Source organism: Amblyomma mixtum, chromosome 6, assembly GCF_055824585.1.
Source record: "Amblyomma mixtum isolate Tamu chromosome 6, ASM5582458v1, whole genome shotgun sequence".
NCBI lineage: Eukaryota > Metazoa > Arthropoda > Arachnida > Ixodida > Ixodidae > Amblyomma > Amblyomma mixtum.
This window is the reverse complement of record NC_143017.1, coordinates 98,425,638-98,486,585: the sequence shown is the minus strand read 5'-3', so window position 1 is coordinate 98,486,585 and position 60,948 is coordinate 98,425,638. Positions and strand designations below refer to the sequence as shown.

The 60,948-nt window shown below is 45.5% G+C and overlaps 3 protein-coding genes across 4 annotated transcripts; 1 reads left to right on the top strand and 2 right to left on the bottom strand.

The window, feature by feature from the left end:
* Positions 1 to 755: 755 nt before the first annotated feature.
* Positions 756 to 16,165, bottom strand: LOC149339810 (protein TAPT1 homolog). Its single transcript, XM_089548475.1, has 9 exons — positions 15,945 to 16,165; positions 9,228 to 9,619; positions 9,033 to 9,171; positions 4,021 to 4,118; positions 3,814 to 3,964; positions 3,644 to 3,753; positions 3,517 to 3,576; positions 3,331 to 3,461; positions 756 to 912 (listed from the first exon to the last, which is right to left on the bottom strand). Exons 1-9 carry the CDS (start codon positions 16,105 to 16,107, stop codon positions 780 to 782), a joined length of 1,377 nt encoding a protein of 458 aa, XP_089404601.1. The 5' UTR covers positions 16,108 to 16,165; the 3' UTR covers positions 756 to 779.
* Positions 16,166 to 25,598: 9,433 nt separating this feature from the next.
* On the top strand, positions 25,599 to 37,724 carry dUTPase (Deoxyuridine triphosphatase). The gene is made up of 6 exons (XM_089548474.1): positions 25,599 to 25,766; positions 26,983 to 27,119; positions 27,728 to 27,802; positions 31,097 to 31,167; positions 33,385 to 33,477; positions 37,502 to 37,724. Exons 1-5 carry the CDS (start codon positions 25,666 to 25,668, stop codon positions 33,442 to 33,444), a joined length of 444 nt encoding a protein of 147 aa, XP_089404600.1. The 5' UTR covers positions 25,599 to 25,665; the 3' UTR covers positions 33,445 to 33,477; positions 37,502 to 37,724.
* A 6,236-nt stretch (positions 37,725 to 43,960) lies between these two features.
* Positions 43,961 to 57,419, bottom strand: LOC149339808 (glycogen synthase kinase-3 beta-like). Of its 2 annotated transcripts, XM_089548472.1 has the most exons (6): positions 57,021 to 57,419; positions 56,795 to 56,848; positions 56,336 to 56,721; positions 56,130 to 56,260; positions 55,575 to 56,062; positions 43,961 to 44,238 (listed from the first exon to the last, which is right to left on the bottom strand). In XM_089548472.1, exons 1-6 carry the CDS (start codon positions 57,106 to 57,108, stop codon positions 44,102 to 44,104), a joined length of 1,284 nt encoding a protein of 427 aa, XP_089404598.1. In that variant the 5' UTR covers positions 57,109 to 57,419; the 3' UTR covers positions 43,961 to 44,101. The 2 variants fall into 2 exon arrangements, with proteins under 2 accessions (XP_089404598.1, XP_089404599.1); XM_089548473.1 differs by lacking the exon at positions 56,795 to 56,848 and having other exon boundaries at positions 57,021 to 57,416.
* Positions 57,420 to 60,948: the final 3,529 nt, after the last annotated feature.

Sequence of the window (60,948 nt, the reverse complement as noted above, 5' to 3'; positions counted from 1 at the left end):
ATTGGTTTCTGGATAGAATTAATACAAAAATTAGAAAAAGAAAAAGCTACTCTTGAGGGCGGCTTTCCCTCAGTGTTTACAATTGTAATGGGTCACTATGTACTGAAATGCACTGTATTTATTTGATCCAGTAGGATGTAACGAACTGTAAAGTGCTCAGCTGCTTCGTCCTAACACCAACAAGGTTTCATCATAAATAGTTCATGCACTACCCAGCGCGTCACTGACGTCATCATTGCAGTTGCCCTCACCATCATCTGATGCAGTCTTCAGCTGACAAAGTCAGAGTCACTGTCAGAAACAAATTCTAGATCATCGGCAACGCTGCTGTCAGAACTGCTCCAAGCAGCAGCTCTTTTTCTAGGGACATCGCTGCCACCAGCATTCTTTATGTGAGACACCATTGTGAAAGGGGCGAAACACATTTTTTCATACACCTCCTAGTGTTGAAAACTGCAAGCAGCGCAATTGCTGACCATAACTCGTCCTTGGCAGTGCAAGCAGCGCAACATCGGGCCGGGTAAGCCTGACTCATCATTGGTGATATTAGTACAATCTCCCAAGACGAGTAGAGCTCCGAGTTGGCGGTTAAAGGGTTAAGGACGATATATTTTGACATGAGGCACCAGTACTACATTCTCATAATGAATGTTCATAAGTTCACAGGTACTTCTTAATTTGGTAAGCAGTAGCATATTTTTAACCAGTGTATCTGCATGTGGAAAATTGCCACAGCAACATGCAACATGACGACCTTCTCGCCAACATAATGTGTAAGTTTATTCCGGGGATTTGGGCCGTTGTGATTGTTTCTCCGGAGAGTCCTCCAGCAGCGATTGCCGGTGCTGCTCGACAAGGCTGCAGGCACGGCTTAGAAGCACCAGGTTCAACAGCACCTTGAAACTGCACAGACTGCAATGATGCATACCAATCACCATTGGTCCACAGATTCTGACTGCACTGGCACTATAAGTGACATGGGAGGAATAGAAAGGGTGGTAAACCGTCTGTGAAAAATATTTCGGCCATTTTGCACCTGGCCCCGGGAATTTTTGGGCCTGCTTCAGATTTCTAGGAGGCTGTTGGCACTCGGAAGCTTAACATAGCAAGCAGAAAGTCACTCTTCCCACCTCCAATACAGAAGCAGTGACATTATCGCAACAGACTCACATGAATGCTTGATGCTTGGAAGCATATATAGGGCAAAATCAAAACCAGACTGCACTCTCCACAAAAGGCTGCAGTACAATTCTAAGTGCCTTTTAATACTTCACCACACAATGTACGTGCAATTGACAATGTACCTGCAAGCATTACAGATGTAAATTTGACTGCGTGGTCCAGCAAGTGAGGATTAGAGCAACCAGAAATTCAAGTGTGCCACCAAGGCAGCCAGACCTGCTTTTGCACTTGCATGGGGTCACATGTAGCTCAGTAACCTTCCCCGGAGATTCCCTTAGACAGTATGGTACTTGTACATACTGTGCATAGTCGGGAAATAAACCTGTTTCGATGAATTCACACCTGGACCCAGTCAGTAAATGGACTCGTTGCGCCATGGAGTGGGGAGCTATGTGTCTGTTTTTAGTCCCTAGCTGCCTGAGTGCGAGTCCCACATAAGCCAAACCCCAATAAAGGACATGCTGCGGTAGAGATTTTCTGCCCTGCTCTGGGTGGGCAGGGGCTTGCAGGAGGGATTTGGAACAGCAAGTGCTGTGCCCAGCAGGTGTTCGCACCGCTCCAATGTCTTGTAGTTCATCAAACATGCATGCGTAACAATATTGTTCATCAAACACGCATGCGTAACAATATTGTTCATCAAAAACGCATGTGTAACAATATTTTTATGTTGTTTTCCAAAGAGAGAAGGTGTCACATTTCTCTCCCTAAGATAGGTGTGCAGTGGCTGAGCTATTGGATCTTTTTCACATAACTGCTTTCCACCACATTAAAAATCAGCCACCCACACATCTTAGTGCAAGGAATTTAAAACTGGCATAAATTATATGCAAGAACTTTGAAGAAAAAATACTTTCATGAATATAAGGTGTTATGCATAAAGGCTGAACTCCATGTACGCGAAAACTAACGCAAACGCGACAGCGGCAAGCGACGCCGTCGCGCGAAGCGAAATGCCCGTGTCGCTCGTCGTGTCGCTCGGATCTGCAACCCACAGAAAATTTCGCTCGTCGCCCAGAAGTTGCTAAAGCGATTAGCTAATAGCAACTAATCCGGCAGCGTACATCACTACCGGGCCTCTTTCTACAGCCACTGTACTCTTGCTTCACCACCGATTCGTCGTTGTCGCTGCGCTGTGCCCCACGTTCATGGCAAACTAAACGCGCACAAAGTTTTCGCTTGTCTGAACTTGCCTCAACCACAAAATTTCAGCGATAAAACACCCCAGATTTTCAGATTGCTTCTGTGTTTACAGTGCTGCTAGGCTTAGCGAGTATGCGTCGTTTGACGTCAGAAAGGGCGCGATGTTCAAACAGGTGTGCGCCCCACGTTCAGGCAATATGGCGGCGCCTGTGATAATGACATGCTATGACAAAGCTGTAAACACATTTTATTTGGCATTTTTGTGCCCAAACTTTTAATCCTTGCAAATAATGTGACTCTTGTTATAGGCGCAAACAGCTTTGCGGTGTATTATGCCAGCAACACTGATCGTCGTCTCCATTTCGCGTTCGCGCTGTCGCAACGCATGGGGCTTGGCCGGTGGGCGACGGAGCGACAGCCAACCGTCGTCGCCGCGCCACCTCGTCACGTCGCTTACTTTTTCGCGTACATGGAACTCAGTCTTAACTCAGGAGCTGAAACATTCTATTCATCCCTATCCTTCTCATCATACAGAGAAGGCCACAGACCTTTCCTTGTGAAAACAGACCCTTGATGGATTTCACGACAGTGAACAGTGGCACCATGATTAACTTATAATGATAAATCCTGTCAATGGATCAAATGCACTGGCCGGATTGCTCTTATTATGCAGCCATCGATTTCCTAGAAGCACAAAATTGTCACTAAACCATGTGTCTTGGTTATTCTTGCTGCAAATGGCAGCTATCACAGACCATGCAGAAAGTGTTCAGAGCAAAAATGACTCGAAACCCTATTTTTGTGAACCTATTACTACACATATTCAATCACATCTAGCAGACAGTAGGCCATTCACTATCCTTGAGCTGGCTCTGAGCCGTCTTGACATGCATTATTGAAATTTAGGAGGCCTACCATGTGCTGCGAGATGTCAAGAATGAAATGAGGCTGTCTTTATTCAATTCCCTGTGAGCCAAGTGGCAAGAGGCTGTCAAAACTGTCACGCACCACACGTAGGTGAGAAGGGTTAGTCGCACCGAACAAGGGGGCCATGCCATCACCCGCAGCACCAGGGCTGCCAGGGGCAACGGCGTAAAGCCCAGCCGGCGAGACACCAGGTCCCCATGATCTGAGGGTGCCTGCAAAGCCCTCATTAAGCAATGCTCAGAATGTCACACTACAAAACAAGCGTACCATGTGAAGTTTGCTACTGGCCAAGTCGTAGGCCAGGCTGGTCAGGTATTCTCGGTAGACCTGCAAGCAGACAAGGCCAACGCTGCAGGAGTAATTACAATGCCCTCCGTGCCAAAAGCCCACTTGCCTGCCAAGAGATTGCGTTGAAGCGAGTCACAAAGGCGTGCTTGACCCAGTCGACCAGCACTTCAGCCACCAGAACCAGGATGCAGTCGCCCAGCAGGCTCCAGAACTGCTCTGCAAAGTTGCGCAGCCTCAGGCCCTGCACCTCTTTGCAAAGTGAACGCAGCCACTCACCCTGGCGCCAGCTATACTCGTGCATGGTCTGCACAATGACCACCAGCAGGAGGACCACATAGTGGAACCGCTCGCGGACATCACTGCAGGCCATCTGGAAGAGGTTGTTCTTGGCGAACTTCTTGAAGACCATGCCCTTGAGCTCCACAAACTGCAAGGAATGCGGCTCTCAGATCAGGTCAAAGCACCCCGTGTACAATGACCCACATTGTTGGACATCATGATGGTCAGCAGAGCCTTGTTCTGCGAGTTAATGGCGACGCTCAGGGTAGTCGCCTGGAGCATCACCAGTAGGCAGTGGAGCACTGGGACAGTATGTCAAGGGTGGTCAATCACATCTCACCCGAGAAATGACGCGTTTGCGGGAAAGTACTGGCATGGCCGGGCACATATTGTGCCTCACATCTCCACACTTCCTCGCAGCACTATGGTAGCTACAGGCCTCCTCAACTAATCAGAACAGTACACAGATCTTAAATGTGTCCATGCGTGCTCTGTCGTCCGCTTGCCTGTTCGCGGTGTTAGCAAGAACACCTCGAGCAGTCTGGAATAACCCAACCCAAGAAAATTGAACAAATTCTGGCAGACGCGGAAAGTGCGCAAGTGGTGGGTGGAGCAACTCGAGAAAAACGAATGCCTGATTCTGCGCTCCGTAGCCCACAGGCAGCCAGAAGTGGATTATTGACGAAGCCCATTCTGAGTGCACCCGTAATACCTAGTGGCATGGGCAGGGACATTTTTTTTCTAGTTTTGTTCGCCCCAACATACTCCTTGTGTGTGTGCCACAGGCGATGTCCTTTATGCTAATGCTGCTGAAACAGAATAGCAGTGGCATAATTCCGTTCTCTCAAAGGCACACAACTCGGAATTCTGGTTACACGTTCCAGCTGAACTCTCAAGTTTCTAAATGGCGACAGTGGCTGAAAAGGATTCTCAATATCCTGCCGAAAAAGTAATGCAAACATGAGGGAAATTGTAAACAACTTGTGTGTCTTTAATTCTCAGCCTGATCCACAGTTTGAGCAGAGTTTGAGCCACAAATACCTTTATAAACTGCCTAACCGGAAGCTGGTGAACGAAATCATCCTCATCAACATTGGTCTCACTCTCTTTGTCGAAGGCACTAAACCTTGCCAACCTTACGCCCGCAGCATTTAAGAAGAACAATGATGCTGTAGTTTGTGACAGGCTGGAAGATTACCTATTTGGTGATAGTGGCTATACTAAGCTGAGCATATTCCTCGTTTTTCGAACACTATGGAAAATTGTATGGCTGTCAACTGTGCTAGTGAATGTGACAACAGCTTGTGAGTAAACAAATTTCTGCCTTTATAGAGCACAGCTTTAAATAAAATTTGACTTCAACCTCACTGTACTGTAAAACAGGTATACACACGAAATTTCAATGACTAACGAAGGATATGACTTGGTTTCTCAGGTTCCTCTATACACTGAGGAACCAAGTCGTATCTCTTGTCAGTTATTGAAACTTTGTGTTCTAATCAAAGGCACTGAGTAGAACATCATTTAACCAGACTTTCAATACAGGCCGGTGAGCAGCACCGATATTGCCACCTACACAGAAATCGACATTCAGTGATGTGCCATCCTAGCAAAATGAAAAATTGTGATGTCCCTGCATTCCTCAGTGAAACGTTGGTAACATGGAACATTAGAGGTTGCTTGCCGGTATGTGGTGGAGATATGCGCAGATGAACTTAAGCTTGCATCAAAGAATTAGAGCCCCCTTGACCACTCATGTGACGACTTTAGTAGGTAGAATATGTAACGCAGGAGGTACGTACTTGTGCTGAATGGAACAGAAAGTGATGCTAAAAGTGTCACTTTTATTTCCCACACTGCACTCTAGATTTATGAGTTAACACAAAACATCTGTGTCGATACAACTTCAAAAAACCCTCAACGGCAGACGTCTTAAAAAGCCCCCTTAATGAAGCTAGCTACATGCAGCAACAATCGCCCTTTAATCAATTTTAAAGGGACACTGAGGAGAAATTGAAGTTGGCTTGTATCGACAGAATACCAGCTCCTGATTACAAAAACGCCACTCATACTGACAACAAAGCTCTTGTAACGTAGAAAAGAGCAAGAACCAAAATACAGGTATCGCCGCCACAGGCCAAACTCGCAAGTACAAGCGTGATGAGATCATAGAACAAAACAGTGTTGCTAGAACGAATGGTTCTAGCAACACCAGGAACCGAGAAACCATGCATCACTGAGGCGCAGCCAATGCATGCGCAAATCTCCTTGACGTCGCCAGATGGCGCCACGTGCCCGGCTGCTACGCGCGCTCCTGAAGCATCGGGACAAATCAGCGCCTGTTTTCCGGCGGTAGGCGAGCTCCCGGTATTCCGCTAGCGGTAACAAGGTACACGGTATGCTAAAGGTGTCTATTTGCGAGAACTTCGTTGACGACTTCGAGAACGAGATCCATCGTAACGCTGGCAAAACGCCAGTGCAAACGTAATCGAAGCGACTGTAGCGACGGCCGCAATAGCCGATAGATGCCTTCAACGTGCGGCCGGCGGTAGCTTTCTTTTCGGCTGCTGCTAGGCCGCACTGCTGGCACCAGAAATCACGGGGTCTGCGTTACGTCATGTGCACGTCATGTTTCACGTCTCTTAGTCCTCTGTCGTCATAGACGAATCCCAAGTTTGAATCAGAGCGGCGGGAAAAACTTTTTCAACTTCGAATCCAAATTTCTTAGAAATAAATGCATCTTTCGCTGCCGGCCAAGTGGCAACAAAGCCATGACATGCCGAACTATCGGATTTTACTATAAAAAAAATATTAATAGTGCTCTCCTCAGTGTCCCTTTAAATCAGCTGGTAAACGTTTCTTGGACAGACCATTCAACCCATTAGCATGAATGTTAGCTTGAAGAAGTCTACTCCACCTGCTCGATAGTTACCTTTCGGCATTCAACTAATGGCCATTCTTGCAGCTGCCCACCAACTGCATGCGATGGGTTCAAATGAGGACGGAGCTCCCATTTTTTTTGATGACATATTGTTTGCGAGCAATGTGAATGGCCTTGCTCATCTGCCGAAACCTTACAGTGAATTAATCCCTTTAGGCACCATTTCTTTGTTTCCATCGAAAACAAATATTTTTTCACCTTAACTCTTTCCGTACCATGGGGAAAATGGCCATTTCCTGAAGGTTTCAGTACATTTTTTTTCCTCTTAAAACTATTGCATTCAATAATTATTGCAATACCCAAAAACAGAGCTGAATAAAGGCGTTTTCTATTCATATAAGTTTAAACAACAAATTGCATGTTGCAACAAAAAATTTATTTGCTAAAAACGAGATTTTAGACACGCTTGTATTTAAAAAAAAAAAACGTTAAAAATTTTCTGAAATATGCAAAATGTTTGTTACTTTATTGGCCACTATCTGCAAAAATAAAATCATTTCTATCTTGACTAATATTCATGCTACCAAACAATAAATGAAAACCCTATAGTTGTACATCGGAGCGCGGCCGCCTGTTTCAGGCTGGTTTCGATCATCACCGATGTGAAAACTCAATCACCTTCAGCGTCTTGCAACATTTTCAGGCTCGTTGTTGCACAGGTCGTCGATTAAATCCTTCGCAGACGAAACAGAGTCCTGAGATTTGCTATGTTTTAGAGCGCGTGGCGCTCATGTGAAGGCTGCCAAGTGACTTTGATGGTACCGCATCTTCGGAGCGCGTTCAAAAAATGCCGTTTTATAGGGGCAAAAAAAACTATATCGGAAACAAAACTTCAGTTCTCCGGCTACAAGCCAGATGCGCATTGTGCCTGTAAGCAACACGGAAGGCTCTGAAGTCGAGCGGCGAAGGCGTCATCTGCGGGCAACATGGTGGGCAATGAGCGCATCTCCGCGCCTTCATTTCTTCGCAGTGCGTTAGAAAGTGCCCCATCATGGGACAAAAGAAAACTACATCGGAAACAAAACTTTGGTTCATTGCCCACAAGCTGTATCTGCAGCGTGGTGATTAGCAACGCAGAAGATTCTGAAATCAGGGCATGAAATCATCGTTAGCGGGCTAACGATGCTCAATGGGCGCGGTAGGGAAAGAGTTAATGGCATGTTCAGACCTCAAGAAAAACAATTTCTTAGTTTTCGACCGGAAAACAACACCAATTTTTTATAAGGACACACGAAATTTTGTACAAAGTGCCACAGTGGCTGGAAATAGTAACATTAGAATGCCAGGATTTGTCAGGTAAACACCAGAGAGATCAGGGAATAGGTTTATTTTGAAGATGCCCACTGATGCAGCAACAGCAAAAGAAATTGATATTCTTAATGACGGCAAAATCTGTGTGCATAAACATGGCGGACGAGGTGCTAGAGAGCTCATTATTTTTTGCGATATTATTTACTGTGTTCACTAAATGGCATAAAAAAAACAATGTATTTTCGATATGAATAATGTTCCATTCGCCTGAAACAGAGAAATCAATGCTAGGTGCAGTCCACTTCAAGAAAAATCTCAGAGTTTGCTGTGAACACAATTGTGCACAAAGTGCCTTAAAGGGTTACAAACTGAACACTACTTGCAGTGTTCAGTTCTTTGTCCTACAGTGGAAATAGTTAGCCTGATAATGGTGGCTTTTTGCAGGCGAATTCTTAGAGCTTTCAAGCAGTTCACAAAGCCATCACCAGCAGCATTAATCTCCTAACTGAGCTTCTTTGCAGTTATGTCACAATTTGCACAAGACATTCTGAGACTGCGAGTACAGTAAAACAAGAAAACAATGCAACTACGACTTTTCATTTTCAGAACAGAAGAATATTAAAAGAATGGGCACTGCTGATTAGCCAGCCTTCTGCTACTCTCTGACTTCTCTGGTTTTACCTTTGCTCCATTCCCATTCAGGAATTGGTCGGCCGTGTTTCGATGGAGGCGAAACTCAAAAAGGCACCCGTGTGCTGCGCAATGTCAGTGCATGTTAAAGATCCCTAGGGGGTCGAAATTATATTCGAATCCTCTATTAGTGCACCTCTCCCTTCTTTTCGTCTTTCCCTTCCTCCTTTATCCCTTCCTTATGGCACCGTTCAGGTGGACACTACCTGAGATAGTTACTGCACCATTTCCTTTCCTCAGAACCAATTTTCAATTTTTCGTGGATCCACAAACAGACATTCTTTGCACCCTTCTCAACTAAGCCACTGAAGGGGGCGCCCACAAGAAAGGATACAGACATAAGCCAGGGCGAGCATCAAGTGCGCCAGCAGACCCAGGCGGCGACGTGCCCGTCGCGGCTCTGGCTCTGTGGCCGTCCACAACAGAGCATCCAGGATGTCCTGGCCAAAGGACGAGAACAGTTTGTCCGCCACCTGCATTAAGCGGTGGTCAGAGATCGCAGGGATGATGCCGGGGGGGCCACACATGCCTCAAGCATATTGAAGAAGATGTACAGCTTGATGACCGACTGGCTCTTGACAATGTGGTAGAGCATGGATGTGTCCACCTGGGCAGCAAGCAGCCAGGTGCCCAGCAGCACGAGGCCCTTGAGCAAGTCACATGACTCGGCTGGCTGGAGTCGCCGCCGGCCCACCAGCCGTGCACAAAGCAGGCCGGCGGCCAGGGCAAAGCGCACGGGCAGCAGGGTCAGCACTGACAGGAAGGCGTCGGCGCACTGCAGGAAGCCATAGCACACGAAACGCTCCAGCTCTCGGGGGATGCGGAAGAAGGCGTAAAACTTGGCGCGGCGCTTCTCGTAGCGCTGCTCTTCCAGCTGGTAGCCACGGCGAACCTCCTTGTGCAGGTACGACCACAGGGATCCTGCAACGGCAACAGGCGCCTTTAATGCTGGCCCTGGCTCTTGAAAAGACTACCTCAAACCAGCAGATATACAGCCGCCATTATATTGGGACAGTATCATAACTTGCAACTTTATAAGAATGCCAACACAGTAAATAAACACTAGGCTTTCACAAGTATAAGAAACTACTTTCACACAGTACAGTACTGTGCTTGTTATCTTCCCACAGTGACAAGATACGAGTTAATAAATAAACAAAAGTTAAAAATTGTAATTGTTAAGCATGTTCATGCATTAGCCTAAAGCTGTTTGTTTAGTTGGGTTTGTTGGGGTTTAACGTGCCGAATCAACTGAGGCTATGAGGGACGCCATAGTGGAGGGCTCCGGAAATTTCGACCACCTGGGGTTCTTTAACGTGCACTGACATCGCACAGTACACGGGCCTCTAGAATTTTGCCTTCATCGAAATTCAGCCACCACGGCCGAGATTGAACCCGCATCTTTCGGGTCAGCAGCCGAGCGCCGTAACCACTAAGCCACCGCGACGGGACGAATTAGCATTAGCCTAAAGAGTTCTAGAAAGTTGCAAGTGCCACTTGCACAACATATTTTGTGGTGTGGCTATGTTGTTAATGACTGAATGAATGTAACTTGATTTGAGAGGATGGCTTGCTGGCCAAGAGAAGGGAAAAGAAGTTAAGAATAATAAATTAACCTTGCAATTCAGACTTGTGCGCCAACTTCTAGAAGAAGTGTAGTGCGCCATTCTATTCCTCAGGAAAATGTACGGCAGCCTTCTCAGAACCTTTCAGATCTGCAAAGAGGGCCGACCTTGCTTGCAGCCACGACCATATCATGGTAATACGCTAGACTTGCACTGCCAGACTAAGCTCAACCCTCTGCCACCTGTGAAGGGTTGGGATCACTCAGATAGTGGATGTCTGACGCGCTACCTGCGTATGGTCACGAAAGATGCCCTCTCCATTAGGTTAGTGTCTTCATCCCCACTGCCTTGTACGTCAATTTCTCAGTTGTCTTTTTTGATGTGGCCTTGGTATGGTATGGTATGGCATGAGGGGTGAAATGCCCCAAATTTGTACCTGTGCTACAGGTGGCATAGTCAGTGACATGATAGAGACACTGAATAGGGCAGATGACATGGTAACAAAGCAGTCTGCTCGCTGTGTTGTTGCTGGCATTGCCCACACTTCCCAGAACCCTGCGGACATGGTTCCAGTCCACGGGACAGGTGAAAATCCAGCATGGTCTGTGTTAAGTGGTGTTTAAGTGCCAGCACATGGGGGCCTTCAGAGATTTCAGGAAGGCTACACTGAACAAGTGGAAATAATTGTGGCCGTGCCATTGAAATATTTTGGGTCTTTCATCCACTATAGCATGAAGTTCACGAGTCTTGCTTGGTGGCTTGATATATGCTGAAAAAGGATGAGCCACTGGTTTGCCGGAGCCATGTATTGCAGGTCAACAAGCTAAAACAAAAAAAAAGCAGCTAGAAATGATGGCATGAGACAAGCAGGCTCGTTCTCCTTCCATTCTAGTGATTCTGCAACACCATAGTGTTATTTTAGTTTGAAAGCAGTACTTCACGAGCTCAAACCCAGCCAAGAATCTTGTGGCGTCCCTGACCTTGAGGGTGCAGAAATAAAATAAATATTGCTGCGACTGGGTTTTGAACCCACAGCGCGTGACCAGATCAGCTTTGCTTGCCACTGCATGAGAGCACTATGCTATCGCGGCAGCCAATCATGCCTCGCGTTAAACTGCAACACAGTCTCGCGCTGTGCATTGCACAATGTCGCATTCATCACCTGCCATCTACAAGATCAGATCAGCTTAACCTTGATCAGAGCTTAACCTGAGTCTAATATCGTCGCCAGATGTGTTGACGACCGAGCAAAGCAAAATCATGAGTCAACCAGGCTAAACACAGGCTAAACACATGCTTTTGCAAGTCGACTCTGTTTAGCTAAGTTAAAAAACTTTATTTTGACTTTTAAACAATTAGCAGTTAAAACTTTCATCTTGAATGAACAGTGCCATGTAGACAAACAAACAATTAAAACCTGCATAATGATATATGCAGGGCAGTGGACAAGAACATGGTAATAATACACTACTTAAAAACAAGGATTTTTAACAACATTGCAGAAGTTCTCTCCTTGCAGCTAAAGGAAGCTACTGAGCTGATTTGCAGTTGCCCATCTCGCAGCATCATTGCTGTGTATACCATCAATGCATAAAGTAGTGCACGTATACTACATGATTTGTACACACTGCCGGCAGACAAGCTGATGCAGAAATAAATGGATAACACGAAATGCACATCATAGAGTGCAATTAGTGTAAAGTAATGCAGTGCCACTACACTGAAATAACTTAGCTAAAACATTTTTAAAATAAACTGGTTTAAAAAGAACTGCCCCCTGACATGTTTACTTCCAAGGCATTTGCAAGGATACACATTTGATGCACATGATGACATTAGTTCGCACTAGACATCACAGGCACCATCTTCGGGTGCGCCAGCTAGGTCTCGGTTAGCAAGAGCTGAATGGTGATAAGCATGTTATGAAAACGCCCAGGCTTTCGGCGTGCTTTCTGGACCCAAAGGCGGTGGCCACTACAGTGTCGGTACAAACTATGTATACCTAGATAACACATGTGACGTTGGCTCATTCACGACATAAGTAACAGCTGTTCTGGGTTCACAAGATGCCTTGAACGTTGTGACAACAGCCGAAACAAAGCAGGGAATAAGAAGGAAGAATCGTCACTGTAAGGTGTCACATTTACAGAAGTCATACTTTGTCAGTCACATCTGACTACTCAGCAATACTCGACTTGAGATGTATCATTCAACAATCATTTATGGGTAAGTGCACACGCCACACAGTTGCATGCAAATGTAAGGAACACATTTGCACACTTCAGCCAAGACAGCTGTGGTTAATTTTACAGCAACAGCTCCATGTGAGACTCACTCTGTGGCAAAAAACATTGTCATCATTTGTTGTAACTACGAATGCCTGTATTCAGCTTCTAGCCATTCAGAATATTAATCAGAATGTGTGCCATTTGCAGTTATGTGGTCGAAGGGGGTATAGGCCATCAGGGCCATATCAGGGTCAATTAAATCATGTTTCAATACTTAGGCTGCACCACTGGTTTGCTGACACACTAATTTCGTCTACGGCTGTATTCCGGCTGTTCCAGTAGTTCAAATATGTCATATGAAGATACTCTGTGTTCCCAAGGAGTTTGAATTAGCACGAGCCTACTTTTTTTGTCTTACATGTACTCTAAGCTTTTAAGCACAATTTAAGCTTGCACAAATTGTGAACTTTTCCTTTATAGACTGAACCACAGTGCATTGCCACTTATGTCATCATCATCATCATCAGCCTGACTACGTCCACTGCAGGACAAAGGCCTCTCCCATATCTCCCCAGTTACACTTGCTAAAAATAAATTGTGATAGTGAACTGCAAGGTCTTCTGGGCCCAGCAGTTGCTCAGTGAAAAATACCCTTAAAGAGACGCTAAGGACGAATATAAGTCGGCTTGCATTGACAGGGTACCGCATTATAGTCACAGACTACTCTCACCGAAAGCGGAGCGTTTAAAGCTAGAAAAGACCAAAAAACGAGAAAAACAAAAACAAAAAACAAAATACAGTCGTTGCCATCATCGGACAATTTTGCAAGTAAAATGCGTGCGTCGACACAGATTTTTGGATGCAGATCTCAGCGGCTACGCTACAGTGCCATTCACATCAAAATGGTGGCAACCTGTCCTTTTCAGTAAGGACGTCAGAGTTTAAATCGACTAGCGGGAAGATCTTTAAGTCCAATTTCTCAGCCATAAATGCATTGTTTGCTGCTGGACAAACATCAACATAGCCAGAAACAACCAGAAAATCAATTTTTACTGAGAAAAATAACTTGATGAAGCAGTCCTCAGTGTCCTTTTAAGCTAAAACAGCAGACGTAGTACATCACTATCAGAAGGCTGCATATACAAGAATACATACTTAGATATGTGGTATGCATTACAGCTCCACACTGCTTTGAAACAGTGTGATAACTGCTTACACTGGTAGATGTCCTGGTGCAGTTCCTTTCAATTACAATGTTACACACAATTATGGTGAATTGCCTCATAAATCAGAAAACAAAAGCAATGTTATAAATGCTCTGGTGCAAGCATTACTCCAAGGACAGTTCACAAAATACAGTTTGATCAAAAAACTCTTCTGCCATCAAATCTGTTGGTTGCGTCATATGTTTTTTCATTAACAAACTAGTTTTATTGGCACAAGTGCAGTTGTCTTGAGATCAACAAAATGTTTAAAATTAGTCAAAATATACACTTATGAGAAACGGCCATGGCTTTCAATCTGAAAAGGCTGGAGGGAGCTGCGACATTGAAGTGTGGCAAGAGAGTGGCAACACATGCTCGAGACTTAACACTAGAAATACTGTGCCTCTTTCCCACACTGTCGAAAATAAACACAACAAACACAAGCTGCTGGGTCAATTATTATAAAGGAGCAATGAGTAACTGGTGCCATCAAAAGCATTTTTCTAGTATCATATATTCCAGACTATAGTCCGCACCCTGTGTATATATAGTCTGCAGGGATGAATTTGAAATGAAAATAAGTTTTTTGGATTGTCCGCAGATGTTTCAAGGAAGAAGCCCATACTGCTTTCAGATGTTTCAGGCGGGCAAGCCACATCCGCACACTTTTTTCGTCGCTGTCAAATATTCTTTCATCGCTGCTCGGTTAGACTTTAATGCTTACACATGCTCGACTACTACACTGGGCTAGAAGGCTGCTGGGAAGGCTCTCCATATTTATGAAGCCATTGCAACCGTTCTTCAAGGACTACGACACCCCTGGCCTTTTCCATCAAAGTTCCGAGCATATGCTCACAATGTGAATCCAAGCACTGATGAGCAGCTACCCTAAGTTCTGCTGACAGCATTTGCTTGCCTACCGGATCTGATTTTGCTATATATGTGATGAGCACAACAAAATGTTGCAAGCGCAAAGGGTCCTGTTTTTTCTTCTTCCCTCTGACAGGCGCTTTAGGCTTCTTCGACTCTGACAAAGAATCTTGAAAAATTAAATCATGTTTAGTCCGCACCCATTTATGGTCCACACCACGTAAAATTTCAGCTTTTAAACATGCATAGTCCAAATGTAGTATTGTTAAGCATTTATAGTCAGGTAAATGCAGTGCACAGTCTGCCATCTACTAAATAAGCATTCAAAACAACTCTCATGCATCGAGAAGAGGAAGCTTTAGCACTACAAGGAAAGCATAAGCACATCTGTGTGTGGTGTTCAAAGCGCACCTGAGGATACCTGTCTCTCTTCTTAGATGAATGAATGAATAAATAAACTTGTATCGAAACAGAGGAAGGCTGTGGCCATGGGTGCCAAGATAAAATTATCAAAACCGCCACAGGAAGAAAGTCCTGTCTTGCATGCTGCACTCGGGAAATGTTAAACAGATCTGGTTTCCCTGAATTACCTTGTCCTTGCATGATGGTATTGCCTCACACTTCTTGCACCACGGAAAAATCCGAAACACCCAAACCTAACATGCGCAAAGACGTGCACTGCATTTTAGTTCAGGACTTACAGTAAAACTATAGACTGAATAAAAGTCTTCGAAGAAACGTCTTTCGATAGAAACTTGTTCGATGTAACCGTGTTCGAAGAAATGTCCTTAACCAGCCGGCACTTCGTTGCCGGTCTGCAAATAACGCAAGGTGTGCGTACAGTGACTATTCTATGCGCAGTTAGTGCAAACGGATGAAACCGTACCTCATTCAGAACTTGCAGCAGACACGCGCCGGCAGCCCTCAATTGTACACGTGCTTCTGAGCTCAGAAGCAGCGTCACCTTGCAGAGCTACTGTTCTGTATAATTGTCACTGCTCTGGCTGAGGACATGAATTCCAGTGTCTGACAGTGCGTGCAGGTTAGTATAAGCCGCAAGACAAGTGGATCGCCCATCTTACGGAAGACAACTGACCAGAAAAGCAGGAAGCACGCTGAAGTCTACATAGCAGCAAAAGCGTACTATGCATGTAGATTTAAATACTGCTAAACTTTGAACAAACCATGCACGTAAGCTTTCGAAAATAGCTAGACACACATCGCTTCAGCGCGGTGCAGTGACATCTGCTTCCGTTTCTTTCCAACACTTCACCAATGACGCTTTTATCTTCTCGCACTTATGTTTTCGCTTCTAAACCACTGTGCCCGCCGCCCACTTGCACAGGTAGCCAGCACCCGTTGCGGGGAATACACTCACTCTTTTTCGCCTTGCGCGAGCCATTAGTGCCTGGCCTTTTTTCGGAACACTGCTTCACATCTTCTAGCTGAATGTCAGCGGTGACATCGGAGTCCCCACCACTTTGGAGCGGCTGCTGTGCTGCATTGATGTCTTCGCTAAATGCGTGCGCCACATCCACCATGGCGACATTTTTTTCTATTGCACACCTCAGTTTATTGAGGTGGAGTAAGTGGGAAAAACGCAAGTAAAGTGGCAAAAGCCAGGCAAAAATGAGGAAAGCCGGCAGAGGACGCTGCAAGCGCTAAGTCAACCTAAGTGCCACTAGGGTTGCCAAATGACAAGCGTTTGCGGGACGGCAGGCTGGAAACGCTGATTGGTCAAAAAAATATGACGTCATACGCGTGACGTCATAGGTCACGTGATATTTAATGACGTCATGTCCGGTTGGGGACAGGCATGTTTTCCCTAGATTTTCCCCCGCCACCGCTCGTCAGCGGACGGGGCTGCTCGCGAGGAGCCGAGAGGCGAGGAGGCAGCGTGCACTGCAGCGTTGCCTCCTCGGCGTGTCCCCGTCATGTCTTTCGACCCGCCGCGGTGGCTCAGTGGCTATGGCGCTCGGCCGCTGATCCGAAAGACGCGGGTTCGATCCCGGTCGGGGTGGTCGAATTTCGATGGAGGCTAAATTCTAGAGGCCCGTGTACTGTGCGATGTCAGTGCACGTTAAAGAACCCCAGGTGGTCGAAATTTCCGAACCCCTTTCACTACGGCGTCCCTCATAGCCTGACTCGTTTTGCGACGTTAAAACCCCAATAAACCATAAACCCATGTTCTTCAGTGCGCGCGCGAGATTAAAAAGCGCACCTGTCGCGCTGCGCTGTCACACTGCATGCCTGCTTCCGTGCATTTCTTGCGGACTCCTTTCAGTCATACTTAGCTATACTTTGACCAAAAGGCTTCTTAAACAGTTATTTCAAGTTTTATTGCTATGTATAAAGAATATGTTTGTAGCAGGTGCGTGAGCCCGAACAAAAGAAAACTTTTTTTATTCCCCTTCAGTATTCCTGCTTATCGAGACTTAAGTATTTATATGTTGCAGTACATCTTTTTTCAGGCATCACAACTGATGTTTCGATGTGTTTGGTAATTGACTTCATTGTAGCTTCATACTTGCACCATTTAAACTCTGCACATAGCTCTTTTTTCACAAAAGGAAATGTGATTAGGTTTCTGAATAGAGCTGTGCACGGGCCGCAATTTCGAACCCGCGCCCGGCCCGGGACTTAACCTACCGACAGGAAGCCCGGCCCGACACTGAAGGACCCTGAGCACGCTCGTGCTCGGCCCGACCTGCAAAGCGGCGACGACACAAAAAGAGAATTTCAGGAAAATGAGTTTATTTCAATGACATTCAAATTTTGACCTCGCATTCCAGATCACAGTTTGGGATTATACACAAGACACAACGCATAAAGGTATAGATTTATCACTCTAAATATGCAAGTTGTTCATTGATGATGGCTTGATCGAAACAAGAGCGGCGCTCTTTCATTACGAATCCTGCGGCGCTGAAATTTTTCTCGCTGCTTGAATTGGTGGCCGCAACGGCTAATACTTCCATAGCAAGAGAAACGCTTGAAGTATGAAGGGGAATGACAGACGTGGTGTCGTAAGCCATGGATGGCGTGCCACAACAGGAAGACTTTTTGACTTGTTAGAGGATAAGCGAGCAAATAAGCGACAGGGCGGCGCTATACTGCGAATGCCGATGTGGCCGCGACGTCCCTGCTTGTACTATTCACGGGAAGGCACGGTGCTGTGTTCACTTTGCTGACAAGCGATTACGGCGAAACGCAGCACTGCGCCAGAATAGTACAAGCTGAGCCGTAGTGGAGGCGCCAGTGACATTCTTCTAATGCCTTTCATGTGGTGCCCCCCCCCCTCCTTCGCTCTCGCCCGCGACTATTGTCCGTCTCCCCGGCCGGAACCTGCCGGGTAGGCGGACAAGAGAGAAGGCTGCCGGCTCTGCGGTGCGCTGCGAGTGGCGAGTGGAAGAATTTAACCTTTTCCCGATGTGCTGCTGCAGCGCTACTCCGTGACCCCGCGACCTCGCGTGCGCCGTACGCAGCCCTGCCTCCGCTTCCCAGAACCATCCTTTCTTCTTACAAGGCGCCCAAAACTGGTTGCTTTGCCCCAACGTTGGTACTTGCTAGAACGAAAAATGCGTTTCTAGCCCCAGCTAGCTTTTTTTTTTTTTAGCGTTTGTACTATCCTCCCGTCCTTGTACATGCCCTCCTGGATGGTCTAGACACAAATCACTTCCTGCTGTGCATGCAAGACGCCCAGCGCACCACAGCCATATTCGCACTTCCACATATATGATACATGCTTTGCCCAACTTAGAGCCTTGGGCGTTTGGTTGTGAGTAACACCGTATGGCGCGTAATGCATTCCCATCAGGCAGAATTAAAATATGAGAAAATTCATCGCAAGATATATTTCCTTGTATTCTCCAAGTAAATTACTTCTATACTAACTCCTCCCTTCTGAAGTGACCAAAAGATAAAACAACTCAGCGTGTAAAAAAGGTGAATGCAAAAATACACTACTTTTGTGCAAAATTCACAGGAAGTGCACTTAAATTGCCACAAGTGCATGGCCAATTAAGGAAAAAAAAAACAAGGGCAAAGGACGGAGACGCACAACAGGAACACAGGACGACGCTGTGTTCTGTGTTCCTGTATTCTGTGTTCCGAGTTCTGTGTCCCCGTCTTTTGCGCTGGTTTTCTTTCTACAATCGTGAACCAATTAACTCGCCCAGCTCTCCACTCTACTGGACCAATAAGGCATCAAGCTTCACAGTGCATTAGTGTTATATCTTACGCTACATATTTTCGAATTGTTTTTGCTCGGCATACACGTCTTTCATTTGCTTAGGAAGAAAGCAGCGCAGTCAAGAAAGTTACTCCCTCCTGCCAGCGAAAATTAAAAAAATGCGGGTTTTTCAGCGCCAGTATAAAATTTTTGCATGCTGACGGCATGTTGAAATTTTCGTTAATGCACCGTAATAATTATCTCATGAAGCCCCAGCTCTTGTGGCCCAGGACGAAGAGTACGATGATTTATGGCAATATTTGAGGTGCATTTATGAGCCAAGTTCTTATTGCTCTAACGTTCTCCTAAGCAAATAAAACTGAAAATTGTGATAATTTTGATAATGCTTTATGGAGCTAACACTACCAGGACGTGGTAAATAAACAAAAAATAAATTCTTTGATAAAGGCCTGTACGCTGCACTTGTGCTGCTCATTTATTTCATGCTGTCCATTTTCTCAGTGCAGTGTCTTCTTTGATATGCATATTTCTGGCTCATTACATACTTTGCTTCGGTTCACAATTCTTCTTTTAGCTATATTTCATCCACTTTCTTGCCATAATCTCTATTCAAACGTAATTTGTGTAATTTTGCTTTGTCCGGGCTCCTGCAATGTTCTAGTATATATGAATGATGTGAAGACCTGTTTCAAGCTGTTGCACTATAATTCAGTCTAACCTCCTCGATCACGATCACCTAAGCCTTTCCTTATCTGTTGCCATACTTTTTTATGGAAACACTTAATAACAAAGCACCATGATCTATTTCAGTATTGTTTTATTTGCCGATCTAATTTTTTCGAAGATAACATGGGATACCAACTCCCCTTTAATGTCCCCGTTCTCGTCTCGAAGTCGCGAATTTTTAGATGTGCGCTCAGTATTCTTGTTAGTGCATTTGTGCTCACAAGGGACTATAACAGCCAACGCGGCTAATACGCTAGATTTAATCCTGACAAATCGATCTGACATAGTCTCACCTATTACATACCTGCCAGGCATCAGCGTCCACTTGCTAATGCACTATGACATTAATCTAGCCACTCCGAACACTAACAAAAAGAAAAAAAAATAATAATACGAGACTACAATGGAGCAAATTTTCAGGCGATAAATAATGAACTATTTTTTTTTATCGATGCTTTCCCATAGCTTTGGTGTCCGCAGCATTCAAACCAACTGGAGCATGTTCACAGCTATAATCACCCAACTCACAGAACAATACACTCCTGAACGCACTGCTACCACCCACTCAATAGCTCCCTAGTGTAATAGTCACATTAAACGTTTATCTAACAAAAAGAAAGCCTCTACCGCATCGCAAAGTTCTCGCCAACTAGTGAGCGATCGGACTTCGTATTCAGCGGCTTCCAACATGTATGTTCAGGCGCTCAAAAGCGCTAAAAGCACTTCCACTCACATGTAACCACCAATGTCAAAAATTCTGGCGGGTCATTAATCCTTCCACCGACGATAGTTTTGCGTTATCTGACCCGTTAGGTGACCTCATCCCTTCCGACGTTCGCGTCACGATTCTTAACCGCGTAATCACTGACAACTTTACACCCATATCTGATGTATACATATGCCTACAACTCACCACTTCAACTATGTTTTCATGCCACCTATAACTGTTGCTCCTACTGGTGTGAATAAGCTTATTGATGGACTCAGTGTTCATTCCGCTCCGGGTTATGACTGCGTTACTTAAAAAGCACTGCAGCTTATTCGCCCATTATACTAACCAAACTTTTCCAGCATTGACCAGTCAACGCTGCTACTGAGTGGAAGATCGGAAAGGTGGTTACAGTCTACAAATCCGGCAGCAAAGCATCCCCTATTAATTATCGTCCCATATCCCTTACCAATACTTGACCCAAAATGTTCAAACATATAATATTCACCAACCTTGTTAACTTCCTTTCATTGAACAACTTTTTATGTCAGCGCAACATTGTTTTCGAAAACTTTACTCTTGCGAAACACAGTTAATATAGTTTACACATGCATTGCACTGTATTCTAGACCTATCATCACTAACTGGCTGTATATTTCTGAATTTTTCAAAGGCTTTCGACGATGTATGTCACAACCTTTTGGCTCACAAACTAAAACATCTTAATATTGACTGTAACTTATTGAAATGGATTGAATGTCTACTTAATCGCTCACAATTAGTTATTGCTTACGGTTATAACACCTGTTTTACAGAGGTGTCTTCCGGAGTTCCACAAGGTTCAGTTCTTGGACCCTAGCTACTGTTCCTGATCTAACATTAATGATCCCCGCTCTCTTATGGATTCTCATATTCACCTATTCGCTGATGTTTGCGTCATTTTTAGAGAAATAACCAACACTAACAACCTTACATTACTTCAGTCAGTGGCGGTCACAGAGAGTGGTTTTAGGGGGAGCGGACAGACTGCTGTATATAAAAAAAGAAAAAAATAGAAACAACGATTTTTCATTTTATTTGCACAAAATTTTTTTTGCGCTTTGTTATTGAAAAATAAATGGCGAAAGGTATAGACGTTATACAATTACTCAATCTTTGAATGTTAACGTTTACGCGAGCAATATTCATTTCGATACCAGGGGAAACGAGTCGACGTCTGAGATAATTGCCACATGTCCACTAAGGTCAAAGCACCTGCCCGGACATTTCACCAGTGGGGTTAGCGGCCTTCATTTATCAGTTCTGTTGTTGTTTATTGTTGTTTATGGGGTTTAACGTCCCAAAGCAACTAAGGCTATGAGAGACGCCGTAGTGGAGGGCTCCGGAAATTTCGACCACCTGGGGTTCTTTAACGTGCACTGACATCGCACAGTACACGGGCCTCTAGAATTTTTCCTCCAAAGAAATTCTAGCCGCCGCGGCCGGGATCGAACCCGCGTCGTTTGGGTCAGCAGCCGAGCACCATAACCGCTGAGCCACCGCGGCGGCGTCATTTATCAGTTCTGGGAAGTGGCTTAATTTGTTCTGCCCTCAGTCCCCAAGGCGGCTGGTCGGCGCTCCTTGTCAAGCCAGAAAGGGATGGTCCCCTCGCTTGCGTCGCTGTGTCCCTGGTGGGATAAAGACATGAATGGGTGGCTCCCCCCCCCCCCCCCCCCCCCCTCCCGCCGACGAGGTTGTTGGCCACCGCAACCGCAGGTAAATGGCACCGCCGTCGCCGCCCCGCCGGCGGCATGGCAAGACAACGGTGGCGGGAACTTGATTACTTTTGTATTTTGTAAATAGTGTACAAAGCTCTCCCCTGTCCTTTCTTGCTGTCGCTCAACTCTATACTTCTCCTTACTATCCTCTCCCTTTCCCTGTCGTTTCCGCCGGCTGCAGCTCAGGTGCTTAAGATATTAGATAGCAATTGCCGCAGCCGGCAACACTCTTTTGCTTCCTTTTTTTTTTAAATAAACCACTACCACCAAGGCAGGAACACGATACCTATCAACGTGTAGAACGTGGAATTGTGTGAAATAAGACAGCCGCTAACAAGGTGAACGTACAAAGCAGGGGACTACTTGACGAGACCGCCACTGACTTCAGTGCGAAGAATGGTGAATGCAGCTATATATGAACAAATGCAAAGTCATGCGTGTATCTAGAAAAACTTCCGTCCCACCTCACTACTACATCGATAACATTTCGTTGGAATCAGCCTCATCATATAAGTGCATCGGCGTCCACATTACTTATTATCTTAACTGGTCTCTTCATACCGAGAACATAATTGAAAATGCTAATCGCATGCTTTGCTACTTACGTCGCAACTTCTTTAACGTTCCTTCCAATTTGAAACTACTGCTTTATCAAACACTAATACGATAAAAACTCGAGCATGCAACACGTGTATGGCACCCTGCTCATGACTTCATTAATGATCTTGAGCTGGTGCAAAATAACTCTGTGCGTTTAATCCTTGTTAACTACAACCGCACAGCTATGAAGTCTAATATCTGCCTCCCATAACTGACATCGCGTAGAAAAGTGTTTCGTATCCCCCTGTTCCACAAGCTGTACCATCATCCCGCTCTTCGTGATCACCTCATCCCCCGTACAATTTCTGTATCCCGCCGCATTGATCATGATCACAAAGTTGGAAGTATGTCATGCAACAGAAAATGCTGCTCGCAGTCATTCCTGCCGCGAACCTCATGCGACTGGAACCACCTTACCGCAGAAGTTGCCGGCACTGAAAATTACGAGCAGTTCCGCGTAGCACTAGCTAACATTGTATATTCAGGCGCTGTTTAATGTTCATGTAATCAACTGTATTTTTCTCTCAGTTTTAGTATATTTACCATTCCCCCTGTGTAATGCCACTAGCCCGTTGTGCTCTAAGCGGTGCGGGCCGGGCTCTATTATTTTACTTTCCTTTTAGACTAGCCCACCCTAACATCTGTGTAATGCCACTGGCCTTGAGGGGTAAATAAATAAATAAACAAACAGAGTAATATGCAAGCCTCTCACACAACATTCACTAATATTTCTTTCTTTCTGTAATAACAATTTGTAGACAGCCTAAAGGCTCATATTTCACTGACGTGAAGGTTCATTTTTCAGTCACAGTTCCATACTGTAGAGCGCAGGATAGCGCTTGTGCTGCATAGTTATTCTTCTGTGTGTGTCATTGTAGGCGCTATTGTTTGTTTTCTCAAGTACTATGCACCGTGTATCCCAAACTGAAGTTCTTCTAAATCTTTTTTGATATTAGCAGTTGCAAATTCAAGCCTTCTGCAGGATTTGAAGGAGGCCCAAGGAGACGAGGACTAATTTTATGCATATGCAAATGTAAACAGTTAATCTATCTGTACTATTGTAACTTGCATTCTCTTTTTTGCTTTATGTGCTGTTCTTATATTTCGTGCCATAATGCTGAATGTCGTGATTTTTGTATGTATTATAGTGTAAACTGATACTGTATGTCTGCTGTCAAAGTGTTTTCTTTTTCTTTACTGTAATGCGCGATTGTAATGTTTATCTCTTATATTGTTTGGTGTACTTTCCATGTTCTTTTAAAGTACCAACTTGTTTTTCCTACGTTCAAAACTGTCATCTAATGGTCCCCTGGGCCTTGTCAAGCTGTGTGCACAGCTTTTAGCCCAGGGTGACCAGCCAGATTTTTCTGGTAAATAAAGTGCATTGACTGATTTATTAATTCATTGATATGCAACTTACAAATGATTGGAAATGAGGGGAACATGTGCACAGGGCGGAAAGCGCGTGGTCTGCCAGGAAACACTGAGGTGGCCCCGAGAAGGGCCTTTAGTAAGGACGACATCCGTTTTGTGCCTCTTCACTAAGCAGCGACGACACAGCGTGCGCAGTCCTCGTTTTGCACGAGCTGTCGAAGCAATCCTTGGTAAAAAAAAAACACGAGGGAACAAAGTCGTGCTGTGTATGCAGATGCGATCGCCTCGTGGTTCCATTCACGGCGAACAACCATCCGGCAAGCCTGGCTCTTTCGACGGATTCAGGAAACGACTGAAAAGAACAAAAGTAAGGAGCGAAGAAAGGTGCACTGCTTACAGGTTAGAACACAAAAACAAAGCTAGGCGCTGCACTCGGTTAACCCATTCAACGAGGCGTGGCGTGAGCTTTAAATCCGATTTCGACAAGGCGTGAGAAGTCGCTAAAGAAGCAAAGGCACACTGCACTGAATGAATGATATAGATAGACTAAGCGCAAGTCAACTTCTCTAAAGCCACACTGCACTCGTTTAACCCTGCAACGAGGCCTAGCGCGGGTTCTGATGTCTGGCGCCGATTTCGACAAAGAGAGGGAACACGGCCGCGAGATTGATGCCCGCAATCTTCCAGGAAGCAATGAAGCGGCCCTGAAAAGGGCCGTTTGGAGCAGCTCTTCAACGTCAACCTACAGCGGCGTGGCGGCGAGCAGTAGGCCCAGCGTCCGCGGCGAACAATGACATCGGCTTCCGAGAAGCATATCCAGGGAACGACGCTGCAAAAAAAAAAAAAAAAGTTTCGTTACAAGCACCGCAATTTGGTGAGTCCTCAATGCACGAGAAAACTTGCGACAATGTAGTTCAGTCCTTACCTCAGGGTTGAGAATGCGCACCCCCGACAAGCGCGTCAGCGTAGCTGTCCAACGGCGGTCCTCAAAGCGCGCCTGATGCGGATCCTTGTAGTGCCGCGGCAAAAACTTTAAATACGAGCACGACACTAGCCACGTGCTCCTGGGGAAACGGCGAAAGCCGCAAGCAAAAACTGCACAGAAATTTCAGCTGGCTGTCGCCGCCGAGCGCACCACGCACGAACGCCATAGCTGCACACGCCTCGAAACGAGCGCGCCGAGGATCACGAAACGAATGCGGCATGCCCGCTCACCACGCACGCGCGGCGCGGCGGGTGCACCTAGCGATTCCCCAGGCGCTCTAGGGAGAGGTCGAGAAAGGCGCGCTGACGCCACGTCCGGTTGAGAACGAGGGAGAAGTCAAAAAACGTCACGGAGAAGCGCATCCCATCGACCAATCAGCGTTTCCAGCCTGCCGTCCCGCAAACGCTTCTTGCCAAATGAGCTGTACGGTGTCGTTCGCTTGCCTTATGACTCGTGTACCAGAAGCTAAAATAACTTGCAAACCACAAGCTTTACTCACATGTTTTCAGCTATTTGCTGCTGCATAAGGGCATGAGCTTCAAATCTACTTAGTAAACATTAGAAAGATGTATATCCACCGCCTTGAACCGGTGATACGTTCTCCTTGATCATCATCATCACTGGGAAATTTGGCGGGAGAAAGTATGCGCATGTCCTTACGCTTTATTTTCATAGGTCAACCACATGCAGGAAGCTTTGCGCTCACGTTTGTTGGCGAGTCTTCGGCACCACTGCACGACAAAGGGAGACTTTACGATGCCGGAAGGAAGTCCGAAGCTTAAGTTCGCCCGACTCTCGGAGCATGCCCACGCGCCGACGAGAGGCTCGGCTGCTGCTGCTGGCTTCGATCTGTACAGGTGTGAATCGCGGCCTGCTGCTTACAAGGCCTGGCGTTATGAAAATGCACTGCGCCGGTTCTTATGGAGCGGAGATTTAAAGAAACACAGAACGATAAACCCTCCAGATGTGCAGTCGGGAACCCTTTGAACCTGAATGCGCGAGTGGCCACCTTTTAAACGCGCAGTGATTAGGCGCTCCCTCTCCTCGGGATTCGGCTCATTGTTTCTGATAACCTATCTTCGAGAGAGGATGTGTTGTCTTGGGCATGTTCACTGGAAGCAGTAAGCCGGATATGCATACGGAGCAGTGCGTCGTCAGCTGTCGCGGCTGCCTTTAATTCTATTTTTACGTATTTCCATGTTCACATTTATGCAGTGCACCGTCCTGCAGTCATCACCTTGTTGATTTAGCCGAAAAAAAAAAAAAAACTGCCTCAAGACTGCAATGTCTACATAGCTTAGGTGTCATCTGTTTCAGCTGCCGGCCTGTAGAAGCTTGCACCGCGTTAAGAGCAGTTTAGGCGCGCTCCATCCTCCGAGCCTTGTTTGTGACGAGGTATATATAATACCTTATATATAAGTTACATTAGTTGCCCATCTATCAGTTGGTCGTTTTTATTGCCGGGAGCTTGCAACGCACTGTTGCTAATACCATCGCTTTCAGTTGATGAAAATTGTTCAGTTGATTGCTACTTAGCTGCCGACCATAGTGCAAGTTTTTCGCTATCTGAATATAACACACGTAGGAAGTCTGATGGCATGGCTTTTGTTTTTTTCAGTGTGGGACGTGCGTGAAAGTAAAAACCAAATCTAAACACATAATGTGCATCAGAGGTCTAAACAGTAGGAATTCTTCCAGCACAAAAATAAATATACGCAAGTACATGATTTGCAGTGGAAGTTTGTTTTGGTATTGTGCCTTTTTTTGTTATATATGTGCCTTGGCACTGTGACCAACAGTGTTTGTTGAAAAGGGCTTCAGCAATAGGCTTTCAGGAGCGCTGTGTTTTGCTTACTTAGCTCAACTAACGTGCTTCCTTCCAGTGCTCGCATTTCTTGCAGAAGGCAAACCTGACCTCGTAACATTCGTCTGAGGCACAGGAACATTCATATGCACTGAGTCTTCTTTCTCATAGTTCATGGCTTGAGGTACTGGGGCTTTCGAAGTGCCTTTTTGTCTGTGTAAGTAACACCATGTAGTTTCTTGCATTCTAATAGCTGCTCGTGTCTGCAGTGCGTATGACTACCGGGTGCCCGCCGGTGGCCGCTGCGTCTGCCTCACTGACCTGCAGGTGTCCGTGCCAGATGGCTGCTATGGCCGCGTAGCGCCACGCTCTGGCCTGGCTGCCAAGAACGGCATCGATGTTGGTGGTCAGTGCCTTTCTGTTGGCATTTTTGTTGGAGGAAGGTGGGTGTGAAAGAAGAGAAAGAGGTGGTGCCATAATGGAGGGCTTCGGAATAATTTCAACCACCCAAGGATCTTTAACGTGCACTGACGTCGCCCAGCACATGGGCTCCTTTGGCGTTTCGCCTTCATCTAAATGCAGCCACTGCAGTCGGGTTCAAACCAGAGTGTTCCAGCTCGGTAGCCGAGTGCCCTAACCATTGAACCACCGCAGGGTGTCATTGAGTAGTTTAGTAACCTTCTTTTTTTGTCATCAGTCACATGTTTATTTGTAATTGTCAGTCAGGTGATGGGATGATTTATTTCTATTATTTTAGTCAAACTATTTCTAGCCTGCAGGCACTGAAGGAAAGTTGTGTGGAAAAGTTCAGAACAAATTCGAACTCATGTTTTGTGCCTGCTCCAAGCAGATTCTGAGAAATTAAAACTGGCAGTGTTGACTAGAAGATGGGCAAAGTTTTTTTTTTTACATTTTATGTTGATATGAACTGAAGTCTACACCATGGCTGTGTGATAAGGGGCAGCGTGAATAAGTGTTTTCACTGCTTTCTTTTTTGTGTGTGTTTATATGCAGCTGGTGTGGTCGATGCAGACTACCGTGGCAACCTGGGTGTGCTGCTCTTCAACTTTGGCGATTCTGAGTTTACAGGTGGGCACATACGGCATGCTCAATAATAGACTGAATTGGCACAAACTTGTACTTTGAGTCTGTATCCGGGAAAGCCAAATTATGTTACATGAGGGCACACAACTTATTTGTGGTAGCATGGTGCTGGTGTCAACTGCTGTGTGGCTTATGTATATGTAGGCCTCCAACCAAAAGCTAGAAATTATCATAAGGGAGCGAGAAGGTTTCATGTCTGAATGTTTTTGTCAGCTCCAAATGAAGTGTGTACAACCATGCCTGAACTAAACACACCATGGCCAACTGATGAAGAGTGGCAGTTTGGGCTAGTTGGTTCATCACTGTAAACAAAACGTGCTGACAAAAGCGCTCACGTGTTTCTGTCTTTCTTTCTCTGTTGCCATCGTTTTGCTTGTGCTGCTTTGGTTTACCGTAGCCAAGAAGGTTAATGTAGCTAAGATAAAAGAGAATATAAGCTACTTTGTGATTTTCATTGTTAACCCTGTAATGTACTTTTTAGGCCCGCGATTCTATCAGGTCCGTCACAGAATGCTGCTGCTGAACACGTTTTATTCTTTTGGTTCAAAGGCAGCATCAGTTGATGCTCTGCAAATGCTGTTGAAGCAGCTGGTGATATGTGATGGTTTTGTAAACTGTAGTCCTAGATTGTTTCAGCATATCTGAGAGTCCCAGCGTGTCCATTCCCAGCCATAAACGAGGAGTTGTTTTAAGCACAAGCTGTTAACCGTGCTTTACATGCTGCAGTTGATGGGTATACTAGCAGGTTAGTAATAAGGGAGTAATTACTCATTGACGTCCACCCGAGCGCAGCCATACGGCTACAAAGGAAAGCTATAACAGCTTTCTCAGAAACTTCGTAGTTAAAGAAAAATTCGTCCTGGTCCGGGGTTCGAACCCGGGACCACCGCTTCACCGGAGCAGTCGCTCTACCAATTGAGCTAACCGGGACGGCAATCTTATGGTAGGGCGAGAGCGAATTGATCAATAACTCGAAGTGGGAACAGTGTTGACCAAATGTTTAGGGGAATCCCCCAAGGTGGAGTAGATTTGTAATAAGGGAGTAAAATTGAGTAATTACTCCCTTATTACAAATCTACTCCACCTTGGGGGATTCCCCTAAACATTTGGTCAATACTAGCAGGTTCCCACATAGTATTTCGATGGGGCAACACCATGCAGAGGAGCAGGGCTTTCCTCTTGTGCAGTTGCATCTTAAATACCACTGCACATTACTGAAAGTTAGTTGTAATGAAAGGGAAGGCCCAGTACCTGTCTTATGCTGAATTCCAATGGCAGATCGAGACCGCTCCGTCGGATCGTGTACGGAGCGCGTCGGAGCGCGTAGATTTGCCACCTCCCAGTTTGCGATTGGAATGCCAGTGATCCCTCGGGAGCGCGACGCCAGCGCCGCAGCGGCGACCGCGGAAACTAGGCGCGCCGCCGGAGCGGACGCCCTGCTAGCTTCGTGTTCGAGTGCGACAGGAGTTGCGCGAGGCGCGATCTCTGCGTTGACAGACGCCGTCTCGGCGAAACAAAAAGGAGGTAGTACGAAGGCCGTAATGTAAAACCAAAACCAAAGCGTATGTACAGGATGGTCCACTCTCCGTGAACACGCGAGTATGCGGCCGCGGTCTTCGGAGAGCCGGTGAGCCTGTCCCTACCGTTCACGAAAGAAGTGGCGGACGACGCGCAGGCAAATTGCTCGCTGCTCGATTTTCCAGCCTTGCGACTGCGAGACGCAAGCCGCTGAACCAATCAGCGAGACAGTCGAGCTTTCGGCAACGACGCCGCCCGCGGACACGCCGAGCGACTAACTGCGCTGCCCCCCGGCCAACGTTTCTCCCTGGCTGCCGTAGTCGTCGCTAAGCTTAACTGTTTTTCATCGATGCCGCAGCTGAGGGCGCTTCGGAATTGGCCAGCGCTGTAGTAAAGGTGCTACTCGCGTCACCGTTTTACTGTGCTCCTCGTCTCATAATAAAATAAAGACATGATCGATTTCTGCGACGCCTCCAACAGCGGAGCTAGCAGACAGCAGGCCAGCCGCACTGGGCATCAGGAAGACATTTGCTTGTATCGCAGTTATCACTTCTACCAGCAACTCGGTATTGGCCAAAGATCCTCAAAAATGATTCATTTTTTACATTCCTCTACTCCAGGGCTTGTTATAAATGCGAACAAAGAATATTAGCGCATTTTTCTGACGCCGGCGGCAGGCATATACAGGCCGGCAGCTTCACACTCGCTGTCCGTTTCAGACGAATCTTCACTGCTGGACTCTGAGCTTTCAGTGCCCGAGTCGGAACTGTCACTTCCATGAAGCAAAATTAGTGCCGCACGGCTCGAAGCAAGATCATTGCCGTCCACTGTTGACTGGAAAGTGCCGGTCGCGACCGGAAGCAGACGCGGCGGAAAAGAAAACGTCACGCGAGGTTCCGGTCAAATCCGCCGATTTCGGCAGATCAAGAATCGCTGCTCCACGGAGCGATCCGGGATTTACGCCTGATCCCGATCTGCCATTGGAACATACAACTCGCGCTCCCATTTTACCATTGGAATACGATTGATCCAAACCGAGCAGAAAAACTTGATCCCGATCTGCCATTGGAATTCACCATTACTCTTGGTGGGGACCTCAGCGTCATCATGAGGGAAGGGATGAAGGAGGGAATGTAAAAAGGAAGAGAAAGGTGTTGTAGTCGAGGGCTCTAGATTAATTCTGGCCAGCTGCCGTTCTTTGATGTGCACTGACATTGCACAGCACACAAGCCCTTTCTGCAATTTTTCTCCATCGAAACATGGTCACAGTGGTGTGCTTCAGAACTTCAAAATGTGGTCCAAAATACGAGAGAGGGTGAGGGGGTGGTTTGCTCATAGCTAACAAAATGTAGTGCCACCGCTTTGGCACGCGGAAGACGACGAAGCGGTGGACACGCGCAGGAGAACGCCGGCTCGCGCAGAAGAGAACGCTCTGGACTTCGGCCTCGCCGGACGCTGCCGCCGCTGCTCTGTCGCTACCTCTTCTCAGGCAGCCTCAAATAAACGTGGCCGTGGTCGCCTCCTGGGCGACCTCACCACTGACCTCCACATCGTGGTGAGGTCGCCCACCACGATGTGGGCGACTTGTGATCACAATTGCAACTTGAATTTACTTATTTGCTATTATAGGTTTTGTTTTGGTCTTATCTTTCTAGCTTTTAACATGATGGGGAATTTTAACTTTTGTGCACTGTTGTCCACAATCATACTTTGGTGAACATATTTTTTCTTTCGCTTGTGCGGGGAACTCTTCTATTGCAGTGAGCCGGGGAGACCGCATTGCACAGTTTATCTGTGAGCGAATCACCTATCCAGAACTTGTCGAATGCAAGGTGAGTTATGCTGGTTGTTTGGCTTAACTGTGCCTCACAGCCATGATACTCTTTAATAAACAGAAACTGCTGACTTGGTTCTAGGCAAAAAGCATGGTGGTCGAATTTTACTTGTGACGCTGATGATATAAGTGGTAATATCGGACGTATGTGCAGTGAACATGCAGTAAACAGAGTGGGGTAAAACCTGTGCATTGTACCACCTTTCTGCTTGAGGTTGTTGCTTGCTTGCTAAGCTGTGTGCTTTGTTTGTGCTCTTTGTTTTATGTGGTTGGCACCAGTGGCACTGAACATGCAAGAAAGGAGGCCAATGTTCAGGTGTTGGTGGATTGCATGGTGCCATACAAGTTAACATAGACATTTAAGAATACCTCCAGAAAATCTCTTTGTGACACGAAAATGGTGCAGGTGATGTAAGTGGATGAAATCGATGCATGGCTACAGATTTACATTTTTGTTGTACTTTCTCAAAGCTTGATTAAATGACCGCTGTGTGAGATTAGTGAGATGTTGTGTGAGGTGGGGTGTGTCGGCTTTCTCAGTGAGCATGACTTTCGCAGCACTTAATCAGCCAGCACTCTGTGAACTATATCATCTGACAAACTTCACTCTTAGTCAGCCCGGTATTGGTGCATTCTTTTTTGCAATTCACGTGCTGTAACTAAAGCTAAACTTGTTTCTGTTGCTTGGTTTCGTCACAACATGGACAACTGGACAGGAACCAAATGTGTAGCCTCTGAAATATGTTGGATGACAATGTGGAATGCAGTTTCCTGTAGGCTTTGCATCGGCTGTGGAGCCATGTCTTCCTGAGTTGTATGCATTGTGTTTCTGTTATCCTCGCCAGTACTTGCATTGACTGCCATTAAACAGCTGCATGGGGAAAGACTTTTTAAGCATGAAATGCTTTTAGCTCCCGCTGTCAGCAGTGTGGTGACGTTACGCGGAGACCAAGAGCCAACATCCGGGCACTGAATTCCACTCATCCGGGAGCTGAAACGAGAGTGTCCGGGCACCGTACGAGATTTAACGAGGCTCTCTAAGAGAGAGGGCCGCTTAAAGCAAGAGGGGAACTGCTTCCGCGCCATCCCCAAGGATGGCGCTGCAGTCCCACACTCACGCATGTAAAAGACTGGCCACTGGGCCTTCAGCTCATGACGTTTCCCTCTTTAGCAGGCAGATGTATACACGCTCGCGGAGTATTCGAACGAGCTGCATATACATTCTTGTCAGGCCTGCGTCTCGTCCTGTTTGCGTACGCTTTCGCATCGTCCTGCATTTCAATGTCGCCACCGTCACAGCTGCTTAAGCCAAGCAATGAAGCCTGACAGAAACCAGATACAGCTGATGAGGCAGGGCGGAAGAGATTCCCCAGACACTCATAGGAAACAATTGCGTCCACATGGACCAGTACACAGTATGTGTGGTGTGGTGTGGTGTGTTGAACACTAGACCCATTTCAAGATTTTGACTAGTACCATCTACAACCAATGTGTTATGCCCGTAAACATTTCATGCTTACTCTACTCTCGGTTACGGGAGAGGCAGAGTTTTTTTTTCCTGCTGATTGAAGCAGCTGTGCAGCTGTGCACTTTAACTTAGCAACAACTACAACAGGACAGCCTTCTAGGCACTCTAGTGACGTGAGCTGCTTGATAGTACAGTGTTTAGTAAGGTCACTGAAATATGTATCTGGTGAATTTTTATTTAAGAACAGCAGGGAATCATTCTTTCCTGCAAGTTCTGAGGTATGGTCCTTGAACTTTTGCAATGTGTTCTTTGGTTAGCAGTACAATTCTGTATGCTGCGTTAGTTGCTATGAACGTGAATTTATGAATTCTCTGTGTTGTAACAGTGGCGTAGTGATTAGTAGTTCATGCGCATCTGCATAATGGGAACAAAGGCAACTGCTCTGTTCTCTTTTCTGGCTTTATCTGCCTATTACCTGCAAGAGGGTGTCTGCTAAATTTGTGTACAAATACCTCGTTACTAGGCTGAAAAAAGGAATGATACTGCAATAGACGTAGTATCTACTGATGCCATGTAGTTGCACTGGTTGCCACACAGATGTTGAGGCATTCTGCAGTGAAAGTTTTTGGAGAAGATTACTAGGCTCACACTTCAGGCATTATTTTCCCTGTTGCATTGTGACCAGTCATGTTCACATGGTTGAGCTTGTATGTTCCATTTCACAACCCTGTTTCCATGTCACGCCAGAGCCTGGATGAAACAGAGCGAGGTGAAGGTGGCTTCGGCTCCACGGGCCTGCGAGGTTGATGGCAAGGGTCGTCAGAGCATCAAAATAAAATGGTACTGGCCCTTTTTGGAGCCCCCCCACTTGCTGCCAAGTTAGACAAACTGCCATTTCTGAAAAGTGTGTGTAAGATGCAAATTTTACCTAGTGGCACCTTCAGTTAACTCTGTAAGTGTTACGTAAGGTGCACCCACTGCCTGTCTGTCCTTTTTCAGAAACAGTGTTCATCTGCTCTAGTGTGGTTCAAAATGATGCTCTCTCTGTGCTCTGTAGGGTAGCCTAAATGCCACTTTTGCTAGAGGTTCATTTTGGGACTCTCAGCTCTTAATTAAAAGGAACTAGTCACTGAATACCGTATTTTCCGGTGTATAAGACGCACCCGCCATATATGCAGGCTGTCATTGAAAAAGTTGGTATATAAGACGCACCCGTGTATAAGACGCACCCCAATTTACCCAGTTAGGCTAGTGAGACTTAATTAAACACACTTGAGTGACCATTGCAAAACTCATTGTACCTGTGAGAAATTCTTAAGCAACGCTAAGTGATCGAAAAAGGCAACACTCATGCTATATCCGCCCACGTTTTAGAAAAAAGAAAGAGAAAACAAAAGAACGCTCCCATATGTCCGTAACAACATTTTATTTCTGCTTAAAACCTTCGAAGTCTTCATCTTCGAATGCGCTATCAAAAAGTTCGCCCATTTCTGAAGGCAACGCGGCTGAAACATTCTCTTCGCACTACGTACACGGAGCAAACAAAGTTGCAAAGGGTGGCTAAAAAAGAACGGCGGCTTGTCTGGGCTTGTCTTGACAATGGCGAGAAGCGCGATTGTCGCCATCTTTTGTCATTTCACACTACTTTTGCTTGGGGCCTCCGAAACAGTCACGTGTTTGTGATCCCGGAAGTCGTCATCCCCGCCGTTTCATGATAAAGTTCACCTAAGAAAAGTTGCGCACAGCGGTCCGCGTATTGAAGTATTAACCGTGTTACAACCACGTCATTGGTAGTGATATTTTTTCGGTGAAAAAAGCTTGAACATGAACCTGAGAAATTTCTGAACTCGCAAAAAAAAACCACGAAAAATTCGTATATAAGACGCACCCTTGTATAGGACGCACCAGCAAGATTTAAAAAAAAAAAAATTAAAAAAATACGGTAGTTGCTGCTAGTTTCTTTCAGCGGAAGTGCTTTCAGTTAGTTTTTGTGATAAATGAACTGACCGCTTAATGATCTTTTGTTTTGTTTTCTGGGTTCCTTGTTACAAGGCCTTGGCAATAATTCGAGCTTTCTATGCAGCAGTGCACAGCCATTTGAATGCTTTTTGCTGCTGCAGACATTTCACAGTTCTTATGTACCTCTGTCATCCCCGTAATGGCTTTTTTTGTGTACACCACTGTGCTTTTGCCAGCATTTCCTCACAGATAGGGTGTGCCATGTATGTAAGCCTAGGGTTTCAGAAAGAGTAGACAGATACAGCTTAAGAAGGAAGTGGCAAATGCCTTAAAAAAAAACCAGTGGTGGTGATTTACCATCATGACATTGCAGACAATTGACTTGTGCTAGCCACTTGTAGTGCCATGCTAACAGGTGCAAGGCAGCTGACTGTGATGTGACTACAACAGGTTGGTGCCATTGGTTGGAAGTAAGGTAAATGATAAAGGATGGTGTGTGAAATCAAAGAATTGCTGTAGTAGAGGGCTGTTAGTAATTCTGATCACCTGAGGTTCTTCAAGCACAGACATTTTGCTTTTTGTTGTTTGCTGTGCACTACTTGAGCTCTGCAGAGGTTTGACGCCAACTGTACATAAATGCATAGAGCCGAAGTAGTCTAGAATGTTTCGGTATTTACCACAAAGGTGGTGCTGCAACTTCAGTCGTCATTGTATCCTTCATTTGTTGCCAGTAGTGGCCTTGATTTGGTCATTCAAGGAACTGTTGTGAACTGTTTGAAAAAGAAAAAAAAGTGGCTGTGGATCAACTCGGCTGAACCAGGTTATACGGAGCGAAAGGCAACTGAACCAGTGACCGATGTCTGTGCACAGACGTTGGCAGCGTCCGCTGTTCTTTTCCGCTTGAAACTCGTTGCCTGTGCCACTGCTTCTCCAGATATACCTCCCGTTCTTCATCGATTTCATCAACTCGATGAACCTGCTTTCGCGGCTTAGCTCTACCCAATGCGACTTGGTGACGCCCTCTGTCGTAGAGGTCGCTGGAAGCAGCCCGGCACCTCCAATGCTCAGTCGAAGAACTCGTCTCGGTGTCCGGTTCTGGCTTTGCATGCGAGGAGAGGAGCTTTTTGCTCCCAAAAGAAGGATTCATTTCACTGCATGCACTATTAACCGTGAGATTGAGCAGAGTTGCCACCTTGCAACGAACCCTCCTTAGAATGGATGCCTGTTAGTGTCATCTGCTAGCCAGCAGTGTTTACATGCGTGCATACAGCACATATTCCTGGTGAATGTTGTTTGTTTCGCAGTTTCAGTGTGGTCCTATTTACTTTTCTGCCTCTTGCAAAATAAATTTGGACATGCTATCATCCTATGCTGCAGTGAAGATAATAATTGTCCATATTGAGTACATAATACTGGATCATGACATCCTCTATCGGTCTTGGCACTGCAGGTTCTTTGCCGCGTGGCGTCTTAAACAGCAACGATGGTGTTATGTGCCGAGTCAAAGCCAGGCAAACAAGTCGCGGCCGTTCTTACAACTGAACTTAGCCGTCCAGTGTTTGTATATTCCCATCTGTTATGTTTGGGTACCAACAGGTACTGACAAACTAGACTTGAACGGGCCATTCTATGCCTCAGTCTGCACGACCGAGTTCTTTATTTTCTCCTTGTTGTGTTAATCGACTTTGATAGGCAAATGTTAGGCGTTATATATTCTTTTTTTGCTGTTAAACTTGAAAGCTACTGCACATCCGTCACAGCACAGCAGTAAGCAAATTTTGTCTGAGAGAGTTGCAAAAATGTTTGACGATTCACATTATGCCCGGCACTTAATTGTAACTGCTGTAATGGGTTTGGGGATATTACCTGACCAAAGTAGATAAAGGTACGCCATTGTCAGCCTAGTAATGTTGGTATTTGGGCTAAGTGTGAATGTTCTCCCGGTATCTTTGCTTATTGTTTCTGACGCGTAAAAATTAAGAGAACACAGGCAACATAGGTGTTTTGCAACTCTGTGGAGTGGAATATGCGCTTGAACAATTTTTGCCTCCTTGCATGGCAGTGTTTACTTGGAGGAGTAATAGGTTTTAATATCTCATGAATACAAAGACAATCTATTTCTTTCAGAACAGCGAATATGGAACGTTTAACTTCCAATAACTCTTTTGCAAATATCCCCTAAATTATGTTTTGCACAGCCACATTGTCATTTTACCTACTGACACTCTCGTTTAGTATCACTTGTGCAGTTTCACGTGATTAACTTCACTGACATTGGCTGCAAAATTAATCATCCCATAGTCAGTTCGGTGAACTCACTACACTCGGTTGAAGCACTCTTCACACTGTACATGTGAACAGTCGGCCTTCCTGAGCGGCAAAAATTCCTGTACGATGCCGGCGTGATCTTACTATCGTGGAATAGTTCGGATAAGTGCCGGCGTCGTTTGGGCAGACCAGACAAGTACGCTCATTGTCTGTGAATGCACCTGCCGGGCAGTATGCTGTCAGCACTGCATTTCATACGCTTAGTCCTTGACTTAAGGCCGCGTCTCCTTTCTTGAGGCAGGTCAGTATGGAAAGTGTGCGCCTCTGCGTGGGCTTAGAAATTGCTAGCACAGCATCTAATGAATTGTCCCACAGTTCGTCTCTGACCTGTGGGTCGATCTCACGGCGATTGCGTGTCAGGATTGAAAGTATGGGTTGCCACTTCAGAAATAAGAATTTGTTTACCTCCCACACTCCAAGACATTGAGATAGAATTGATGGCATTACTCTAACTCTGCCACACAGTAGTACTTTTGTTGAAAACAGTGTTGAACTGAGTGTAGATCATCAATGGTTGTTCGTGGTGCTTGTTCACATGCATTGCACTCATATATCTTGCTTCTGCTACTTTTTGCAGATGCTGCCACTCGTGCTGTCATCACAAGCTGCTACAAGTGTTCAAGCTGTGATTCAGTTGTTTCTGTTTGCATTTATTTTTTGGAGTTTTGTTAGGTGCAGCAATCTCGGCAATCTTCATTTCATTCATTGGAGCGAAATGCCTTCGAAGTTCAGAAACAAAAAAAAAAGCATTTCTTTTTTACCTTTTGGTTGATTTAATAAATAAAAAGATTCTGCGGAAATGTGCCTTTACTGTAGGACATGCAAATATTGACGATGTGCAGCTTGTGTCAGTTTGAAGGCTAACTCCGACATTTTTTTCAGACCCCTCCGATATACTGAAACTTTCACGGTATGTCTTCTGCAGTTCCGTGGTCTTTTGTGCCAAATTTTGCAGTGGGGTGGTGCTTTGTCGCTGCGCAAACGAATTTTAAAACATTCCGTAGCCTCAATCAGGGAGGGAGATTTCTACAGGCAGTCGTGTGTGTGATGTCACTGGACACATGGCCGTCATTATTTGCTCTGCGTTTGCTGAAGAACAAAATTTAGAGCCGGCTTTTGGTCACTTACGACAAATAATGACCCAAGCTCTCGTTCAGTCACTAATTTGCCCAATACACACACATTAGGTTTTGTGACAGTACTTGTGTCGTCAGAACTTGGTCAAAATCCAGTTTCGGTTTCCTGGTTCTCACCCTTTTTAAATACTTCAACTAGGTATTTCGAAAACTGTTTCTTTGTATCAGGGCGAGCAGACTCTAAGGAATGTGATGTGATTATCAACGCAGAATGTTCAAAAAACCACTGGAGTTGGCTCATGCATTTTGAAATGAATAATCTAAGATACATAGTTCGATTATGGCCATTTGAGAATTATGCTTGGCTCCTGTGCATGCAGCAATAGCAATCAAAAAGTGATGGGCAGACTAAACTTGTGAGCTGCCAACTTTGATGCGAAGTGCATGTGGTTTCCAGAATAATTTGCAAAGCTTTGGAAGTTTTGTTGCCAAGCTCCCATAGGGCACTGCACACAAGGCTTGCATATCAGCTAGTGTCTGTGGAGCAGTTGCCAAAAAGAGGCCGAAGTCATCATTAGCAGTTTTGTCTTGCCAGTCTGTAAGGTGACAGGTCACATGCTAGTGCACCGAAAAATGAAAAAGGATTGCCATTACGTTTTGTCCAGACCACAATCATGACTTAATATTATCATCAGCCGCATTAAATGATAAAAAGCTCTCCCACTTAATTAGCCCCTGCCCTGTGTCATCCACTGCCGCCCTATACTAGAAAACATCTCACCCGAGACACTGGTGCCCACAGCTGTGTCCCTTGCTTAGTGAGCCAGAAAACTCGTGCCGAGCTCGTTTCCTCCTCCTAGTTCCAGGAGCCATGCTGCTCTTTCAGGCCCCAGAAGTTGCCATTTTTCCCTTTCCACAGCTCTCTGCAATAACCTCGCTCTCATACGAAGCTTTTCTGCAAGCCTCATTTAGTTTTAGGTTACACACTTCCTTTTTCTGCATGTAACCCAACTCTGCCTGCCAAACATACACCAATATCTTTCTCAGTCCAGATCTGCCATCACTGCTCAGCCTAGATGTACTTCAATACCACACATCTTACCATGAAATGCCATTGCAATAGCTCGTGTCACTTTCCATCCGAATGTTCAGGCCTTCCTCTGTACTTTGCTTCAGAATTTCCAGCATAAATTCAATCAATAGTCAAATAAAGTACCCTTATGCAAACCAGCCAGTCTAATGAGATGATGACAGACTTTGCAACTGCCTTTTTTAATGCTTCTTGCACGAAATGATCGGCCAGCAAATCATTCCCTTTTTCAGGTCTTTCTCATTACCCTTGTAGATCAATATTACGCTATCATTCAGCTAAGAGGCATTGTGTGCAGAGGGCTACCAACTTTCTAAGCAAGATGTCTCATAAGCAGGTCTGTAGTTGCTTGACCTCCTAATTTTCCTCTTTGCAATATAAGGTTTCCCATGAAGTTGTTTGCTAGATAACTAACTCTCATTACATAGTTTTTAACCATAGTTTTAAAAAATGTCCCAGGAACAAATTTTAAGTGCTGAATATGAAGCCACACTGAAAAACTACGTTCATAAATCTGAGTGCGTTTCTGCAATTTGTGAAATCAGTGGTTTACGAATTCACAACACTGGGCATGGTCCATTTTGCACGACTGGAGCGAGTTACAAAGCAGGCCAGAGAGGCTACACTGTTAGTGCTGCAAGTGTCCATATTCAATTACTGATGCTTTTGTAAAGTGCACACGCAGTGAGTGTCGCCATTACCGTCGCTTCGTGAGCAGTCGTAACAGTTTTGCTGGGATTCAATTCTCAGCCGTCACAACTCGTAACCACTTGTGGTACACTTAGACGAGAAGTCCTTAGCAGAATGAGTTTCAGTACATTCCCTCCAACAGAGGTTAAGAAGAGCAATACCCATTAATTCACGGGAAACCAGAACTTGCAAAATAAATGTTTCAAGCATACAGTAATGACACAATTGGTCGGTCTTCAAGGGAATGCCAAGTGAGTTCTTTGCCATATATTTTGGCTCGTACTTCTGGCAACAATTTCCATAAACCAAGAAATGTCGCGTCGCCAAACTTGGCTAGCAGAAACGATCCACGGATGGCATGCTCTCTTTGGCTTCAGACTACTACTTCATGGTGCCATATACTTTTAGTACAATATATAGAAAGCACTGCCTGCCGACAGCACAATGATGCGTCTGTGGCCCCGCTCCATGTGTAAACAAGTACACAACGTACAGCTAGTGTGTTGTGAATTATCAGCATTGTGTTCCCGCAAATGCTTTGCACGAGGTTAAGAATTCTAAGCTGATAAAGCAAATTCTTGCAGTGCAAATAAGGCAGTCTACTAAATTGTAGATTTTTGTTGAAGTGCTTAGAGGCAGTGATAGCTGAGCTATGGCAAGCTGAGGATGGCAATGTCAGTAACCGCATGGAAATGAAAGGGTAAAGTGTTCTAAGAGTTTAAGCGTAATGTCAGCTGGCACTCTTTTAAACAAGTATAGACACTTAATTTTGGTGGCATGTTTTGTTCCCTACAGTGATGCGGAAGACACTACTAAGCATGAATCACCATGCGGTATTCACCTATGACTGCTAAATAATTCATAATAAACTTTTTCTGTCTTGCTGTTTTGGTTTCGGCTTCAACAGCAGAACGACAGCTGCGACACAAAAGCGTGGTTATATGTCACGCGAGGCATGGAAAAACTACGATAGCATAGCTTTAATTCACTACAGTGCTGAGGCCAGCCTTCCTCAAGAGCTGTAATGGCAATGAATGTAGAATAAGCAATTATATTGCTGTTTTTTCATGCCTCACGTTACCTATAACAGCACTTTAATGTCAGTCATCGTACGGCTCTTCAAACCTAAACAGCATGAGAAAGAAACTCACTTATAAATTATTTAGCGGTCATAGAATACCACGCGATAATCCATGTATAATAATGTCTTCTGCATCATTACAAAGAAGAAAAGACAAGTTAGGTGTCTAGACTCCTTCAAGCACACATGTACACTGCTGACAAAAATGCGTAGCCTCATGAATGAGATTTCTGGCTCGTCACGGGCCACTAGCACCTAGCAACTGAGGCACTTTTCTATTAAGCTGCATTCATTGAAATGTAGGCCAGCATAACTACTAAAGTACGACTAATAAAAGGCTCAAAAACATTTTGAAAATTCCTTATGCCACCTAAGTATATAGGTGCACATGTACACAAGCACATACTGTGTACAGGGTGTCCCAGCTAACTTAGACAAAGATTTAAAAAGCCCAAGCGTTCTTCAGAACTGAAATCGCATGAATGTTATTAGGGTTTATCTAAAGTTGCAGTACCATTTCTTTCGCTCTTCCTATTTGAATAACTGGTTGAGATAAATGAACTTTTTAAATATAGCTTGAAACGTTCAGGCGTCAAAAGGAAAGTTGTGGAGCTCCACAAATATTGCCCAACCCAGGCACTTCCAATGAGATAGACTTAGCGTGGCCGTTTTTATTCGGAAAAAACGAAAGCTCGCAGAGTTTAAAAATGCCACGTGACAGCGCACTCCGTGCGCCCGAATCCACTGCGATTACAATTCTCTCATCCATGCTTTGCAAAATACATCACTCGCTTCGCGCCTTTCGTGCTGCCCAAGACAGCTCTGCATTGTGCTAGGTTCCGTGATAAGCGCCAGTGGGTACGGGCGGCGCTCGAAAGAAAGCGCGGCTCCCGTTTCTGCGGCGATAATTGTGTTCTCACGTTAGCAGAATGCATGCGGAGGAACCACGACAATCTCGAGTTCGAATTTGGGAGCAAGATCCCAACAAGCAAAGCGGCATATAACAAGCCTGATAACGTCATGTGAATTACGCTGAAAAACAGGAGCCGCGCTTTCTTTCAACTGCCACACGAACCCACTGGCGCTTATCTTGGAACCAAGCACAACGCGAAGCGCTGCTTTAGGCAGCATGAAAGGCGCGAAGCGAGTGATGTTTTCTAGAAAGCACAGATGAGAGCGCTGTAACCACAGTGCATCCGGGCGCGCTGTCACATGGTATTTTTTAAACTTCGCGGGTTTTAGTTTTTCCTGAATAAAAACTTCCACGCTAAGTTTATCTTGTTGGAAGTGCCTGGGTTGGGCAATATTTGCGGAGCTCCACAACTTTCCTATCGGGGCCGCCATGGTGGCGCAGTGGTTATGGTGTTCGGCTGCTGACCCGAAAGACGCGGGTTCGATCCCGGCCACGGCGGTTGAATTTCTATGGAGGCGAAATTCCAGAGGCTCGTGTATTGTGCGATGTCAGTGCACGTTAAAGAAGCCCAGGTGGTTGAAATTTCCGGAGCCCTCCACTACGGCGTCTCTCATAGCCTGCGTCGCTTTGGGACGTTGAACCCCAATAAACCAATAAACCAACCACCTTCCTATCAACGCCTGAACGATTCAAGCTATATTTAAAAAGTGAATTTATTTATCTCGACTTATTACTGAAGTTGGCTGAGCAAAAAAACGGTACTGAAACCTTAAACCGTAATAACATCCACGTGATATCATTTCTCATGAACGCTTAGGTTTTTTAAAAACCTTGGTCCAAGTTAGCTGAGACACCCTGTATATGTGCAGATATGCACAAGAAAGTGTACACCTGTATATACAAAGTATAGTTTATTGGTTTCTTGGGGTTTAACGTCCCAAAGCAACTAAGGCTATGAGGGACGCCGTAGTGAAGGGCTCCGGAACTTCTGACCACCTGGGGTTCTTTAACGTGCACTGACATTGCACAGTACACGGGCCTCTAGAATTTCGCCTTCATCCAAATTCAGCCGCTGCGGCCGGGATCGAACCTGCGTCTTTTGGGTCAGTAGCCGAGCGCCGTAACCACTGAGCCACTGCGGCGGGGCATACAAAGTATATATATATATACACACAATTCAGGCAAGGAAGGAATGCACAGAAAAATGACCCATTTATCTACACTTTAAAGATGCAAACAAGCATTTGTCCAAATATACAAAAGTGGTATGCAGAACCAAAACAAGTGAGACAGTGCATAAGCTCCCACTGCAGCAATTTTTTTTTTTTTTTTGCATGTATGAATAAATAAAACAATAAAAAACATTACAAAAAACCACAGGCTAATAAAGGAGCCAAAATGCCCGCTTTAATTCAATAAAATCTGGACACTAGAACGTACTATATGGCAAAAGCACAGGCATACATTACGCGGGAGTCCCAACAGCGAATGTGCATTAGTGCTCTAAACACAAACGGTCTTATCACCTCTTCTAGCAAGCTTTTTATCTCCAGTCAACAACACATGGATCTTGACTCCGGTCTTCACTAGACAGCCTTGCACAAGGAACATTTTGGAGACCCTACCAGAGTTCCAAATGTCTTGAAAGCTGGAAAGTACCAGGTCCATCTATCAATCTGTCAACTCAATATTGTTCTGCTGTGCAAGTTCCACGCCAGATTAAATGTTGCCAAGCTGGTGAACTCCGCACAACTGCAGTTTCCACAAGCTAAAATTTTGTCCTTACAGTGCCACGAGAAAAAGACAATTGGCATGTTTGGCGCCACAAGACGTATTTGGCAGTGGTGCACATATGCAGAAAGGACTCGGCTCAAGCCATTTGCAAGCCCCCTGAATTTCCGATCAATCACGACTCTTGCCACGGTATTGGCGAGGTGGTTTGAGGCCACCGCCACATCTCTCGCCAACAGTTGAGCTGCAGCACTGGCCAGGCACTTTTCTCGGTGGTGTAGCTCAGTCAGAAGTAGCCACAGTGTACACACTTTGCACGTGCGTGTGTGGATCACTCATTTCCAGCTAGAAAAAAAAAGAGTGGCTCCCTGGCGACACGCGAAACACAAGCTGCCCATTCCAAACAACAACCTCTGAGGGAGTGAGAGAGCGAGGGTCCAGGGACAGAGGAGAGAGAGGCAGATGGGAAACGTTTATTTCTGGCGCTACACGTCTAAAACTCTAATGCCACACAATAAATAGCGGGTGTGGGGGGGGGGGGGCCCTCCTCCTCCTCCCGCAGGGTATGTACACGCCTATGTACACACACACTTTATTTACACGGGGCCGCTGTTGGAGGTGGATGCCTCGGCCGGCTCAGAAGACCCTGCTGCCCCCGCTGCGGGAGCAGCCTCCCCACCTCGCAGATGCGCTGGGATCAGCGTGGCGTTCAGCTGCGGCTCCAGGGACAGCTCTGCACATGTGCGCCACCAATGCCTCAGTACAGTGCTTCGCATCAGCCATCATGAACACACACTCGCGGGTTGCACGTCCTAAGTGTTCAGAGAATAAGGGCTGCTTATTGCTCTATGAAAAAGCAAACAATGGTATGAGGCAGGTGGCATCAAAGCAAGAAGCACTACCACAAGGGAGGAATGCAAGATGTACAAAACATTTGTAATGCCATTCAAGTCTGCATCAAGGTCTTGAAAAAAAAAAAAAAAATTATTAATGAAGTCACAGTTATAAAATTTTCAGGCCACATGTATTTTCGTGCACTGATTCTAGATGTCATTTAATTTCGTGTAAAACAATTCCTTGAGGACATGTGCAATTTTCATGCAAGTATTTTGGGAAAAGTTTTGCAGAAAATTTGCTGCAGGAAACTCGCTGAAATGCGATCTGAAATGCGCTGAAATGCGATGCTATCATAGAACTTGAGTTATAGGGTACTGAAGCTGCCACTTCAGAAACAGGAATACGCACTTTTCTTCTCATTTCTGAGGCGACAACTTCAAAACTCTATAACTCAAGTTCTATGATAGCCAGGATGATAATTTTACCCTTATTGCATTCCTTGGTGTCAAGAGAACCCAATGGCATGCATTTCAGCGAGTTTCCTGCAGCAAATTTTCTTCAAAACTTTTCCCAAAATACTTTCATAAAAATTGCACAAGTGCTCAAGGAATTCCTTTACACGAAATTAAATGACATATTTAGAATCAGCGCAGAAAAATACATGTGGCCTGAGAATTTCATTACTATATCTAGATTAATAAAATTTTCTTTTCAAGACCAGGGTCCCCCTTTAAATTAAAGTTAGCTGCATGCCAAAGCAAGCTCGCCCGACTACACACTTCATCAAACGTATCTCTGAGCAAACTTGCTGCCACGGTATATTTCCACTGCTAACAAGACTAGTTTTACCTGTGCGCACTCTAGCTCAATGCAGATTTGTCTGACACAGTAATATGTGAGCACATTGTTCTAACACAGATGTGAAAGCAACTAAAGCAGTAAAGTGAGCACCGTTAATATTTGCACCAGGACGACGGAACAAAATGCCACTGCAAACCTCCATACACAAAAAAGGGGATGCCGTGAAAGTACTTCAGCCAACACCTGCGTTCAGTGGCTAGGCGAACACAAGTGCTCTGCAGCGCAACACAACAATGTCCATGTAAGACAAGATGATGGCTCCTCATCGCACAGTGGCGCTGGGGGGGGGGGGGGGGGGGGGGGGGGGGGGTAAACCACAACCACAGCAAGCAACAAATAGAAGGGGGGGGGGGGGGGGGGGGGAAATAAACAAGCACTACAGGCTGCCATGAATGCCAACATTTTCTGCAAATATTAAGAAAAGAAAATGAGGCAGAGAAAACTTCCTCCGAGTCTGGCATGCCAAGATGAACATGTGTGCATTCAGCTACAAACTACAAGTTACTAAAACAGAACATGTAGCTGTGCTGTGAGGACTGAGCAGTACACAAAACTGCATAAAAAGGCAATCTGGCATTACTTTTAAGAAGGTGCCGCAGTGTAATTGCACAAGGCGGCAGCGATGTCTTTCTGGCAGGACATGTGCATGCACCACTAGTAAACAGCTACCGTGTACAGTTGAACCTCGTTATAACGGACACGAATATAGTGAACTACTGAATAAAACGAAGCCAAATCAAAGTTTGGCTGGTCCATGCTTTATTTCTATGAGAGTGCTATCTATATAACAAAAAAAAACAAACAAAAAAACAATCAAAATTTGACGCTTGATCGGTTAAAACGGAGTAGTTTTTTGTGTTCGCATGGCTCAAAAAACCTAAACTAACGCAAAATTTAGATTGTTTGAATTGCATGCCGCGGACATCTAGGGGCGGAAAAAGAAACTAGCGTCAACGGTCATCTAGCATATGACTGGTGCATGATCAAACCATCGTCCACGTGCCCCTGCCAGCACTTCTGCCGACCAGCAGGCACTGGGTCCATATTCCGTGATTCTGTCAACTCCGTCATGCGAAATGTCTGCTCAGAAATGCAAGGCAGTCTCGCTAGAAACGAAGACCAAGTTTTTTAGGGTAGTCGACAGCAGACGCAAGAAAACGGACATTGCTGTGGACTTTAGTGTTGTGCCTAGCACTCTATCGACAATATTAAATGCAAGGTAGATGATTGAAAACATCCATTCCAAAGGTGCTGTGAAGAATGACTGGAAGCATGTTACCGTGGAAAATTGGGCGTATTGGTACGTGTCTTGAACAAGTAAATGGCAGCGCAAGGAGACGAGGACTACATGAGACAACAAGGACGGCGCTGACCTTGTTGTCTCGTTTAGTCCTCGTCTGCTTGCACTGCCATTTATTTGTTCAAAGCATGTTAGGCCATATCACCACAAGGATGCTGAAGATGCCTTCTGTGGTTCAATAATGTTAGTGCACACCCTGCCTGTGTCTGGTTTGCTCCCTTCAAATGAAGGCGAGAAGTCTAGTTTGTCTTGGGCCATGTTGACTTTTATGCAAGCAGTGGTTGGCTCCACTGATTCAGACTGCAATGAGATTGTTTCCCACGCCTTGTCTGGTGAAGAAGCAGCGGTTAACTTCGAGAACAGCAAGATGTGGCTAGAAAGGTTCTGAATGCAACAGGAGCGCGACATGTACAATGTGGGGGAGACGACGTTTTTTTGTTGTTTTTTTCAAGCTGCTCTCGGAAAAATTGTTCACTGCAAAGAACAAACTGTGTTGATGTGGCAAGAAAAGTAAAGAATGCGTCACCATCTCAGTTGCTTTGAATATGGATGAATCTGACAAGAGGCGGCTAACTGTCACTGGTAAGTCAGATCGACCCAGGGGCCTGCACAACGTCCACAACCTACAAGCAGACTACTGTTCTAATAAGAAGGCATGGATGACATTAGCACTGTCTGAAGAATAGTTGACGGCCTTAACACCTAATATTGAACAACTGCTCTGCTCAAAAGAGCGTGTTCCAGTTGAAGCGGAGCGCTAAGTTTCTCTGCCATCGAATTCAACCTCCGTGCTCCAGCCATTGGATAGGGGCATCATTCGGTCTTAAAATGCTGCTGTCGGAAGCGACTGGTAACACACCTTGTTTGCGATATAGACAGGGACATGTCAACAACCATAAACCTTAAAACAACTGGACACTCTGTACGGTGCATGGAATGAAGTGATGCAGTTGACTGTGAGAGTTTGTGTCGATGCTGGGCTGATGCCATCCGCCAGTCCGACAGAGTCCAATGATCCTGAACCTCAAGCAGAGAATTTCAGCAAAATGATCTGATAACTGGTGGTTCCAAACGTTACATTCGAGGGTTTCGTATCTGCAGATAACTTGGCTGTGGCGCCCACACTGACCGACAAAGAAATTGTCGGTCAACCACTTCCTGTACATGAAGCCAATAGTGATGATGAAAGCGAAGAGAGCTTTAAGCAGCGCTGAGGCAGCTGACATAACCAGGAAATTAAGGGGCGACCTCGAGAAGGTACCTGTGGCCAAATCAGCTGACGTCGAGAAAGCACTGCACTCTATTGATTCCGTCGAGAAGTTTATCATGGCAAATACCGTGAAGTGCTGCCAAACAAAGATCATATCGGTTCTTAAATAAATTGTTTGTGCACGTGACCAGAGTATCTAGCTGTGTGTTCATTTTTGAGCATGAAATGAAAGGAGACGTTTCAAATGTTTATACCACACTTTAGGTTAAAAAATTGTCCGGTTTTGCAATTTTGTGCTTTCCATCTTAGAGTGCCCCTTGCTTGGGGTTTATTGGATTTTTTTGCGGGATAACAAACAAATTTCCGTGAAAAATCGACTTCGTTATAATGAGCTTCAACTGTATAAGAAAAATGACAATTTTCATCCACACAAGCTAAAAACCACTGTTTCCAAAGGGTTCCTGCATTTTGTGCTTCCAATACAACTGAACTCGAAAGGGGTAGATAGTTTGATACACTATTCCTATTTGACATAAAGAACACAGCAGTTGACATGCAACTCAGAGGCAAGAGTACACTGCACCAACGTAAGTGCTGTGCAGCTTCTCGAGACTAGGCAGTGGTAGGCCTAACCTGTTCCACGTTGAAGCTGTAGCGGACTCTGCTTTGGAACTAGCCACTGCCTATCGTAATATGTCTAATTCGATTATGACTGCTCAATAAATAGCACAATTGGGCATTACGGTTAAGGAATAGATGATTTCTGCAAGCCTTCAGTAGCAAAGCACGCTCAAATCAACAGGTGAGAGCTGCCTTTAGCCTTTAGTTCGCTAGGCTAGCTTCAGTGCATAAGGGCGATATAGCGCCGAAAACGAGTACAAGAGATGAAAGGCCACCATCAAGCACATGCAATGTTCACCTCGTCACACCGTTTGACAGCACTAGTGCTGCCAGCTAAGGCCACGCAGCTGACCAAGTCTCTACTTGCGAAAAATCACCGATGACACTCGACCGATGATGCAAAATGGCACTCAATATCAGTTACATGTAGTACTTACAGTGATGCTTTTTGCATTAAAAACAAAACTATTTCTCAATGAGGGACTACATGACATAGACAACCAATAATATTAACATCATATGGATTTTATCATACAATTAACTGCTTTAGACTGTGACCAACTGTAAGACAAAATTCAAAAGAATCCTCGATAGAAATCGATCACAACTAGCTTCGAACAGCTTCGTGGCTTTGAAAGTAGGAAGGCTGTAATGTGATAGCAGCCAATGTAAACAGTCAGTGACGCTGAAAACTATGCAAATACGAGATTTCAAATTTGTGCTATGGCTTTGAGAGGTAAATAAAACGTCCATCATAAACCACGCTGTGAAATCTACACAAGAAAGGCCATCATTTCAGTCACTGTGTGCATTTAGACTGCTAATAGACTACCAGAGCAAGCTTCTCATAAGCAGCCAGCCATGACCATGGTAAATGTTTAACTCTTTCGTTACCACGCCACTGTGCTTCGATCACCGGTGATCGAAAAATTCGAAGCGCTACGGCAGCGCGACCGCGGCCGCTACGGACTTGCTGAGTCATTCGGTTTGTTGTTCACACATTAAACTTCAACTTCCTGTTTAGTTTATATTTTTGCCAAAAAGCGGCAATTTTTGAGACGCGCTTGAAGTTGGGTGTGCGGCGTCGGGCGCTCTGAACAAGCCGTCATCATCGGGAATGGCGCTCGCTCGAAAAAACCCCGTTCCACTCAATTCTGCTGCGTTTGCACCACATATTTTTGATGTATCGATTAGCACGGACCCTGACGACGATGCTGTATCGTCAGGTATTGTTTCGAAGCCCAAACTGGGCAACGAGAGCCCAGAACGCTCGCCTGTGCGTTCAGATTCCTCGTTCCGGTCTGTTTGTGCGAACCGAAGCTCCTCATTGTAGCCGTTACGGTGATGTGGCGCCATCTAAGTTGTTCTCCAGAGACTACAGTTTCGGTTTCTGCGTAGAGAGCAATTTTCCCACGACGCGCGAATTTTTGAAATGCCCTTGAAGCGGAGGGTACGGCGCGGACGCTCCGTGCATGGCGTCGGGCGCGCAGACGGCGCGCGCTCGGAAAAACCTTGCTGCGCGCAATTCTACTGCGTTGACTGCAATTATTATCTATGCTACGAGTAGTAGAGTCTCTGGTGACGATGTTGCATTGTTGGATTTTGGTTCAGACGCTGTAACTGCGCAAACCGATCCCGGAACGTTGGCCTGATAGTTTCGCTTTCTTTTTCCTGTCCGCTTGTGCGGGCGCATCTGGTTTGTTGTTCAGACGGTTAGTTCCATTTTCGGCCTAGTTCGTAATTTCCCCGCCAGTCGTGCATTTTTGAAGTGCCCTTGGAGCATAGGCTTATTGCGACATAATACGCGGTGAGGATGGCGTCACGTCGAGGTCGGGCGCTTCGCGCGCTCGGAAGAGTCCCGCTGCACGTGATTCTCTAGCCTCTGCAGCTGATTTTCAAGATCCTCCGAGCAGCAGTGACTCGGACGAAGATGTTGTAACGTCGGATTTCGATTCTGCAGCTACATCGCATCTATACTTATCGCATACTATATATCGCAATATCACACCTATACTTGTTGTGTTTTATATTTTTTTTTTAATTTTTGACGTAAATTAAATAAGTTTTGATTTGTATTTTTTAAACCACGCTTACCAAGCTTTCGTTTGGCGCATAACATTACACTTCCAATTTTTTTTTTGTTGGACTGTAAAAATCATATAAAGGGCACTCTCAAACGAGCCTTTTCAAGAGGCATGAAGAAAAAAAAGTCTAGCTCGAAAACTATTCAAGTTATAATTTTCAAACTTTAATGCCATGTTTTAGAAAGAATTTGAATTGTTTTGTAGTTTCTAGAATTTTTTTAGTACAAGTGTTTGGAAAGTTATTGTCATATAAACACAAAACTTTTCTTCTTTTTTACTTTTTGTTGTGTTTACTGATTTTTTTTTCACAGCATTTCAAGCAGAATATGTGTTCAAATAAATTTCATTATAAAGCGCATTCTATCTGAATTATTGTTATGCATTTTATATAATTTTATCTATCACACCTTTTCTAAAAAAAAATTTTGTCTGAGACATGTGAAAAATGGTCGTTTTTCCCGTGGTAAGGAAAGAGTTAAAGAAGTGTACTGACATTTATAGACTTTATTTGTGTGTCCACCGAAAGCTCCTTGCCCAAATAGACGAATACTCAGCTATGGCACTGAGAAACTGAGCGGAACAATTTAGCCTAATTTTCCCATAAGGTAGTCTTGTTTTCTGATGGTAGACTGTGTACTGCAAACCATGACACTGAGGACATGATATACATTTAGTATAGCAACCATATGCAACTCTATGGACAGGATGACTGCAGCACTGCCTAGATGACGTACAGTGGCGATAATGAGCATGACGTTAAACAAGATGCAAGGATTCTGTTAAAACTACACCTGAGAGCAATAATGAAGTTTTCAGAATACTACCAACAAAACAAAACTGCCGATATCAATCACAGCTTCCAGCAACAGCTTTTGCTGGAAGCATGGTGGCCGCATGCTTTTCTGGAAATGGAATAGACTGTGAGAAAGCTTGGTTAAACCTGTTTAAGAAACAGCAACTAGCAGCGAGAGAACAAATTAAGGCGCCTGAAGTTTCTTCCAACAAAAATAAAAACAATATGATAAAGTACAGTTTATCAACTCCAGGCAACTTAACTAGATTACTTGGAGGGAAATTTTTGACAGCACGATGCAACCATCGGCTCTGGCCAGACTTCCTCTGGCAATTTAAAATATAAATTTCGGCCAAAACCTTGAATTCTGCCCTAGCTAGTGCCATCATATAGAAAGAGCTGCAGGAATTTTTTAATGTTTCTAAACTCTTATCTAGCACCAGACTGCTATTTAAACGATAAAGTTCAAGAGATAGCTGGTGATCACTTGACCAATGCAGCAGCGCACAGAAACTGTCACAGACTCGTGTTAAATTTACACAAAGCTGCAGACGTAATTCTTATCCAAGCAGGATAGCCAAAGCATTAGCCACAATTCAGAAAATTGATATAAACAGTTATTAAAAGAAATGATACTTCCCTACTGTTGTTATAACAAGAAAAGGCATGTCTGAAATCACTGTTGATTTCTTTCAATTGTTAAATGACAAAGAAAGGAGAAAATACCATGACCAAACACAAGGAAATGTGCGCGCGTGCGTGTGTGTGTGTCAAAGTGAACTATGGGCTATGAAGTGTGCCATAGAAAAGGACTTCGGATTATGTCCAACAAACTCCCAATTCTTTAATGTATACCAAAATCTCAGTACCGGGGCATCACGAGGTACCCTGGACATAAACATGTGTCACGGGCATAATGCTAAAATTTCTGAGAAAATACAAAAGCAAGTTTTTGTACAATGCTGCTCACATCTGTCTGCAAACAAGGCTATTTAGCCACATGCACAGATTACTCTGCAAGCTTAACTTCACTAGTTTAGACATTTTGAAAGCCAGCTTCGACTGTTGACAATAAAAATTCAGATACTACACTTTATTCCTAACAACAAACATGCATTCTTGAAGTGCTCAGTCATTCTTTGACATCTGCTATACTAAACAGATGGCAATAAAATCTTTATTGTACACTCTTTTGTGCCCTGAACTGCCACGTTAAACAAGAAGGGTTAGCTGAAGTTAACGGCTGTCTACACCCATAAGCTGCACTATTATAGCAGTTGTTCTAACTGAAAATAAGAAAAACAACTAAGTATAAAGGTACTTGTGGTAAATTCCATGCTGCTTTCTCTTTCTTTCCCCAATCTCGTTGCTTTCCCTTGAAAACATGCTACATGGCATTGCCATCCACTATGTCGCAATTGTCCATTCAAATACGCGGATTTTAGTTTATATCATTACCAATCCAAAGCTGTGATCATGACCACTTACTTTTGCACTGCTTCTCAGACTGCACTTGTTACTTTACTGTCAAATAAGGTTTCACAACTGCTAGTCGGCCCTCCAATGGTATACGAAAAAGAAGAAAGCAAGCAAGAAAAGGAACAAACAATCCCTGCAGTTGAATTAAGGGGCTTCCACACCTGCACAAATTATGATCAGTTTAACAGTTCGTAAGAGCAATCACGAACTTCCACAAGACATTTTCGCTCACCCATCCGAGACTACCCCCACCACACAAATTCCTCAGAGGCTATTGTTTTGCATCAACTGCAACCCAACGCAAACACCTCAGCCTTCTACGCAAACGGTGTCCCACACATGCCCACCACTCACTACATCGTACCACCCGGGCCTGCCAACACAATCCAATAGCAGCTCCACTGGATTGAATCAACACCAACAGGCCATAAATGCCTACTAAAAGTGTTGCTAAATGGTAACGTGACACAGTTAATAAATGGGTCACAACCAGCATGGTGAACATGCTGATTCACAGACGAAATGCCCATTTATACCAATTCTGCAAGGGGCACATGCAATTTCAAGTGGACCAGCCTTGTGGAAGATACGGTACCAGCATGTCGCTAATCAACATCTCACTCCCAAAACTTACCGCAAATGCACTAACACTCGCACAGGCAAAAGATGAATACAAGTCATGCACACAGCCACAATAACTATCCAATGTGCTTCAGCAGGTGTATGCACTAGCAAAAACAGCTGTTACTAACCACTTCTACACTGAGCGACTCCAACGTCATGGCTATTTTCATCCTCATGCCTGTCAACCCTCTTCCAGCGAGGCTTGAAAGCAATTTTCTCCAAACCAGAAAGATTTAAAAAAAAAGCACGTTGCTATTACCTTACATGGATGATAACAAATAGCGATCATACAGGAAAACCTGCTGCTACGGATGAGCAACGGATAATGGCAAAGTGCCATGGCAGGGTGACAAAACTAGGGTGCGAGTGAACGGCTAGGGTGCAATTCGCTTATGACACAAGCAATCAGATGAGGGAAAAACAGTACTCTATAAGGGGTGTCTCAGTCTCGTGAGCTACCCTTGTCAATATCAAAGATATCTAAGCGGCTGCTTGCCATATGATAACTGAAAGATAACCTAAAAGTGATAAAGTGTCACCACGTGAACAGAGGAAAATACGGGCACGAATGAGGAAGACCAGGCATGCACACTATGGCTGACAAATGGAATGCCCGACAAACCACTGAGAGTTTTACAATCAATGCTACAGCCAATCTCCCTTGCTGGATTACAGATTTTAGGAATAATAATAAGGGCTAGCGTAAGAGCTAGCATCAGGCGTACGAGTGGAATGCTTTACAAAACCACTAGCTTCACCTGCAGCAAACTGCACACCATGCAAGCACAACATGCAAGCTGAGTGCAAGATGTGCTCTGCACAGGTCAGGGAATGAACTTCAGATGGACGTCCTTGCTCTAAACTAATGTGCAGGAATGCCGGTCAAAGCAGCCAGCAGCTACGACAAACATACAACAGACAGAAAACGGTCCACGAGGATCCCACAGATAACAGAACAAACACCACATTAACGACAATGTTTGCTGTCAGTGAAAAACCAGGAAAAACATTCCATAAGATAACAAAAAAAAAAAAAAAGAAAGAAAAGATAAAGTGACCGCAAACCTATCTTTATGACGCACACACTTTCTCTCTCTCTTTTTTCATAGTGGGAAGCTTGGTGACTAAAGGTCGTGATCCTGTAATAGTTATACTAGAAACACCGTAGTTGTTTCAAGAACTTAGTACAATGAACATGCTTGCTTTTATGCACCCCATACTGGAAACAATAACCAGCGAGCATGGTGACAGTTGCAAGCCAGTACAAGTGAAACTAGATAGTAGTATGTCCCCAAATGAAAAATGTCACATTTTGTTGAATAATGTAATGGCGACCTTCGCACATGCCTTTAGGGCAGTCGTATAACTTCTATGCTAATATACATACACATAACATATACATGCACAATAATACATACACATAAGCGTGCAAGCATTTAAGTGCATGCATATGCATAAAGTTGTTGATGTGCATAGCAAAGTGCATATGGGCTACTGCCATATATTCATCGATGCAACACACACTTCATCAACGCCAAGAGTGCTGTATAAAGTACAAATGGTAATATAATAAAAAAAAAAGAAAAATGAACAAATAAGGCTATTAGGAATTGCCAAAATTTCTGTTATGTTTTCTGTTATGTTTGAACGATAAGCTCACTCAAACAGGAAATAGTCACTTTCTACAATTTGAACTGAAAAGGAACTGAAGATCAGTTTCAATTACGCAGTGGTTGAATTAAGAAGAGTATTTTTAATACAACTCTGAATTAAAAAGATTCAACTGTATCATGCCTGATTCTCTCCCTACAAGGCAAGATGTTTTTGCTTAAACCATATCAAAACACATGTTCAGCTGATGGCCCCTTAGAGCTGCGAGCCTTTGTGGACTCTTGCGTGTAGTACAAGGTTGGACAAAGGTTGCCCAGGCCACAGGGTCTCCTTTTGAGCAGCACGGTAGAGTGCTTATGGCGACTATGAAGCTACCGTTCTCAGCGCAAAAGGATGAGACTCCTCACTCTCTACAATACTTGAAAGCAGACGTTTTGGCCTCGAAGACTTTCGACCAACCCGGTACCTAACATATCTGAGTCCCACGCAGTAAGGAGTGAGATGCAATGGCTTTCCAGAGCGAGTGGAATACGCCCCACAGGTATGCACTATGTATTTACGTTCTGTGCATGCAACCATGTCTGGCAATGATGCTCGACAATCGTGCAACGCAAAACACTCTTTCAAGCGATTGAATGTGATGACCCACCGTGGGGTGTGAAGTCAAAGAGGGGAGGCAGCTCACGACCGCTGGGCAGCCGGGTGCCTGGCTCGCGCAGCTCGTCGAAGAAGGCATGCGCGCAGGCCTGGAGGGGACCCACACGTGCGCTGGGTGTGTATTCGAGCAGCCGGGCCACCAGGTCGATGGCCTCCGGCGGTGTCCGCGCCCGGAACACCTTGTGCCAGGGGTGTGCCTTGATCTGGGGGAACTTGAACTCCGTGTAGTTTCTGTTCATCTCGCGGATCTGCTCCTTGGAGGGCGTGCCGAGGACCTTGATGATTTCCACCAGCTGGTCCACGCCACTGTCACCCGGGAAGATGGGCTGGCCCAGCAGCAGTTCGGCTAGCACGCAGCCCGCCGACCACACGTCTATCATGGTTGTGTAGTCCGTGGCACCAAAGATCAGCTCGGGGGCCCGGTAGTAGCGCGAGCAGATGTACGACACGTTGGGCTCGCCCTTGATCAACAGCTTGGCACTGTCGACAAAGCAAAGGACCAACCAATGCAGCCACCACTGTCGAAGTGATAGCTAGACCAACTCACCTGCCAAAGTCGCACAGCTTGAGAACGCCCGTCTCTGGGTCAAGCAGTAGGTTCTGAGGTTTGATGTCTCGGTGGCAAATGCCCAGAGAATGAATGTAGGCCAGGCTGCGGAACAGCTGGTACATGTAGAGCTGCGTGGGTACACACGTTCGGGTTAGACATGGATCGGCCGCCTGCCACCGACAGGAGGGCACCAGCAAGCTCACCTTGATGAAGGAGATCGGGATGGTCTGCTTGGACTTGCTGTAGTGGCGCGCCACCCGGTACACGGTCTCGGGGATGTACTCGAGCACCAGGTTCAGGTACACCTCGTCCTTCTTGTCGCCGCTCGAGTAGAAGAAGTACTTGAGCTTCACTATGTTACAGTGGTCCAGGCGGCGCATGATCTGCAGCTCGCGGTTCTTGAAGCGCTTGTCCTGCAGCACCTTCTTGATGGCCACCAGCTGGCCCGAGTCCAGTAGCCGCGCCTGGTACACCACCCCGAAGGAGCCGTTGCCGATCACCTTGGTGTCGCAGTAGGACACCTCCTGCGGCCGGTCCGGCCCCTGGCCCGGGGTGGCCAGCACCGTGGTCACCTTGGCGCCGTCCTTGCCTGCACCGGAGCCGCGACCACTGGAGATATGTACGCCCGGGGGCCGACGCCGCGCCCGCACACCTCCACTTACCGGGCACCAGGTCGATCTCGTTTATGATATTGGTGGCCAGATCCAGATCCGAATCTAACGTGGCGCAACGCCCGATCCCCACGGGCATGCAAGAGAGAGACAGAGGAGACGACGCGCTGTGCCACGCTGCCCCCCGCCCTGCTTTTTTTTTTTCTTTTGATCGCGAGTCACCGGCCCCGCCGCGCTGCGCCATGTTACGAGCGTTAGGCCTACGAACCGTACTTACTGGTTATTTTCACTCCAGCGAGAAAATTCGGCTGTTGAGGCTGCTTGTTCCCTTCAGCAAAGGAAGTCGTCCTCGGCCGTCCACTCATTATAACGTACGCTCGGGAAGATCAAAGTTCCTTGTGACTTCACATCACGGTTCTTCGGCAGACGGCAGTGCTATTAGGCCTAGCATTCAGCTGTCGATACTGCACCGTCTGCCCTACACAGCCACTCGCGGCCGACCTCGCCCGGGCTCGGGCCTCCGGGTGACCATGTTCACTGGTCTCCACTCGACTCCGTAGCACGGCGCCGGGTTTCTCTTCGTTAACCAGCGGTAGTCCGGCGGTAACGTAACTCCGTACGCGCAGCGATCAGGCATTGACCTAAACGTCACCCTCGGCTCGCGTTCGGGCTTCGTCGGCTATCCTCGGAGAAGTTTCGAAACGAGTCGGATAAATTCCGCGCTGACGTCACAGCACCTAGCAACCGCGTCTAGCGTTCTAAACTCATGTCCTAAACAAAATCCCGAACACGGAGGTTAGCTAACGTGCGCGCCTGCTTAAAAAACGACTGCAAGGTCCTACATTTCAGCAGAGGCGATTCATAACTCAAATTTTTCATAGGGTCTATTACTGGCGTTCTGCACTTGCAGCAGACGACGAAGACGACAGCCATTTTAGCTCAGCTGGCTACGCTTCTTGAGTGGGAGCTGGGCGATGGGGAAATTACTGTAACTAATTTGCACCATTCGAAATATGTGCGTACAACATAAAGAGAAGATGCAACGTGAGCAAAATTAATTCAGCCCGCAAAATACTAATAGTCTTGATGACATTGAAGGGGTCCGAAACTTTCATTCAAACGTCATCGCATACCCTACGTCTGGCGGCAACTATGCAGGGGTGTCCAGATGTAGCTCTCTCTTTAAAAATGACATCTCGAGTAAGCGATATTCTTGCATGAATTTTCTGTTGCCTAGCAACGGTCCAATATGTGTCCCCTAAGTGGCATCTGATTGAAGACAACCAAGCAGACGTAATTCAACCAGACGTAATTTGACGTAAGACAACTAGACGTTAATTCCAGAGCACAGGCAGGCTCGTGTATAATAGAGCGTACACCGGGCAGTGCGCTTCAGGATTATCTAACGCTTGGAAACTTCAAGCATCTGCAGCACTAGCGACCTCTCGCCACCAGCTAGAAAAAGGTAGATGGCATCGCGTTACAGCCTACAAAGCCGTGTAGTTATGCCAATTTCGGAGGCTATTTTTTGCAGACGTTCCAAACAATGTAGGAGGTGGGTCATATCTTCATCAAACGAATGAGTGGCTTTTACTCTGCACACCTCACAAATTTAAAAAAGCCTGCTTTCAAATCGTTCAAATTATAACCTGTTCGGAATTTTGCTGTATTGGCCTCCGAGATTGCCAACTGCTGCTCTTCACAATTTCACGCTTCCAAGGTCCCCCACGAGGCTACATCGAGATTTTGAAAGGGGGCGATAGCGTCGCGTTGCCGTGTGTTGCATGCCGTGTTGTCTGTCGGCATGTTTGCCTGGATGACCGCTCGATGTCGGTCAGCAAAGCTGCTCGAATTCATTAAAGTCTCCTGCTCCAATGCGCGGTATATGAGAATGAGTCATTGCACTGACTTTTATGCGTGGTGCATAATAAAGAACCCTAAAGGGTGAAAAGACACGTATCGAACAAGAGATGGTGTGAACCCCTGCAGTACGCTGTGCTCATAGCAACTGCCGCTGCGCATGCTTGGGCGCTCCGAACGGAAGTTGCAAAGGCGGGGTGTTCAAAATCAGGAATTCCTTTTAAAACTTTTCAAGAGCTTGTTTCTTTTCTAAATGCACGGCAAACACTTCCGAAATTACAGGATTTGTTAAAAGCCGCGCTCTTAAATGTTTGAAGAGCTGGAAGTACAAAAAATAATGTCAGCGTGCATCAGTTATAATTAGTTATTTGCATCGGTCAACCTGCAGATAAAGCTGCGTCCACTGGGATGAAGGAACCGCTAAGATTTGGCATTAATTTCATTTCACAACCTGCACAGAAAAAATAAGGAAATGACGCGCGTTCTTCTTTACAGGAGCAGCATTTGTCCATGCCCCCTTCACTGCTCACTCAAGACTCACTCATGTGAGTCAGCGCTTGTCCTGTGTTTTCTTCCACTCTGTCTGCGTCGTTGAGCTGTTTGCCTTCAAGTTTAAAATTTCGCAAATGTGCTAAGGCATTCTATAGCTGAACGAAAAACTTGCAACATCATTTTTAATGGTTGCATGAGAATTATCACGCATGTTTCAGCACATTAGAAGGTTCATTAATTGACACTCGCTGATATCTTAAGGTGATTCTCAAAGTTACCGCCTCATGGAAACTGGAGAACAGCTGCTTGCATATAAAAACGTTTTTTTTTTTTTTTTTTCAGTTCTAGCTATAGCTCGGCGTCATGGCATGTGACTCACTCACGTTCAATTACTATATTTTTCTCCTTTACCTCTAACTGGCCTCACATTCATTCATAATCATAGGTGTTCACGTACAGTCGTCTGCAGACTTGTCTAGAGGGCTCGAACGGCGTGTGCTGTGCATTTATGACAGTCGCCGCTGTCCGGTGGCTTTTAAAAGGCTTGATGATTTAAACACGATTCATAGGAGTGCGCATGCCCGATAGTGTCTAGTTTCAAGCCTTAGGACACTTGAGTGCGCTAGACAGGTGTGTGGACGATTGTACAATGACACATCCGTTTACACTCACAGGGATTCACGTCCATTGACAGTCGCTCACACCAGAGCAGAAGCTGGCGTCCAGTCACACTCACACCCGCTCATACTTGCAGGGGCCCACGTCCGCTCGCACTAACAACCACTCACACCCCTGAAAGGGCTCAAGTCGCTCAAGTACGCGGACACTCACAGGGGCTTACGTCCAATCACACCCACAGGTCTGATGTCCACTTACACTCATAAACACTGACGGTGACGACCATAAGAGTTCAGTTTCACTCACACTGCACTTTTTAAGGCTCAGAATTTCAGAGGGTCACTCACAGTTTCACACGCAGAGGCGGAACACTCGCATTATGGACTGCCATGTGCAACATTCTCGGACAAAAAATTTGAAAATTTGAAAATTTCAAGACAGTGTTATGGAAATACTGAAGGTAATGGTCCATTCTTCTAATATCTAGCGAAATCATTCTTTTAAAATGTTTCCATTGATCGCATCGAACAGTTAAGAGTGCCATAGAAAACCAATGGGGAATCATTTTGACGACAGCAAAAAGTTAATACAAAAAAAAAAATTAAGACTGCCGTCGGGTGATCTCCGGATATATCGATTGTTATAGTGAAATGCTACATTATACGAAAAAAATGTGTTCATCAGCGGTTTCCCGCTCAAAACAGCTTTTGTCCAGAATTGTGAGCGAACACATGCGGAACTCTCGCGCTACCGATTGTCCTGTGTTTGCGGTACGTAAGAACCCTGCTGTCGTACGCAATCTCAACGAGGTGGCAGTAGCACGTGATTGGGCATGCTTGTTTTATCACAGAGAAACTCCGTGCTAACCAGTTTCCAGGTGGTGCCAGCCTGTGACTCTCCTGTCGTACTGTCTGAAACGTACCAGACGATATCCGGCCTGAGGCAATGCGCAAGTGGTAAAAGGATCCCATACACCTATCTTTAGTTGCGTAGTTTCTTCATTCAAATGATTCGTTATACATTAGGATACATGGCTAACCATGTGGTATTCGCGTACGACCGCTAAATGATTTATAGTCGAATTTTTTCCTGATGCTGTTTCAGTTTCATCTACCGAACGATGGATATGAAGTGTTGGGTGGCTTAGGTCACTTGAGACATGCTGATACGTCGTTTTTTGCCATCCCAGCTCTTAAAGCAGGCTGGGCTAAGGGCTGTAGTGAATTAAATCTGCG

What these genes read in the sequence shown, in the direction of transcription:
- LOC149339808 (XM_089548472.1), bottom strand. Translation starts at nt 57,108, where the DNA reads ATGAGTGGACGGCCGAGGACGACTTCCTTTGCTGAAGGGAACAAGCAG. An exon ending in CGAGATCGACCTGGTGCCCG is followed by an intron (nt 56,722 to 56,794) that starts GTAAGTGGAGGT and finishes GCTCCGGTGCAG; the next exon opens with GCAAGGACGGCGCCAAGGTG. An exon ending in AAGCTGTGCGACTTTGGCAG is followed by an intron (nt 56,063 to 56,129) that starts GTGAGTTGGTCT and finishes CTTTGTCGACAG; the next exon opens with TGCCAAGCTGTTGATCAAGG.
- dUTPase (XM_089548474.1), top strand. Translation starts at nt 25,666, where the DNA reads ATGCCGGAAGGAAGTCCGAAGCTTAAGTTCGCCCGACTCTCGGAGCAT. An exon ending in GCTGGCTTCGATCTGTACAG is followed by an intron (nt 25,767 to 26,982) that starts GTGTGAATCGCG and finishes TCGTGTCTGCAG; the next exon opens with TGCGTATGACTACCGGGTGC. An exon ending in TGGCGATTCTGAGTTTACAG is followed by an intron (nt 27,803 to 31,096) that starts GTGGGCACATAC and finishes CTTCTATTGCAG; the next exon opens with TGAGCCGGGGAGACCGCATT.
- LOC149339810 (XM_089548475.1), bottom strand. Translation starts at nt 16,107, where the DNA reads ATGGTGGATGTGGCGCACGCATTTAGCGAAGACATCAATGCAGCACAG. An exon ending in CTCGCGCAAGGCGAAAAAGA is followed by an intron (nt 9,620 to 15,944) that starts GTGAGTGTATTC and finishes TTGCCGTTGCAG; the next exon opens with GATCCCTGTGGTCGTACCTG. An exon ending in CCAGTAGCAAACTTCACATG is followed by an intron (nt 3,462 to 3,516) that starts GTACGCTTGTTT and finishes AGGGCTTTGCAG; the next exon opens with GCACCCTCAGATCATGGGGA.